Source organism: Spinacia oleracea, chromosome 4, assembly GCF_020520425.1.
Source record: "Spinacia oleracea cultivar Varoflay chromosome 4, BTI_SOV_V1, whole genome shotgun sequence".
NCBI classification, from domain to species: domain Eukaryota; kingdom Viridiplantae; phylum Streptophyta; class Magnoliopsida; order Caryophyllales; family Amaranthaceae; genus Spinacia; species Spinacia oleracea.
Window position 1 is genome coordinate 85,282,568 of NC_079490.1, and position 72,089 is coordinate 85,354,656.

The 72,089-nt window shown below is 38.1% G+C and overlaps 2 protein-coding genes and 1 long non-coding RNA gene across 5 annotated transcripts; 1 reads left to right on the forward strand and 2 right to left on the reverse strand.

The window, feature by feature from the left end:
* Nucleotides 1-24,239: 24,239 nt before the first annotated feature.
* LOC110796395 (vacuolar protein sorting-associated protein 60.2) lies at nucleotides 24,240-30,142 on the forward strand. The gene is made up of 7 exons (XM_022001452.2): nucleotides 24,240-24,594; nucleotides 25,722-25,873; nucleotides 28,077-28,170; nucleotides 28,977-29,048; nucleotides 29,138-29,249; nucleotides 29,350-29,495; nucleotides 29,785-30,142. The coding sequence occupies exons 1-7, from the start codon at nucleotides 24,526-24,528 to the stop codon at nucleotides 29,836-29,838; spliced, it is 699 nt and encodes a 232-aa protein (XP_021857144.1). The 5' UTR covers nucleotides 24,240-24,525; the 3' UTR covers nucleotides 29,839-30,142.
* A 3,441-nt stretch (nucleotides 30,143-33,583) lies between these two features.
* Nucleotides 33,584-35,952, reverse strand: LOC110796399 (uncharacterized). The gene is made up of 4 exons (XM_056841929.1): nucleotides 35,396-35,952; nucleotides 35,057-35,352; nucleotides 34,637-34,890; nucleotides 33,584-34,537 (listed from the first exon to the last, which is right to left on the reverse strand). The coding sequence occupies exons 1-4, from the start codon at nucleotides 35,950-35,952 to the stop codon at nucleotides 33,584-33,586; spliced, it is 2,061 nt and encodes a 686-aa protein (XP_056697907.1).
* Nucleotides 35,953-49,300: 13,348 nt separating this feature from the next.
* Nucleotides 49,301-54,836, reverse strand: LOC110796394 (uncharacterized). Of its 3 annotated transcripts, none has more exons than XR_002535577.2 (7): nucleotides 54,674-54,836; nucleotides 54,377-54,515; nucleotides 54,129-54,203; nucleotides 52,330-52,474; nucleotides 51,225-51,382; nucleotides 50,382-50,521; nucleotides 49,301-49,579 (listed from the first exon to the last, which is right to left on the reverse strand). It is a non-coding gene; the product is annotated as an uncharacterized lncRNA (long non-coding RNA). The 3 variants fall into 3 exon arrangements; XR_002535576.2 differs by having other exon boundaries at nucleotides 52,337-52,474; nucleotides 54,674-54,835; XR_002535578.2 differs by having other exon boundaries at nucleotides 49,301-49,685; nucleotides 52,337-52,474; nucleotides 54,674-54,835.
* Between the last annotated feature and the right edge of the window lie 17,253 nt (nucleotides 54,837-72,089).

The window sequence follows — 72,089 nt, forward strand, 5'->3', positions numbered from 1 at the left end:
CTGCAGAGGTTCAACCAACTATGTGGCACTATCAAGCATCAAGGGGTCACTCAAGACCAATTGAAAGTAATGTTGTTTGGTTTTAGCCTTCGTGACAAGGCACAAATATGGTTGAACGATGTCAAGGAGACAGAGTGGAGTGCTATTTCACAAGCCTTTCTCGAAGAATTCTTTCCACCCACCAAGACGGCTGAAATAAGGCACAAGTTGACTACATTTACGCAAGAACCGGGAGAGTCACTTAGAGAAGCCTGGGATAGATTCAAGGCTTTGCAGCGGTCGTGCCCGCATCATAATATTGAAAAATGGTTCTTGGTTCAGATTTTCTACCATGGTTTGCAAGATGAAACAAAGAACACGGTTGATTCTGCTTCTGGAGGTGTTTTTCTTGACAAAGAAGTGGATGCAGGTTATGATTTCCTTGCCAATCTTGCCGCTAATCATTACAGCACCACCAGAACTACATCTAAGAAGGGCAAGATTGATGTCGATGCTTATGCCCTATTGTCATCACAAGTGGCAGCCTTGAACCTAAAGATTGATGCTTTGAAGTCCCCTCAGTCTGGTACTCCCCCAATGAGTATCAATGCTATGTCCAGTGTAGCTCCGGTAACAACTTCTTACTGCGAAGTATGTGGAATCCAAGGTCACTTTGGTCATGAGTGCTCTTATAGTCTGCAGGATACCACGCGAATGGAGCAAGTGAATGCTTTTCAACAGAGGCAACCCGATGACCCATATTCCAACTCGTACAATCCAGGTTGGAGGAATCATCCAAATTTCTCATATCGAAGCAACAATGCTCAAAATCCTCAACCCCGGCAACAATGGTCACAACCACAGTTCCATCCACCTCAGGCACATGTTGCTAGGCCTCCATTTCCACAAGGAGCCTCACATAATGCTCCCCCGGGGTTTAATAGACCCCCGCACCAAGGCTATCAGCAACAACCTCCGCAGAGCAATGCCACTCCAGAGCCTAACATGAGTGATCTGTATAAACTCATAGCGAATATGCAGAAGACCTCAGAGATTTCTCAAAAGAACCACGATGAGAGCATAAAGGAGTTGAAGAATCAAAATAGAATGTTGGAAAACCAAGTTGCTCAACTCGCTGATACTTTGTCAAAAAGGCAACCGGGAAAACTTCCAGGGCAATCTACTTCATCTCAAGATCACACTAGAGAGAGTGCTTGTGCCATAGTTCTTCGCAGTGGTACTACATATGATGCCCCCTTGGTACCTACTGATTTTATAGATATTGAAAAGGGGAGAGATGAGGCTAGAAGGACTAAGGAAAGAGTCAAGGAGAAGGTTATTGATGATTCTCGCCCTTTTGTTCCTCGATTGCCATTTCCACATCGACAATATAAGTCAAAGGGTGATCATCAGTCTGGTGAAGAGGCATATGTCAAAATTAAGACTGTGGATGTAGGGATTGAAACCCCGGGTGCTGAGAATGAAATAGAAAAGAAGGAAAGCGGCAAGGAGAAGGTTACTGATTCTCCCCCTTTTGCACCTACACTACCATTTCCTCACCGAATGCAGAAAACAAAGGTTGATCAACAGTTCGGTAAGTTCTTGGCTATGGTCAAGAATCTCGAGGTAACGATTCCTTTCACTGATTTAATATCTCAGATTCCTATGTATGCAAAGTATTTAAAGGAATTAATCACTAAGAAAAGGGATTTTGGTGGTGTAGAGAGAGTGGCTTTAACTGAGGAGTGTAGTGCTATGTTACAAAACAAGTCTCCTCCTAAGCTAAAGGACCCCGGTAGTTTCTCCATCCCTTGTCATATAGGTGCTCTATTCATTGATAAGGCCATATGTGATTTAGGTGCCAGTGTGTCCGTCATTCCCCTCTCTATTTACAAAAAGTTAAATATGGGAGAATTAAAATGTACCACCATTACTCTTCAAATGGCCGACCATTCTATTAAATACCCCTTAGGTGTTTTAGAAGACGTCCCCGTGAGAGTAGGTAAATTCTATATTCCCGTAGACTTTGTTGTGCTTGACATAGCAGAGGACAATCAGATTCCAATAATCTTAGGTAGGCCATTCCTTCATACTGCAGGGGCAGTTATTGATGTTAAGAAAGGGAAGCTAACCTTGACTGTAGGGGATGACAAGGTGACCTTTAGCTTGTCTCATGTGATGAAAAGTCCAATGCAAGAAGTATCTTGTTCAGTGATTGTCTCTAATTCCAAGTTGCCTCATTCTTATTCTTGAAATTTTTCAAATAATGCACTTGGTTTGAAAAGGTTTGCAGGTGATGATGATCCTGGAGATGCAGTTGATGCTAGTCCAACAGTTGGAGCAAGATGTTCGGTGCCCGATGGCACCAAGTTCAAAGCGAACGACCAACATTTGAAGTTATACACTGAAGGAGCGTTTATCGGAAAATTGGAGACGATCTATCTCTCCGATCCACCCATCAACGCTTGATTTATGAGGTTTGGAGTCAAGCTAATGACTTAAAACGAGCGCTTATCGGGAGGCAACCCGATTTCTAACTCTTTTTCTTTTCAATTTTTTCATTCATTTCTATTTTTAATCTAATTTATTTTATTTATTTGGTTATTTTATTGGGAAAAAAAAAAATTAGAAACAACAAAAGAACAAAAATATTTTATTTTGATTTCACTTGAATTCGTATTTTTATTTTATTTTTAGATTAGTTTTTCGTTCATCGTATTTATTCATTGTTTTTGCGTGTTCTAACCTTTACTAACGATCCTTATGTTTTATTTTAGTGGTGCTTGATTTTTTTTAAAGATGTGTAGGTGCAAGATCGAGTTAATTCCGGAAATTTTAATGCATCGACAAGCCGCAAGTGGATCAACAATCTCGCGGCAACCAGCTACACTATGCGCTGCACCCATGCTAGCGGGCCCAGCGAGCGCTCCCTCGATACAACGAGGGATCTCTCGCCATTCATGACTGCCCAGCGCTCGCCCAGCGAGCCCGCTTGTCTGTTTTACCCAAATCGCCTCGTTCTCTGCCTTGCCCGCTGGCGAACCAGCGACGCCGCTGGATTTCCCGCCTCCCTCTTGATTCAAAAAAATACAAACGAAACCCATCTCCTCTCTTTCACAAACCCACGAGAAAACCCTGCCACCAGCCCGCGTCCCTCTCTCTCTCGCACCACCCTACGGCCAGCCATCACCCTACCGGCGTTACGCCTGCGCCGAGCCGCCGCCTGCAACCCGCCCAGCCTACATAACCCGTCGTACCTCCCTCCCTCGTGTGCGGTTCTCCTTGAAGCACGAAACAGCAACAAACTCCCTTCGCGAATCACCTTCTTTCCAGCCACACCAGACCACCACCGTCGGCCGCCTGCAATTCGGTGGTCGGCGCGCCGCACCACAAGCCCACATCCGCCACCTTTCCCTCCTCTCCAACTCTCCAACTTCCACCTTCACCATTATTTTATTTATTCATGAATTTAAAACCCTAACTTTTGAAATCAATTTGGGGGTTTTTAATTTATTTGGGCATTGGCAAATTGTAGTATTGGTGCTCGTTTCCGAAATTCATGAGAATTTGCAACCAAATTCTGGTCTTTGTGAAGCACAAAAGATATTAAAATTTTAATTTTTCTAACGTTTATCCACTTGAATCATATTTTGAAAAGAAAATTGGAATTTTTATGACAATATTGGTTTTTGAATTTAAATGGTTGTCGTTGTTGTGAATATTATATGAATTATTTGTTGAGCTTGGTTAACGCTTGTTGGTTTGAGTTTGAACTATTAGCATTGGCGAATATTATCTGAATTGCTTGTTGAGATTGTTTAATGTTTGTTGATTGTTGAGTTCAGATTGGTAGCATTGGGAAATTATTGATTATTGCATGAACTATTCGTTGGGATTGATCGTTGAATCTTGAAGCATGCACCATCTTGGTTGATTGAAGTATTTTAAATGGTGGTTGTTGCATCATGAAATCAACAAAACCAACTAGCTTCCGCCCAAATCCACCACATTCATGGAGATTGGCTCTTTGCGTCGTCAGTTTGAAGCTTCTGGCCCCACCGCTTCTACTGTCGACCGTTCTACCGAGTCTTACTCGGCCGACGAGGCTCATCACGAGTGAGCACTTTCCATCTCTCTCCCTTGTTCGAGTTATATTGTTGCTATTTTCACAGTGAGGGCACTGTGTTTTGTTTAGCTTGGGGGAGGGATATCTATCTTTGTTGCTTTCTAGTATAGTTTTATTGTTTTGTTTAGGTGTTGTACGCTTTGTACTGTCCATTAGGGGTGGGAGTTTACGTGCAACGAAAAAAATGTACTGCTTTCCTAGTGTTATTGTTCAATTTAGTTGCACTCTTACTTGTATTTTTTGCATTCATATGTCTTTATACCCTGCATTGTGCAATTGACTTTCAAACTATGTTCGGGCTTTATTTGACTCTCTTGAGCTTCTTTTGAACTTAGTTATGATTCTGAAATTCAGTCGGTCATGCTATACATTGATAACTGCTTGGCATTGTGTGAACCAATTGAATGGTATGCGGTAAGATGTTGGTCTCGTGTCAACCCTGCATTGTGCAATTGACTTTCAAACTATGTTCGGGCTTTATTTGACTCTCTTGAGCTTCTTTTGAACTTAGTTATGATTCTGAAATTCAGTCGGTCATGCTATACATTGATAACTGCTTGGCATTGTGTGAACCAATTGAATGGTATGCGGTAAGATGTTGGTCTCGTGTCAAGAATAGCTAGCCAATTATCTTGTAGGTCACCTTACTATGTGTTTGTGTGATTGATGTGACTTGTTATCGTATGATTTTGGCTTGAGATTCATTAGTAGTTTAGTTGCAACTCACGCATGCCGCGTATGACAGAGGCCATTCTCTTAGGAAGCCTTCAGACGAACTTAGAAACATCAGTTCCTGCCTTTCATACCCATGTTGTAGCCTTGTCCGTTTATTGTTTTAACTCCACAAAATTGAGCCCTATTAGCCCCGTTGGTTACTTGTCCCTAGTCTAGCTTGGGGGAGCTTCGGTGTTCGTAATGGTTTCATTGATGTTGATTGATTGGCACACTAAGCCAATAGTTCGTGGTTCGAGGCTATGTTTGGATTTGTGGTTCGGAAATGGTGTATATTATTGTTGGCACCCAAGCTTGTAACAGTTAGCATTAGATTTATTTATGTACTTTCGATTTCATTATCTAGTTTCACTTTTCATATAAAAAAAAAAAATAAAAAAAAATAAAAAAAAAAAATGTTTTTCGTTTTTGTATGTAATTTGAAAGCAAGGAAAGGGGAATGAAGAAAGATCATTGACATTATATTATGTTTTCCCTTGGTTGTAACTTGGTTGATTGTTCGGGTTTCATGGTTCGATGGAGTTGGATTTGCGGCATTATCACGCCGACGCATATAGTTCACATTTGCTCCCCAAGTTGGACCTTACTCTCACTTTTTCCCAAATTATACCCTACCCTTCCTTTTCACCTAGCCCCATTACAAGCTTATTATAAAGACCTCTTGATCGGCATGTTTGTTTTGTGATTGAATGAAAATCGTTTCTTGCTATTGTCATCTTACCCTATGTTGCATCATATATTTATATTCTACAAGGTATGCGGCGACGACTAGCTTGATTGAGAATAGTTTGTGGCTAAGCTTGGTTGTTTCGATTGTGGATCACGATGCTTTGTGGTTCTATTTGTATCTGAGCTAGATTTCCGTCTCAATAACTCTGTTTGATTGTTTGCTCGAGAGTTAGGTTGGTCTTACCATGGTTTTATGAAAGTCAAGTGCGTCTTGCTTCTCTATCTTTGGTTTAGTGATGCTTGGGGACAAGCAACAGTCTAGCTTGGGGGAATTTGATGAGTCATATTTGTATAGGGTATTTTAGGCGCATTTAGGTTGCATTATTAGGCATTTATATCATTTTAGTTGCATTTAGGATCACATTTGCATAAGTTATCGTTGTCGTACTCTATTACGCCCCGTTTGTGTTTTCTTAATGTTTCAGGTGATTTTACGGTCATTTGGATGCTTTCGGAGTGTTATGAGTTGATTTGGATGATGAACGGATGGAATGTTGACTCGAGGATCATTGCATATCTCTAGGGATAATTTTGAGTCAATAACGAAGCTAAACGCTATTTTTCTAAGCATCAAAACGGACAAGCGTTCACTCTTTTGATGATATCTCAAGTTCTACATGTCGGAATGAGGCGATTTTTATTGGCCTAGAAAGTAGACTTCAAGAGCTTTCCAACGACAGGTCACACGTCCTTATAGGCATTGTAGAACAAGAGAAGTGACCTAGCAATCAAACTTCCTTGGTATCATATACCGCTTGAGGTTCTTACTTCGGTAATAACTCAAACAATGGAAGCTAGGATACACTAATGACCTACAAGTGGGAAATGAAGCATGGCAATGCTACATTAGTTGTAGGGTCATCTAGTTTGTTTTAAGTCCTTTCAAAGGCTGGAACTTAATGGCTATTTTGTTCCATAATCAGCATACCTAAATTTCTGTTTTCAAACACAGGAAGACTCACATTCAAGAAAAACAAAAACAATGTTTGTTTGTTTATTTGAATGAAATGGTCAATTACGGGTTGAGTCAATATGCTTGATTAAAACAAACAACTCTTTAACAATAAGAACTTTACTATGTTCAAATCAACCCCTTGATTTGTGTTCCACTAATCTTTGGCATTGTTACTTAGACCATGTTAACAAATTAACATTCAAAAGCTCTGTTTTGATGGACTTTTGAAAGTTGATTGATTTCTAGATCATTCAAGACAAGCCAGTCTTACTTGTTGAAAGTAACAAAAGATATGAACTATTGTTAGAACGCCTAGACAATAGAGTTCAAAGCTAAAGAAAGGTTTTATGACTTTATTATTTCACACAGATTTGAGTGAATATAGGTTTATTTACTCAATGTGATATAAGTTTGAATCTGTTTGGCTAGTTCAAAAATTCAGAAGTATAAATCCCACTTGACAAGAAATCATAAAGATCTAGGTTAAGATCATGTTGATGATTACTTAAGTCAAGAATGATCATCAATGATTGTGTGTAGTTAAATTCACAATCTACTCCATAAGATATGGTATATCTAAGTTGGAATGATCGAAGTCGATTAGTAATTGATTCGATCAATGATGAATCATAAAGACTTTTCCTATAATTTCTAAAACAAAATGCTCAACTACCACCAACTAAACCAAATTCGTCAAAGCTATTGAAAAGTAATATCAGAATATCTTTTCAAATATATATATAGAGAGTTGCTAAACTCAGTGGGAGCTTAGTGTTTGTTATTCAACAAACTAAGGCCCAAGTATAGATATATGTTTCATTGTGATGAGACACAAGGGTATTGTTTCTACCACGAATTTTTGAGAACGTAATGTTTGTTTGCTCGAAATAATGTCCTTTTGGAGATTCGTTTCCAAAATGACAAGTGGGAGAAAATAGACCTCGAAAGTCTTCGAGGCAAACAACAAACATAAAACGGAGATTCCGGAGGCTTTTCGAAGTTCTTTAGAAAATCCGAACACTTATTCTTTGAGGACTTTAGAAGTGGCTTTAAAGAATAGACATCTCTTAGAAGACTTTACAAGTGCTTCAAGGAGAACAGAATATTCAAAGGACTTTCAAGTGGCTATTGATATTCTATTGTTTGATGTTCTATACCCAAGTAGGCATAGAGTTCAAGTCACTGGAACTATGAGATTCTTCTATTAGATAGTAAAGAAACATAGAGTTCTGGTCAATGAAACTATGAGATTCTTCTATTAGATAGTGAAGAAACCTACAACTTGCAGTCAAACTATTATCATGTAGATTAATGAGTTTGTGACTTGTAAGAAAGCTATGACGAAACCCAGATTCCCTAAAATGGTTATAGGCCATATATAGACTCAAATGTTTTAAATGGCTAGAGGCCATAAAACATACTCAATGTTTTGATGACAAAATTAAAATTTTGTTGATTTGCAAGAATAGTTTCACACCTATTGGTTGCAAGTTTGTTTTAAGTATAAAAACCATCAAACATGGAATTGTGTTCACACACAAAGCTAGATTAGTTGCGAAAGGTTACAAGCAAATTCATGGCATGGATTGTGTTGAAACCTCATGCATAATCGTAATGCTCAAGTCTATAAATCAAGCAATGATTGCATATTGGTACATATGGCAATTGGATGACAAAATTTATTCCTCAATCAAATGTTGGAATAACTATGTACATGGTATGTCATGGGATTTGTGGATTCAAATAAATGCTTGAAAAGGAAAGCTAGCTCATGAAATCTAAGTACAGATTTAAGCAAGCAATTGGGAATTGGAAGTGTATTTTAGTGAAGCTGATAAGTATTTTAGTTTCATAAAATGTACATAATTCTTATAGATATATAAGAAGTTTAGTGGGAGTACGTGAAACTTAATTGGTCCTATGTGTATCACACACATATCTCTCTATTGTGAAATAACATTCAAATGCTATTAACTTAGGTTTGAAATTATTCATCAATGATGGACCAAGGCGAAACTTAGTACATACTGAGTATTAAGATCTATTTACAAAGATCTTATATTAATGTTTTGGATTAAGTAATGGCATTTACTAAATCAAACACGAAAGACTCCATTGGAGATATTCGACCCATATGAATAAATCTAAGTAAGGGATATTTGAACTATGTATAAGCATTTACTAAGTTAAACATCAAAGAATCTGAGTAAGATTCTTAACCTATATTATATGTCAAAGAATTTAGCTGGATTTAGTATCTACCGAAACTAGATGAGCTAAAGTTACATGAATAGAATTCAATTGGGAATTATTCTGCAAAAGAATTTATCATGTATGATATAATATGAGGATCGCCAAAGATGTATCGTATGGCTTTAGGCATAACGAACAACATACCAGTCTCTATTGGTCTAAGTAAAGATCAACTAGATTGAGATCAAGAAAAACTTATGGTACTTGAAAAGGTACATAGGATTAGTTCTTGATTCAAGGAAATAAAGATATGCAAAAAATTGATGCTACACGCATAAACACTGGCAAAGGATCAAGCAAGATCCCTTTGGAGTTAACCATTGGCAAGGACGAGCTACAGAGCATCGTGTTTTGAAATGGCAACATGGATTGGAAACCATGAGTTGTTGCGTGGGAAATTAATTATTAATTTCTATGTTCTAAGATATAGCTGGAAAGACTTCCACATATATGTGAACTGCCTGGATAAGCAAATCCAAACAAAGCATCACAAGCAACCTAAACAGTTGAAGTAAAATCACTTATTGCCTAAGAAGCAATAAAACAGAGTTGTTTATATTAATGAGTTCTTCATTGAACTTGGGTGGATCACATGTCTGCTAACTTGATGGTTCTTCATTGCAAAATGCGTAGAACCACTGTCGAAGTAAGAAAGACTAGATCACATAATAAACAAACTCAAAAGATCTTATCATCATATCTTGAAAAACATTCGATGAAAAGGATATTAAGATTGGCAAAGCATGATAACTAAACCTATGCAACAAGTGAGAAACAACACTCACATTGTGGCACTGGAATCAAGCATAGCTTTGAATTCCATGAACTGTTTTAAAGATGGGTTTGAGGCCCATGGTTGTAAAACATTGGGGTTGAACATTTATCATATATGAAATGTATTTTCATATTCCATTTAATCTTGGTTTAGTATTAAATGATGAGTCCCTTCAAATTTGACGATATATTCAAGATAGACTGTCAGGACCAGTCCTGTGACTAAGAAATGTCTATCAAGTGAACTTGAATGTCAAAAGTTGAAAATGGTCCCTGGTCGGAGTTTTCTATAAAGATGGACGCATAGAAAACGTTAGACGACTAGAATGCAAGATGACTAGTAGTTCTGTTTCTTGAACTATGTGGACATGACAATGTCATAATCATTTGCATAGATACTTACTTTGGGAAGACTAGTATCGGACAAGACCTATGAAACTTTACTGTAAGAGATGAAAATCTGTCATAAGTAAATTTCATTAAAATTATTAGACACTAAATCGTCAATACCTGAGTGATTTGAGATTACTTGTTTGAGAACTGGTTGCTTTGACGTTGACCAACCGTCGCACCGTAAAAGGAGGCTATAAAGGCAACGCTCAGGTAATCACCTATCAAACGAAGTCCAATCTCAAGATCGCAAGATTGGGATTGTCCTCCCATAAATCGGGATGAGATGCTTAAAAGTTGTACAAAGGCCACTCGGAGAGCTAGAAACTGTGAAATGCATGGCCGTGCTCGGATGAATCATAGGCTATGATTATCTGTTTATTTGATCAGTTGAACTCTGAAACCGAGGAACACCTCTGGACATAATAAGGATGACAACTCTTACCTTATGTTCAAGAGCAAGCATCGAGCGACAAAGGAATTAGGAAATGCACACTTGTCCCTAAGGACAAGTGGGAGACTGAAGGAAATAATGCCCTTGGTCCAAGTATGCATTCTATGTTAAGTCTAATAAGTGCGGTTCAGTATTAATTAACAAGTTAATAATTCAGTGAGATCAAGTGAGCTGAATGCCTAGCTAGAGGCCGCTTCAGTTCAAGTGGAATTAATGATATTAATCCACAGCTTACTCTTGACTGAACCCGTAGGGTCACACAAATAGTGCGTAAACGGATCAAGTATTTAATGGCATTAAATACTCCATCTATGGATATTCGGAATCGACGGATCTTGGTTTCCGTGGGAGCTGAGATCGTCACAGGCAAGAAATGAATGCTCCGGAAACGATGATATTGCCGGAAACGGAAATATGGATCGTATCGGAAATATAAATATTATCCAAGTCGTAGATGTTGCCGGAAACGGAAACATGGTACGTATCGGAAAATATTATCGGAAATGGAAATATTGCCGGAATCGGAAATATTGCCGGAAACGGAAATATTGTCAGAATCGGAAATATTATCGGAATCGGAATTCCGGAAACGGAAATATTAAATATTTGTTCGAAACGGAAATTAATTCCGGAATCGGAAATATTAAATATTGTTCGTATCGGAAATGAATTCCGGAATCGGGAAATTAATCGGAAGCGTATCTTACGAATTAGCATCGGACGATGCCTGCCAGACGAAGGCCCAGCACGAAGCCGGGCCATCGCCCAGCAAGCCAGCGCGCCACAACGCACCAGCCAAGGCTGCGCCAAGCCCACCGCAAGGCAGGCCCAGCGCGCGCCAACGCTGCGGCAGCGTGTGGGCCTCGTGGCAATGGGCTGCGAGCTCGCGGGCTGCGCGCGCGCGCATGGCGCCCCTCGTGGGCTGCTGTGCGTGCGTGTGTGTGTTTGTGTGCTATACGAATCCTAAAGCTATAAGGTTTCGACATATGATTAAATTCCTAAATCTAAAAGGATGAATTAATTAAATAAGAATTCTATTAGGATTCTAGTTTAATTAATTCGTATCCTAATAGGATTACAATTCCCTTTCCATACCTCTATAAATAAAGGCCTAGGATCATTATTTTGGATAGAGTATTCAAGTATTCAAAGTGATTTTTGAGAGCAAAAATTCAGTCATACAATTGCCTACATTAGCCGAAAATTCTAAGTACCTTAAGGGCGATCCTAGTTGGTCAAGCTTAAGGCGGATCCGGACGTGCTGTGGACTATCTACGGAGGGACGACACTTGGAGTCCTAAAGACTTGTTCTTGTTCGGTTCGGGCGCAGCTAGGGAAGGCACGAAACAAAGTGTATGCATCTAAACTATGCTAAATGATTATGTGTAAATAATATGCTTTCCTGGCTTTATGGTTTTTCCGCATGATTTATGAATTGTCATATGTATCATAACCTAACACCTTATTTATTTCTAACTTTCTCCTTTTATGACGTTATTTATTGTGGCTATTGAATATTTTTCTTTTTTTCTTTTTATTGTATATAATATTTATTGTTAATATATTTAAGGTTAGTAGAAGCATGTTAGTCTTTCTATAGGCGGGAACCAAAAATGTGCTGACCAAAATAACCTCAGGTGTTCCCTTATAGAATAGAGATAAATCATAATATATTAGGCTATTACAATCTATACCCCTTAAAAGAAGTTTCGTCCCGAAACTTAACATTTGAAAAATATAGGGTATTTACTACTTCCTAGGACTGCATGTCGGTTCGTACTTCAAAGGGTTTAATTTTATGTCAGAAAAAATATGTTCTTGATCTTCTTATGAAATTCCATCTGCACACTGCTAAACCTGTGCATACTCCTCTTCCTAGTCGTAGTACAATTTCTATTATAGGTGGTGATTTATTACCCGATCCTACTGAGTAACGCAGTATGGTTGGGGCTTTACAGTAGTTGATTTTGACAAGACATGATATTACATATGTTGTGCATTTAGTTTCCCATTTATGCATGCACCCAACACATCTCACTTGTTGGTTGTTAAGCGTATATACAAGTACTTGCAGGTGAAGGAAATAATGCCCTTGGTCCAAGTATGCATTCTATGTTAAGTCTAATAAATGCGGTTCAGTATTAATTAACAAGTTAATAATTCAGTGAGATCAAGTGAGCTGAATGCCTAGCTAGAGGCCGCTTCAGTTCAAGTGGAATTAATGATATTAATCCACAGCTTACTCTTGACTGAACCCGTAGGGTCACACAAATAGTACGTAAACGGATCAAGTATTTAATGGCATTAAATACTCCATCTATGAATATTCGGAACCGACGGATCTTGGTTTCAGTGGGAGCTAAGATCGTCACGGGCAAGAAATGAATACTCCGGAAACGATGATATTGCCGGAAACGGAAATATGGATCGTATCGGAAATATGAATATTATCCAAGTCGTAGATGTTGCCGGAAACGGAAACATGGTACGTATCGGAAAATATTATTGGAAATGGAAATATTACCAGAATCGAAAATATTACCGGAAACGGAAATATTGTCAGAATCGGAAATATTGCCGGAATCGGAAAATAATTCCGGAAACGGAAATATTAAATATTTGTTCGAAAACGGAAATTAATTCCGGAATTGGAAATGTTAAATATTGTTCGTATCGGAAATAGATTCCGGAAATGGAAATTTAATCGGAAGCGTATCGTACGAATTAGCATCGGACGAGGCTTGCCGGACGAAGGCCCAGCACGAAGCCGGGGCCATCGCCCAGCAAGCATGCGCGCCACAAGCCCAGCCAAGGCAGCGGCCAGGCCTACCGCAAGGCAGGCCCAGCGCGCGCCAAGGGCCACGGCTGCGTGGGCCGTGCTGCGCGGGCTGCTGCTCGCACGCGCATGGGCAGCCCTTGTGGCTGCCGTGTGTGTGTGAGTTTGTGCTCATGCGTGATTCCTGAATCTACAAGAGTCAGTGTATGATTAAATTTCTATTCCTAATTGGATAAATTAATTAAATAGAATTCATGTAGGATTCTAATTCCAATTAATTCGCATCCTACTAGGATTACGATTCCTTTTCCATAACTCTATAAATAAAGGCCTAGGGGTCATAATTTATACATAAGTTTCAAAGTATTCAAAAGTGAGTTTTTTGAGAGAAAATTAAAACACACATCTTGCTCAAAAGTGCCGAAATTTTCTAGTACCTTAAGGGCGATTCTAGTTGGTCAATCTTAAGGCGGATCCGGACGTGCTGTGGACTATCTACGGAGGGACGACACTTGGAGTCCTAAAGACTTGTTCTTGTTCGGTTCGGGCGCAGCTAGGGAGGGCACGCAACAAAGAGTATGCATCTAAATTATGCTATATGATTATGTGTAAATAATATGTTGTCCTGGGTTAATGGTTGTTTCCGCATGATTTATGTAATGTCATATGAATCATAACCTAACAGTGGTATCACGAGCCCCTTATTATTTTCATAATCTAAATTGCATGAACATGGTTAAATATTACAAATTTGCAAGAATTAAAAGGGGTGATTAATTTTCGTAATTGTTAATTAATTGCAAATTGCGTTTATTTAATTATATGTACGCAGTTTTTCGGCAGTTTCTTCATTACTCATCCGAATTGAGTGATTTTTGTGTCAATTCCGCATGTAAAAGGCATTCTAAAATTTTGACAAAAATAGTATTTTTTTGCCGAACCCAGAATTCTCAAATTCGAAGCCTAACTATGACTTTTCGAAGGTTTTAGTTTTTCGAATGCAAAATTTCGTAAATTTAAGATGTTAAATTAAATATTTGCGATTCCTGTTGATAAATCTTGAATTTTTGATTGACCTACTGCATATGTTTAACAAGTTTGAATGCCTAGTCTTGTTAATTATGCAATCTAATTTGTAATTATGATTAATTTGTTGAAAATTAGAATAATTTAGAATTAATTTGATTTTCATAATTAATTGTAATTTAATTAGAAACCTATGATTAAAAACCACCATAAAAATTGTAAATTTACGATAAATTTTAAATTTTTATGACCTAGACTTGAATCCATATCAATCGGAAATCAATTGGATAATAAATTTTCGATTTTTTCGCCCTAAAATTATGAAATTAATAATATTTATTAATTTGTCATTAATTTTAAATATAAATTTTAAATTTTTATGCGATTCGTTCAAATAACTTGCACGCACGAAGCAATGGACGCTTCGTGTTACCCTTAAGGGGTGTTGTATAATGCGGGCATGCGACGACGAGCAAGGGAGCTCGTCGCCCGTGCGGCACGAATGCAATGAGCAAGGGCGTAGTGCACGAGCACAAGGCAGCAGCCCTGCCTTGTGTCGTGTGCCACGAGCAATGAACGAATGGGCATGGGCGAAGGGCGAGCCAAGGCAGTCGCGTGTGGGCAGCAAGCGAGCTGCGCCACAACGCGCGCTGCCTCGCACAAGTGCGCGCAGCCTCGCGCGCAGCGAGCGCAAGCTCGCGTGCCACGAGCGCTGCGCCCAGCACTGCTCGCGCGCGCAGCGCGCGATGTCGCTCGCCCAGCGAGCGATGTCGCGCCCCAGCGAGCGATGGCTCGCGCGCGCAGCGAGCGATGTCGCGCCCCAGCGAGCGATGGCTCGCGCGCACAGCGAGCGAGCCAGCGCGCCCAGCGAGCGATCTCGCGCGCGCACTGCGAGCGATAGCTCGCGTGCGATGGGGCGCTGTGCGGAGGCTTGCGATAGGACAGCAGCAGCTATGCGACGAGCGCATGGGCTGCGCGCACATGGCCAGCAATGGCTGTGTGCGTGCGGCCCATGGGCGTGCAACGCATAGGGTGTTTGCGTTACGATTAGATCGTTTTGAATGTTTAATTTGAAAATTTCAGTTCACGTAATTTTAATTAATTTTAAAATTAATAATTTGAATTAATTTCTTGGATTTTAATTTTGAATATTATAATTATAATAAATGGAATTTATTCTAATTATTTTACTAAAATTAAAATCATGAATTAATTTAAATACGACTGAAATTAAATTAAATTTTTGGATTCAATTATAAATTTATATGAGCTTTAAATTTTAATTAAATTTGTATGTTTCCGGTTAGACTAGAAATACAATTTTATGTTTAAAATTAGTAAAGCATATGAATTTATTGGTTTGAGTGGGAGCGCTTTTTAGTCATAAACTCTTGATTAGGTCTACAAATCCTTAAGGTTAAAACAACTTGATTAGAATTAATAAGGACTGAATAATTGGTAGATTATTGGTGCCCTTGATTAATTGCTGCAAATGTTTACGTGATGCATAATGTGTTTTACTAACCAGCTATGTGGGCCATTCATGATAATGAATGGGTGAATGGTATATATTGTATATGTACTGTTTTGCAGGTTATGAAGTGACTAGTATGGCCCAAATAGGATAGAAAATATGGTCTGCGTACCATTAATTTGAATGTAATTGGTCTAAAGCACCAAAGTTATTTTTCAATTCAAATATGGTCTGCGTACCATCAAATAGTTGTAATTAGTTATAGCTTATCCTATTTGAAGAAAATGGTGCCTCCCACGGAGATTTTCAAGACGGACTTTGAAGTCAAAGCTTCAAGATGAAGTCGGGCCATACTAGATCACAAATATCTTATGCATGTTTTTAAGTTATTTATTGTTTTAAATATGTCTTAAAATGCATGAGATCAAAAGCTTGATTATGTTGCATGATTAAGGATTTTAGTTCACTTAAAATCTAACCAACATAGTAAGAGCCTTAAGTTCCAAACTTAAAAATTGAGTTAAAAGGTGCCATGCCAAAATATACACTTGCTTGGATATCCTTTACATCAATCTAGTAATAGTTTTCGCTCAGCGAGGTGTTACTTATTGGTCCTAAAGGGGCAAGGTACACAAATAATTGTGAGTACATGTTAGTTTTGGTGAAACTCAACGATATAAGTAAGGAGTCCTTTTATGTCGTGGCAAATTCGATAGGTTTACCTAATAAGTTCTTAGACGTACCTATCAACCAAGAATAGTTTCTAGACTATTAGCAAAAGGCTTTTGCTTACCTAAGATGTTCTAGGATTAAGTCGACAAACTGTGCTTAATTCTTCAATGATTTTAGGATCTTGGAATCATTTTATTCACACCTGCCGGAACACATAACTTGAATAAAATGCTTAATAAACATTGAATTATGCATGTATGCTAGAATTTAAGTTTATTAAGAGAAACTGTGAATGGTTATTTATTTGTTTATTCTTTTCAATTGTAGTTTTTAATATGGCAAACAACAATTCATTCAACATTCGATCAATTCTCGAAAAGGAGAAGTTGAACGGGAAAAACTTCCTTGACTGGCAAAGGAACTTGCAAATAGTTCTTATGCAGGAAGAAAAGGAGTATGTCCTAGATGAGGCGATGCCCGAAGCTCCTGGCGACGGGGTCACTCAGGCTGCCCTCAATCGTTGGATTGATGCCAACAAGGATGTGAAATGTCTAATGCTCGCCACCATGAGTGCGGATCTGCAGAAAACGTTCATCAACTCAGATGCTTTCACAATCATCAGTGAGTTGAAGAACATGTTCCAAGATCTGGCTCGAGTCGAAAGATTCGAGACTCATAGGCAAATTCTTGAGACCAAGCTTAAGAAAGGCGAGCCCGTAAGTCCACATGTTCTCAAAATGATTGGACTCATTGAGAATATGAGTCAGCTGGATCAGCAATTTTCTCAGGAAATGGCTATAGACACCATCCTCCATTCTCTTCATAGCGGGTATGATCAGTTCAAACTGAACTACAGTATGAATAGTCTGGACAAAACGCTCACTGAGCTTCACGGTATGCTGAAGACCGCTGAAAAGACGCTCAAAAGTGATAAGCAAGATGTGCTTATGGTGCGTGGGGGCAAGTTCAAGAAATCTGGAAAGAAGAGGAATGCTAAGAAAGGTGGCAACAAGGCCAGCCCAACTAAGCAAACTGGCGCCAAATCTGCAAAGAGGAAGGTCAGTCAACCCACTTCTGAATCCGAATGCTTCTACTGCAAGAAGAAGGGGCATTGGAAGAGAGATTGCTTGAAGCTAAAGGAAGATCAGAAGAACGGAACAGTCGTTCCATCTTCAGGTATTTTCGTTATAGACTGTATACTTGCTAATTCAACTTCTTGGGTATTAGATACAGGTTGTGGCTCACACTTATGTTCCAATCCACAGGGACTAAGAAGAAGTAGAAAGTTAAGCAAGGGTGAAGTCGACCTACGAGTGGGAAATGGAGCACGGATTGCTGCATTAGCTGTAGGAACTTACTATTTGTCGTTGCCCTCCGGGCTAGTTTTGGAACTGGAAGAATGTTTCCATGTTCCAAGTCTTACTAAAAACATCATTTCAGTTTCTTGCTTAGATGCTAAGGGATTTTCCTTTATAATAAAAGACAATAGTTGTTCGTTTTATTTTAAAGAGATGTTTTATGGATCTGCTAGATTAGTCAATGGACTTTATTTATTAGATCACGACAAACAAGTATATAACATAAATACCAAAAAGGCCAAAAAGGATGATTCAGATCTCACCTATCTGTGGCATTGTCGATTAGGCCATATAAACTTGAAACGCTTAGAAAGACTTCAAAGAGAAGGAATTCTAGAACCATTTGACTTAGAGGATTATGGTAAATGCGAATCATGTTTACTTGGCAAAATGACAAAGCAACCTTTCTCTAAAGTCGGAGAAAGAGCAAATGAACTATTGGGTTTAATCCATACAGATGTATGTGGACCAATGAGTACAAATGCTAGAGGTGGTTTCAGCTACTTTATCACTTTCACTGATGACTTCAGTAGGTATGGTTATGTCTACCTAATGAAGCATAAGTCTGAATCCTTTGACAAATTCAAGGAATTTCAGAGTGAAGTAGAGAATCAATTAGGCAAGAAGATTAAGGCACTGCGGTCTGATAGAGGCGGTGAATATCTGAGCTATGAATTTGATGACCATCTGAAAGAATGTGGAATTCTATCAGAATTGACTCCTCCTGGAACACCACAATGGAACGGTGTGTCAGAACGGAGGAACAGAACCTTGCTAGACATGGTCAGGTCAATGATGGGTCAGGCCGAACTTCCATTAGAATTTTGGGGACATGCACTAAATACAGCTGCACTCACTATAAATAGAGCTCCGTCTAAAGCTGTCGAAAAGACTCCATACGAATTATGGTTTGGAAAGCCTCCAAATGTGTCTTTTCTTAAGATTTGGGGATGTGAAGTATACGTCAAACGATTAATTTCAGACAAACTTCATCCAAAATCTGACAAATGTATCCTTGTGGGCTATCCAAAGGAAACAAAGGGGTATTACTTCTACAATACATCTGAGAACAAAGTGTTTGTTGCTCGAGATGGTGTCTTTTTGGAGAAGGATCACATTTCCAAAATGACAAGTGGGAGAAAAGTAGACCTCGAAGAAATTCGAGTCGAACAACAAACTCTAGAGAATGCTCAAGATGACATTCAGGATGAAACTCAGAGATCTTTAGAAGAATCTGGTGAGAATCATGGTCAATCTAGAAATGTTACCCCGCGTAGATCGCAAAGATATAGATCTCAACCGGAAAGGTACTTAGGTATTTTGACGAACGAGAGCTATGACGTTCTATTACTTGAAAGTGATGAACCTGCGACTTACAAGCAAGCTATGACGAGCCCTAGCTCCAAACAATGGCAAGAAGCCATGCAATCTGAATTAGACTCCATGTCTGAAAACCAAGTATGGGATTTGGTCGATTTGCCAGATGGCTACCAAGCCATTGGAAGCAAATGGGTTTTCAAACTGAAAAAGGACAAGGATGGGAAACTTGAAGTTTTCAAAGCTAGATTGGTTGCAAAAGGTTACAGGCAAGTCCACGGTGTGGATTACGATGAAACCTTTTCACCAGTTGCAATGCTAAAGTCTATTCGGATAATGTTAGCAATCGCTGCATATTACGATTACGAAATATGGCAGATGGATGTCAAAACTGCTTTCTTAAACGGCGTTTTAACAGAAACTGTGTTTATGACACTGCCTGAAGGTTTTGAGGATCCAAAGAATGCTAAAAAGGTATGCAAGCTAAAGAAGTCAATCTACGGATTGAAGCAGGCATCCAGGAGCTGGAATATACGTTTTGATGAAGCAGTCAGTGACTTTGGTTTCATCAAGAACGCAGACGAATCTTGTGTATACAAGAAGGTCAGTGGGAGCAAAATTGCTTTCCTAGTATTATATGTCGACGACATATTGCTTATCGGAAATGACATTCCTATGTTGAACTCTGTCAAGATTTGGCTTGGGAAATGTTTTTCGATGAAGGATCTAGGAGAAGCACAGTACATATTGGGCATCAAGATTTACAGAGATAGATCTAAAAAGATGATTGGACTTAGTCAAAGCACTTATATCAATAAGGTGCTTGATAGGTTCAAGATGGCGGACTCCAAGCGAGGCTACCTACCCATGTCTCATGGAATGACTCTAAGCAAGACTCAGTGCCCAAAAACACTTGATGAGCGTAGACGAATGAATGGGATTCCATATGCATCATTGATTGGTTCAATAATGTATGCTATGATATGTACACGCCCGGATGTTGCGTACGCACTCAGTGCTACGAGCAGATACCAGTCAGACCCAGGAGAGGCGCATTGGACTGCTGCCAAGAACATTCTGAAGTACCTGAAAAGGCACAAAGATGACTTCCTGGTCTATGGTGGAGATGATGAATTAATTGTTAAAGGCTATACGGACGCAAGTTTCCAAACCGACAAAGATGATTTCAGATCACAGTCTGGGTTTGTCTTCTGCCTCAACGGAGGAGCAGTAAGCTGGAAAAGTGCTAAGCAAAGCACCATTGCGGATTCTACAACTGAAGCGGAGTACATTGCTGCACATGAAGCAGCAAAGGAAGCTATATGGCTAAGGAAGTTCATAGGAGAACTTGGTGTAGTCCCCTCCATTAAAGGACCAATAGCCCTGTATTGTGATAATAACGGAGCTATTGCACAGGCAAAAGAGCCTAGACACCACCAGAGAGTCAAGCATGTACTTCGTAGATTTCACCTTCTACGAGAGTTCGTTGAAAGAAAAGAAGTCGAGATAAGCAAAATTGGAACTGATGACAACATATCAGATCCATTAACTAAACCTCTGCCGCAAGCGAAGCACAACTCGCACACTGCAGCTATGGGAATCAAGCATATTGGAGAATGGCTTTGATGTCTCTGTTTAATGTTTTAAAGTTTTAGAGTTTAAATCTTTGTAAAACATTATTGGTTAATCATTCACAATAAATGAAAGAAATTCATTTTTCCATTTAATTTGTGGTTTATTAAATGATGAGTCCCTTCAACTTGACGATATATTCAAGATAGACTGTCAGGACCAGTCCTGTGACTAAGAAATGTCTATCAAGTGAACTTGAATGTCAAAGGTTGAAAATGGTCCCTAATCGGAGTTTTCTATAAAATTGGACGCATAGAAAACGTTAGACGATTAGAATGCAAGATGACTAGTAGTTCTGTTTCTTGAACTATGTGGACATGGCAATGTCATAATCATTTGCATAGATACTTACTTTGGGAAGACTAGTATCGGACAAGACCTATGAAACTTTACTGTAAGAGATGAAAGTCTGTCATAAGTAAATTTCATTAAATTATTAGACACTAAATCCTCAATACCTGAGTGATTTGAGATTACTTGTTTGAGAACTGGTTGCTTTGACGTTGACCAACCGTCGCACCGTAAAAGGAGGCTATAAAGGCAACGCTCAGGTAATCACCTATCAAACGAAGTCTAATCTCAAGATCGCAAGATTGGGATTGTCCTCCCATAAATCGGGATGAGATGCTTAAAAGTTGTACAAGGCCACTCGGAGAGCTAGAAACTGTGAAATGCATGGCCGTGCTCGGATGAATCATAGGCTATGATTATCTGTTTATTTGATCAGTTGAACTCTGAAACCGAGGAACACCTCTGGACATAATAAGGATGACAACTCTTACCTTATGTTCAAGAGCAAGCATCGAGCGACAAAGGAATTAGGAAATGCACACTTGTCCCTAAGGACAAGTGGGAGACTGAAGGAAATAATGCCCTTGGTCCAAGTATGCATTCTATGTTAAGTCTAATAAATGCGGTTCAGTATTAATTAACAAGTTAATAATTCAGTGAGATCAAGTGAGCTGAATGCCTAGCTAGAGGCCGCTTCAGTTCAAGTGGAATTAATGATATTAATCCACAGCTTACTCTTGACTGAACCCGTAGGGTCACACAAATAGTACGTAAACGGATCAAGTATTTAATGGCATTAAATACTCCATCTATGAATATTCGGAACCGACGGATCTTGGTTTCAGTGGGAGCTAAGATCGTCACGGGCAAGAAATGAATACTCCGGAAACGATGATATTGCCGGAAACGGAAATATGGATCGTATCGGAAATATGAATATTATCCAAGTCGTAGATGTTGCCGGAAACGGAAACATGGTACGTATCGGAAAATATTATTGGAAATGGAAATATTACCAGAATCGGAAATATTACCGGAAACGGAAATATTGTCAGAATCGGAAATATTGCCGGAATCGGAAAATAATTCCGGAAACGGAAATATTAAATATTTGTTCGAAAACGGAAATTAATTCCGGAATTGGAAATGTTAAATATTGTTCGTATCGGAAATAGATTCCGGAAATGGAAATTTAATCGGAAGCGTATCGTACGAATTAGCATCGGACGAGGCTTGCCGGACGAAGGCCCAGCACGAAGCCGGGGCCATCGCCCAGCAAGCATGCGCGCCACAAGCCCAGCCAAGGCAGCGGCCAGGCCTACCGCAAGGCAGGCCCAGCGCGCGCCAAGGGCCACGGCTGCGTGGGCCGTGCTGCGCGGGCTGCTGCTCGCACGCGCATGGGCAGCCCTTGTGGCTGCCGTGTGTGTGTGAGTTTGTGCTCATGCGTGATTCCTGAATCTACAAGAGTCAGTGTATGATTAAATTTCTATTCCTAATTGGATAAATTAATTAAATAGAATTCATGTAGGATTCTAATTCCAATTAATTCGCATCCTACTAGGATTACGATTCCTTTTCCATAACTCTATAAATAAAGGCCTAGGGGTCATAATTTATACATAAGTTTCAAAGTATTCAAAAGTGAGTTTTTTGAGAGAAAATTAAAACACACATCTTGCTCAAAAGTGCCGAAATTTTCTAGTACCTTAAGGGCGATTCTAGTTGGTCAATCTTAAGGCGGATCCGGACGTGCTGTGGACTATCTACGGAGGGACGACACTTGGAGTCCTAAAGACTTGTTCTTGTTCGGTTCGGGCGCAGCTAGGGAGGGCACGCAACAAAGAGTATGCATCTAAATTATGCTATATGATTATGTGTAAATAATATGTTGTCCTGGGTTAATGGTTGTTTCCGCATGATTTATGTAATGTCATATGAATCATAACCTAACAGCAGGGTGGTTAAGACTATTATCTTTTGCTTCACCCCGCCCAAGACATGTGAATCATGATTGCCTACTCAGATGCGAATTGGGCAGGTTGTCCAGATAATTGTCTTTCCAACACTGATTATGCCATTTTTCTTGAAGGCAACCTTATTTACTGGCGCTCGAAGAAGTAACTCACTATCTCCAAAAATTCCACAGAAGCATAGTACTGCGTTGTCGCATACACGGTACAAGATACTCTTTGGATTCGTTCCTTGTTAGCTGAATTTTTCGTCATCCGCGCACCCGTGAAGCTCTTTTGTGATAATGTTTCTGCATCATATCTTGCCGTGAATCCGGTTCAGCATGATCGTAGCACATATATCAAATATATTATCATTTCGTTCGGGAGCGTTGCTCATGGTGATTTAGTTGTACGTCATGTCCTATTAAGTTACAAATAGTTGACATTTTTACGAAAGGTTTGTTAGGTCAGCGTTTTGAGTTTTTAAGGTCCAATCTGCACGCGATTCCCCCTGCACAGATTGATGGGGTGTAATAGAAAAATATTAAGGGCATATATATATATGAGTCCCAAACATTCATATTAGGATAAGGCATTATATTCATATACATTACCTAATCTAGTCTCATCTAGTCTCCCACTAAACCTTCATCTATCTCCACCTAATTGGAGCAAATAAAGTGCAGGTCTTCCACTTAACTCCACTAAAATCCCTAATTCGATAACCCAACATAATCATGTGGAGTTTTCCCCGTCAAAAAAATAAAAATAAAATTGGAGTATTTATAATCGCTTCAAGTCTCCAATTGCTATAAAAAGATGCAGTATCCACCAAATTGTACCCGTTTGCCATCCAAGTGGGTTTACAAACTCTCGAGCCGTTTCGAGTTAATCTCAGTGATTGGAAAATTTTCTCAAACAAATGACATTTTCGTAAATAATTGATGATTTTATTACGAAAATGTCATTAATTGGGTTAAAGTACAGTGACATGTCATCAAATGTGGGCCCATGTACGATCATTATTGTATTTTCATAATACATCAACAACTATGTAATATACAGTCAATAGCTAAAAATATACAATAAGCTTCTACTAATAAACAATCTACAACTATAAATATACAGTCAATCACTTGCCAATAAATAACATTGCAATTTAGTAATTTATCAGCAACCATAGAGTATACAGTCAACAACAAGTGGTATACAATCAACACCAAATAATATACAATCAATAACTTCAAATATACAGTTCACAACTAACATTATACTACCTAATATTTTCAAGCGAAATATTTACAAAAATGCTATTTAATTGGATATTTTTTTCCAATCACCGAAATTAACTCGGAATTTCTCCAAACTCTCATCATATTTTGAAACTTCTTAGAAATTTCTATCACTTTCGTCCTCCTCCACCCAAGGCCCCCGCCATCCAGCCAACGTTACATCTTTCATTCTTTGTAATTTACACACGACTTCTCATCCTTTTTTCAATTTGTAATTCAACAATTGAGTTGAATTGGCAAATTTCTGACCGTTTCCATTCAAATTTTAAAGAATACGGCGTTAATTCCTTGACAAAAGAATAAACATCAGCATCACCAGCAGAAACAGTAGAGAGAATCAACGATGCAGCGAATCTTCGGCGCAAAGAAACCAAAAGATCCTCCTCCTTCAGTATCAGATGCTTCTGATCGGGTATGTATTCTTTGAATTTTATTTTGTATAGTAACTTTTCAGAATTTTGAATCACTGCTTAATGTTTTGAATTTTATCTATGCTCATTGAATTTGAATTAGGGGTTTTCGATTTTTTGGGTTTTAGATTCAATTACATATTGGATTTTTTGTTCTCTAATTGTTGTTCAAATGTTTCTCTGAATCGACTGTATATAATTTTAGCTTCACTTTGATTATCTCTAAAATTTTCGGCCTTTATGTAAAAATTGAATGACCTAGTTTGAGAAATTGTCTCAAAATTGCTTATTCCATTGTTACTTAAACTGAATTCTAACGGGAACATTGTGTATTTATGAGATTGAGATTGAAATTTAGCTCCAAGCTGTAACCCGCAGCTTCTGTATTGAGAGCTGTATATAACCGTCTTGTTTGCTTCTTTCCCGGACCTAAAGAGGATTTCGAAGAATGCCTCAACATAAAAAAGAAAAAAGAACTCTATGAGATCATAAACCCTTCTTTTGAGACCCTATATGAGAACGCCTCAACATAAAAAAGAAAAAAAAAGGTACTCTATGAGATCATAAACCCTTCTTTTGAGACCCTATATGATATATTTATGTCCAGGAGTTTAAGATATCATTATGCATCGATTTGCATGATTGTGGATCCCCATTCGATTTATCGTCAATGATATTAAGGAAGCCAGTTTCCAAATTGAAACCGTGTTGTCGCCAACAAAATTAAGTCATAACCCAGTACGTTAAAAGGGTAATCCTGTAACTCAACTAAGAAGCAGTTGTAAGTTTACACTTGGTTTATCTCCTACAGTAAAATCCAGCAAAATAATCTGCAACTTGTGGAAGCCTTACAAAGGATTGCAAAAATCAATCTTCTGTAAATTAGACTTATATATGCTTAAATGTTACTGAAGCCCATTTTTCTGCGTCTAGTTTTGTTGGCTCACATGTTGGTTAACTTTTGTCAACTTGCACCTCACCAGGTTGTAATGACTTATGAATTATGTATGAGCATGACATAGGTTCTTGTGCTTATTTTGTTGTTAACTAGTTCGAATAGAGGCATAACTATTACTCCTTATGATTCATTGTATTGGCACCTTGATGTATCTATTTTACATGGTGCTAGATCAACAAAAGAGGGGAAACTGTTGATGACAAGATTAAAAGGCTTGATGCTGAATTAGCTAGATACAAAGAACAAATTAAAAAGACACGGCCTGGTCCTGCCCAAGAAGCTGTAAAGGCTCGAGCGATGAGGGTCCTTAAACAAAAACGGATGTATGTACTTTCTCCCTCTTACCATGTTTGCATTTTGATGGAACTGTTTTTTACTCTTTTTTGAGCAGTCACTAATATCAAGTTATCCGTGGGTGATAAAGTCGATTCGGGACACAACATTTTATTTTCCGTCAATTATAAGCTTTCTTTTGTTTGTCATGATTACAGTGCAATGACAAAAAATTTCAGTGATTTGAACTTTGAAATACGCGATATTTTGTGATCAATGATGTTTCCAACTTCTGTGAATATGAAATCTGGATTGAACTCTTTGTCTTCATTGAATTCAACAACATTAACAACGACCACCTAGCATGCATTTCAATTGTTGATGATATCTTACTTCTAGGTAGTATCTATACGTTTGAGCTCTTGATTATAATAAAACTAGTTTACCATTGTTCCATTTGTCTTTTTATGCTTGAAAAAAGTAGAATTTTAATACTCTATATTACGCGTGTATTATGTTGACAAATAACATGTTCGGGAAGTAGTGGCCCATCCGCCCTAGTGGGAGATACCAGGGTCACATAATACGGTGGAGTCCCCACCGTACTCCGTTTTAGAACGATTCGTACTGATTCGAGTACGAATTCGGTCTAATTCGACCAAATAATCGAGTTGATCGATTTCTAGTCTTCTTCGCCGAATCGCCATTGTTCTGTGATTTTAAAGCTTCATCGTGAAAATGGAGGGAGGAGAAATAAAGAGGAAAGTGGCGGAAGGTGAAAAGAATGAAGGAGGAGAAAGAAAGAGGAAAAGAAAATGACAGGAGATTAGGTTTAACCTAAAAGAAGACAGCTGTATGCCTGTATATATTTATTAATTTGTTTTTGAAAAGAAGACAACTGTATTCCTGTATAGCTGTATTTTTCTAAAGGCTGGTTTTTTTTTAACTTTTTCTTTCAATGGTAAAGAGGAAATATTCTATTTTTAGAGGGAATCTTTACTATCCCCTTCATTACTAATTACGAGAAGGCATTATTTTAGGACTCGTATATTTTATTTTTATATTTTATCTTTTTTTAAGTCAATCTTGGTTGGGATGACATATGACTTGAATTTTGATTTGACTTAATTATATACATTTTTCTTTCAATTTATATGAAATCGTATTATTATGTCGAAAATCGTATTTAAAATTACTCAAAACGTATTTGTAATACAATCACCTCTCGTATTCCGTATTCGTATTGCGTTTTCGTACTAAATCGTACTACGTATTAGGTGACCCTGCTGAAGGCTGAAGGCGCACAAGGCGCTGCGCCTTGCGCCTTACCTAAGGCGCACAAAGGCGCACGAAGGCGCGCACCGGTTGACATCAGTGATCCTGGAGATCTCTAGGCGCCGAAGGCTGAGCCTAGGTGAGCCTTGCGCCTAGGCGCGCCTTGGGCGCGCTTTTTAAAACTAAGGACCTGATTGCAACTTATCTGAATTTACTGGTTCTAAAACTTATTTTTTAAGGTGAAGAGAACGTACCCTTAGTCTGGATACTTCTCTGAACTTATCTTGAATTTCTTTTTTCGTTAGATACTATAGAGGAAAAAACAGGGTTTTTATATGGTTAACTGTACCCCTGAATCCCTTCTAATGGTGGCACCTTTAGGCTTTAGCCTATAAACAACAGCCTTTATTTTTTATATACTTGATCTTTTAAGTATGGCATTTACATGATTTTTGGCAGTCTTCCTGTGGGTTGATTTGGGATAATCTTAGTTGCTTTGAATTGGGATTCCGGTTGCTGGATTTTGTGATATTAGTTGCTTAGTGTAGAAAATCATTCTCTGACGATAAACTTGTTTTGAATTACTGATTGAAAACCTTTTATTGTTACCTTTTCCCTAATAAGAACCCCTGATAGTTATAAATTTATAATATGCTGTATCATCTATGCGTCTTAACATCAATGATTAAGCTAGACTGCTTTCTGTTAGTTCATCTATTTTGCTGCCAAATTTGTTATCACTGATAATTTTTCCAGGGATTGCTGAAATTCTCCTAAACAATTCTACTTATTATATGACTCTTCCAGCAGTTAAGGACTGCTGGTACTAAGTTAGAAATTTGAGGGCTCGATATTGCATGTACATGTGCATGCGTGTGTTTCGACATTTACTTGAATGTTTTTTTGCGTTGCACTTTTTTTTATCATATTTCATCAAGTAATTTTGATTCACAGATCTTGATTCTGAATTTTGAACAGGTATGAAGGGCAGCGTGATATGCTTTATAACCAAACATTCAATCTTGACCAAGTTTCCTTTGCTGCAGAGGGTATCAAGGATGCCCAGCAAACTGTGAGTATTAAGAATTAGACATTGCTTATTGAAGTGGGTTTTCTTTTTGCATTTTATCTGTGTTGGTTTGATACAAAGGTCCTATTACTTCATTAAGTCCATGTTTCTTTAGTGAAATGGTACAACTGGTACTGCTTTTACTCTAGTTAGGTAATTGTAAAAAGCTTGTGGAATTTATACTTTGTGTAGAAATTACACTTTGTATGGAAGCTACCGTTGCATGTTATTATATACATCAGTTGATCTTAAGAATTTTGTTGATAAATTGGACTTGGCTTTTTATAATTCAAGGTTACAAATATCATTGAACATGGAGCTTGAGCCTCATTGTTAATCTATGACGATGGTGATTTGAATAGTTAGTGTATTCTTTGTGGACTTGAAAATAATTTTCTTTTGTTTTTGGGGAGCTTTGAGCTATGAAGCCTGGTTTATTTCAGGCTTGCCATGCACTTTGTTTTTATGATATATTAGACCAATTAGTGGACTGCTGTTCTATGTTTTGGCAAGCTGGGTATGCACAATTTATTCGTGGGAATTTCTGCTTGTCTTGGTAGCATTTTACAGGGCATGGTTCAAGTGAGTTGAAGGGCGGCTTTATGTGTAACGTGTTTGGAATATTCTGCCTACCTCATCGGAGGTAGATCACTATGCTAATGAAACCAAATTTGCTTATATCCGTGTCAGAATGTGGTTGTATGCTGTATGCCTCTGATGGTTTGTTTTATGGTACATGACAGTTTAAGGTTTTGTTGATTTGCCCTGCTTAATGGCAGCTGATGCCTTTTTCCTTTGTTTCTTTTCAGATGTCAGCATTGAAAGCTGCAAATGAAGACTTAAAAGGAATGATGAAGACAGTGAAAATTCAAGAAATTGATGTGAGCGGATTGTATCTCTGCATTCATATTTGAGTTCTATTAGAAGCTTAAGTGGCTTCCTGGAAGCTAATTGGTTTAATTTTATGTAGAACCTGCAAGATGATATGATGGACTTGATGGATATGAGTAATGAGATTCAAGAAACACTTGGAAGAAGCTACAGTGTACCTGATGACATCGACGAAGATGATCTGATGGGTGGTAGGATTTTGGATTTTACAATGATGTGTTTCTGCAAAATGTTAATAGTAAGAACTTGCTATGCTGACTATTTTATTTATTGTAATTCATTTGTATGCAGAACTCGATGCTCTGGAATTAGACATGGAATCTGAGAGTCAGGGAGTTCCTTCCTACCTTCAGTCTGAACCTGATGTAGAGGAAGAGCTCAACTTGCCACAGGCACCTACTGGGTCTGCAGCAATGCCGGGAAGAGCCAATGTTCAGGTAACCTACTTAACAGTCTGCTTCTAGTAATGTTATTATTATTAATTTTATATCCCTTCTTCTATTCTAAAGTCCTTGGGCTGAAATCTCTGCTTGCATTGCTGCATTTCAATTTTGCTGCTGTCTGGTCTCATAGGAATTTAAGTTTTTTTTAATTTTAAATTGAATAGAGATTCTCGTTTGTTATCTCAGTAGAGACTCTGAGAAATTTAGTCAATGCTGCTTGTTTTCTGGAAATTATTTGGAATCAAATTTTCACCAACCTAATTCTGATCTCTTTCTTTTACAGTCAGAGGATGAACTGGGCTTGCCTTCTGTACCCCGAGCATCCCTTCGTAGTTAGAAGGATGATGGTGGTAGTTTAAGGAGTTGGCTTGATACTTCTACAACTCATTGTGCAGGATTTTAATGTAATGAACTCAATTGCGCCGAAATTTGCGGTGGTGGGGGTTTATGGGGGACTTGGTGTTAAAATGCGTGGAATACATATACAAACTATTTTTTTTACTGTTATATTGATTATAAATGGTATCAGTTTTCAATTTGCCACTTAAAATAAATTATGTAGAGGAGAAAGATTTAAGGTTTTTTTTTGTTATTGTTATCCGACATTTTCCTGCCTGAATAGACATTGTTTTTACCAGCAACTGTTTTCATCTTCAACCAGATGTTACGATTTGTTTTTTTTTTTTTTCTTTTTGCTAGGTGATAAATTAGGGTTCTCCTAACCCAGTTAATAAGTTAGGTTTAGGCACCTTGAGAGTAGGGAGGATAAAGAAACGATGCCCCTAGCCAGACTTGATCCAATGACCAGGTTGTTGTGACCAAGCTCTTAAGTTCAGCAATTTGAGATTATAGGACTGAATGTTTTTTAATGGAGGAATTAATTTGATGGAGGTTTTTAGGATTGGATGTGTTAATATACGTTTAGAGTGCATATTGGATTCTCTTAGTGGTTCTGGCTAGGGGTGATCACAACAGGGTATCCTGTTAAAATTTCAGGAACCGAAGTCAGCATCTGTTTCAACGGGTTCCTTTTAAGGGAACCGAAATCAGAACCTGTTGCAACGGATTTCTGAAAATGAGAATTGGGACCAGAACCTGTTACAACAGGTTTCGATTTAGGGTACCGTGTCATTTTAAAAATTTAAATAAGTTATTGTTAATTTATTGAGAAAAAAGAAATCTACTTTATGGTTTGGGCTTTGATTGTTTTATAGCTTGGGCTTAAATTGTAACTTTATATTTGTATTTTTCAAAAACTAGCTTGGATTGTTTTACTTCGTATATTTTAGACATAGGAAACATTTTTATAAGGTCCGAACCCTTATTTTAGGTAATTAATATTAGAAATGGTGTGTACAGGGTACTCAACAGGGTACCCGTTCCGGAAAAATTGAGAACCGGAATCGGATCCTGTTGCAACTGGTTCGTAATTTTGTTACCCGGAACCAAAACCTACACAACTGGTCCCGGTTCCGGAATCGCAGGTTCCTAACAGTTTCGGTTCTGATTCAGGGTACCCTTACTTATTGTTCACCCCTGGTTTTGGATGTCATAGGCGAGCACTAACTGATTTGATTTTTTTTGTAACTTTTTAAATTTTTTTTAAGAAAGGTACATGAATCATGATGCTCTGTCTATCTCACAAAAAAAGTTTAGGTAAATTTGGAAACCATACCTTTTATGTGCCAATTTTTACGAGAAACAACCTTATATAATTTTTCTGGCAAATTAAGACCACAATTTTTTTTTTTGCCAGAAACAACCTTACTACATTTTCAGGTGTCGATCGGGCTTTTTCCGGTGTTGACGGTGGCGTGCCGATCACGTGCGTATTTTTTTTCTTGGAAAGTTATCAAAATATACCTTTTATATGTTTGACTTTGTGCTAAACAACCTTTTATAAAAACAATTGGCAATTTCAAACCTTAAAAAAAATATCGCGACAAACAATTTTTGTAAATTTTTTTGTGAAAAGGATTTTATTTTTATTGTATTAGCATCATTCCTAGATTCACATGGAAGTAAAAAAGAACTGAACTATTGTTTTGTTCTTATTGACTCTCTTAATATGTTGTTTTATCCGGACCTTATTCTTGTTCCTTTGGCTTTTTTCTTTTTGCTAGTCTTACCCACCATATCCCGTAATACGTGGAAGTAGTTTCGGGTACGGTGCAACTTTCAACTAGTTGTGGCCTGACATGACTTAAAGGCATGAGCGTAAGCTTTGACATGTGTTTGTGCATGATAATGTATGGTGAATGAAGTTCTCATCCTATGTTCTACTTTCTCTTTTTGATGCATGACATGACATGCCAATAAGTAATACTCATGAGAATACACATGTAGACGTTTAGCAACCACACACATACCTTTGTTTCCAAATTTACAATAAAACATCTTCATGATCAACTTTACATTCATGTAGGTCAACTTATTTAGTCATTATATTACTCACTTTTTCTAGACCCTACGAATTAGTTTATCTTAATTACATATTACATTATAACCCCGGAAAAGCTTTTATGCTCTTCACCTTTTCCTTAAAAGCATTTGCATTACTGATGAATCACATTTGTATAGGATATTTAAGGCGCATTTAGGTTGCATTTCTAGGCACTCGTCACGTTTTATTTGCATTTAAGGTCGTTTTTGCATAAGTTGTCGCTATTGTACTCTATTACGCGTCGTTTGTGTTTTCCTTAATATTTCAGGTGATTCTATGGTCATTTGGTTGCATTCGAGTGTTTAGGGTTGGTTTGAACGATAAAAGAACGATATGTTGACTCGAGGATCATTACATGCCTCTTGGGATAAATTTCGAGTCAACAACGAAGCTAAACGCTACTTTTCTAAGCATCAAAACTGACAAGCGTTCACTCTTTTGATAATATCTCAAGTTCTAAAGATCGGAACGAGACGATTTTGATTGGATTAGAAAGTACACTAAAAGATCTTTCCAACGATGGGTCACACGGCCTTACAGGACCTCTGGATCAAGAGTTATGGCGAAAACAAGTGTGACGATGCTGCTGCGGCAACGCTACGCCCACCATCTTCATGAGCACAACAGTTCCCAGCGAGGGATGGCTCGACGTCAGCAAGGGATGGTGCGCGAGATCCCTCGCTGCCTCGCTGCCTCATTGCTTCGTTGCTTTGCTTTGCTATACACTTCACCAGGCCAACGAGGGATGGTGCGCGAGATCCCTCGCTGCCTCTGCCTTGCTTATGCTTTTACATGCTTCATCGGGCCAGCGAGGGATGGATCGCCAAGATCCCTCGCTGCCATATTTCGCCCCAAATTATCCTCTTGTCCGTCCAACTTGGTCGTGCTCGGGTTTTGTCGCCACGTCATCGTTCCATCGGCCAATTATTGACGACTTTTTTTTTTTTTCTTATTTATTTATTTATTTTATTTTAGAAAAGAGAAACTATAAATACTTAAGGGAATTAATTTATTTCTCTCATGCTTTTATTTTCCTAGAATTCTTTTTACGTTCTTTTTCTCTCCTTTCATGAACCCTAATTTTTCTTCATACTCCATTGATGTAAATCTTTGAGGTATTATTTTTTTTATCTCTTTATTTTGTTTATTGCTTTTAATTATGTTTTCATTGTTAGATTTAATTTTCATAATTTATTTCATGATTGAGTAGTTTCCTTTCTAGGGTTTGGGAATCCATGTTTATATGATGAATCTTTATTATTGTTGATGGTTTGATTATTCATTGATATTTCTGGTTGATTAGGTTTTATATTGCTAATCTTTGCAATCTGATCAATTTTTTGATTAAATTATGCTAATGAGATTTAGAATCGAAAGATCGAATTTTAGAGGCTTACCTACAACTAGCAATTCTGATTATGTTAGCGACCGTACTGCATATGTTGAATTGAGAGCGTAAAGACCCGACCGTAGGATTAACTCGTGCTCTAGATACTCTGAATACTTGAATTGTTGATGATGTTTTGATTTTTTTGATAAGCAAGTATTGTATATATTATGCACAACATTTACAAATCAAGAGTTAAGTGGAACAAGCTCCACTGAAACAACAAAAAAAAAGGCACTAAGCCTAACAAAACTACTCTTCTAAGAGGGTGATGAACCAACTGTGATCCCTTGAGCTAATTGCTCGAGGTAAAACAGAATGAACCCTGCTGCTAGCAGTGTGCTTGACTAGGCTACAGATATTATCAATACATCTAATCTGATTATTCCACAGTGCATTGTTTCTTTCTTTCCAAATATGGTACACTAAGCACCAGACAAAGGTGAATAACACCCCTTTCCTGAACTTAGTGAACTTTCTCCTATGAATCCATTTAATCAGTTGAGGCAAGCTTCTGATACTTGTATTGATTTGCAGGAAACCAGCAATCTGCTTCCAACATCTTGAGCTATACTGACAACCAAAAAACAGGTGACTGTGATTTTCCACTTCAACACCACACAGAAGACATATATCATCCACTGAGACCCCAAACAGCTTCAATCTATCCTTGGTACTCAGTCTCTCTAAAACTGCTAGCCATGAAATGAACCTGTGTTTAGGCTGAGCTAGTCTACACCAAATAGCATTAGCCCAATACATCTTGTTACCACTAGGAGAAACAAGCTGACTGTAAGCCAACTTAATTGAATATTTAGACAATGAGCACAACTGAACTTCAGACAAATGCAGCTTCATCATTTCTTTCACTTGACAGATGGACTTCCAGTACCAGCTATCAGTAGTCTTAGGAGAGTAATTCCACCAATTCCCTCCTTTGAGATACACTGACTCTACCCATCTGACCCACACATTCTCCTTTCTTGAGGCTACCATCCATACATGCTTGCCCATAGCAGCTGTATTCCACACATGTAAATTAATAAGCCCCAAACCCCCTTCTTTTTTTGAACTACACAACTTCTTCCAAGCAACTTTCCCAGGCCCCACATGTTCTGCAACACCATTCCAGATAAAAGATCTACATATACTATTGACAGTTTTCAAGATGCTCTTTGGGAGAATCATGATTTGAGCCCAATAAGTCTGAATAGTCATCAGCACAGACTGGACCAGGGTTAATCTTCCAGCAAAGGAGAGGTTTTTATGGCTCTAGCTTTGGATTCTAGAACACATTCTCTCAACAATTTTCTCACAATCAGCCACACTTATCTTCTTAGAACATATTGGTATGCCAAGATATCTAAATGGAAAAACACCTCTAGCAAAACCAATCATCTCCAGTATTCTCTGCATTGTGTGATCATCCATACCAGAACCATACACTGAGGTTTTGGAGGGGCTTGCTTTCAAACCAGTGGACATGGAGAAAAGCTGAAAACCTTGCATCAACAAGTGAACAGATTCAAATTCTCCCTTGCAACACAATATTATGTCATCTGCAAAACATAAATGATTAAGTTTGACATCTGCACACTTTGGGTGAAATCTGAACTCTTTTTTCTCACCAACCATCACCAGAGTTCTAGAAAGGTATTCAATGCACAGCACAAAAAGTAGAGGAGACAATGGATCGTCTGAGCCCCCTTTTCCCCTCAAAAAAACCATGTAAGGAACCATTAATAGATAAAGAAAATTTAGGAGATCTCACACATTGCATGACCAACTTGGTGAAGTGAACAGGGAACTTAAGAGCCACCATCATTTCTTCTATAAAATCCCAATCTACAGAATCATAAGATTTCTGTAAATCAAGTTTAATAAGACACCCTGCAGAGTTGTTTTTCCTTTCATAACCTTTCACCAGATCTTGACATACCATGATGTTATGAGCTATAAACCTACTATGAACAAAAGCACCTTGGTTCTGGGAAATCACCTCAGGTAGAAAAATTCTCAATCTGTTACAGAGAACCTTGGAGATGCATTTGTACACCACATTACAGCAAGAGATTGGTCTGTATTCTTGCACACTCTGGACATTTCCCCTTAGGAATGAGAGTGATACTTGTAGCATTAATTTCTTTCAACAGCTTTCCAGTGTTCAAGAAATCCAGCACAGCTTTACACACATCCTCACCCACATCCTCCCAAGCACCCTTGAAGAAAGAACTTCCAAACCCATCAGGGCCAGGAGCTTTGCTACCATCAATGTCCCACATAGCCACCTTAATCTCTTCTTTAGAAAAGCTATTAGACAGCATACAAGCCATATCATCAGATACCAAAGGCCCTTTATTCACTACTGACTGCTTGACTGGAGTTCTGTCACCACCTTTAGTTCCCAGAAGCCATTTATAGTAATCCAAAAACACATATGGAATTTGCCCTGGATCAGTAGTCCATTTGCCATTCATGTCTTTGATTGACAGGATAGTGTTCTGCATCTGTCTTCTTCTAATTGATTTATGGAACATTGCAGTGTTCTCATCCCCTTCTTTAACCCACCTATCTTTAGCTTTGTGAGAAAGAAAGTTAATCATGGCTTTATGAGCCACCATATTGTTAGGTTATGATACATATGACAAAACATAAATCATGCGGAAAAACCATAAAGCCAGGAAACATATTATTTACACATAATCATTTAGCATAATTCAGATGCATACACTTTGTAGCGTGCCCTCCCTAGCTGTGCCCGAACCGAACAAGAACAAGTCTTTAGGACTCCAAGTGTCGTCCCTCCGTAGATAGTCCACAGCACGTCCGGATCCGCCTTAAGCTTGACCAACTAGAATCGCCCTTAAGGTTACTAGGATTTTCGGCTAATAGGTTGCAAGTGTTTGGCTGATTTTTGCTTCAAAATCTTACCTTTTGAATACTTCAAATCTCGATGTAAATATGTGACCCTAGGCACCTATTTATAGAGTTTATGGAAAGGAATTATAATCCTACTAGGATATGGATTTATTAATTAGAATCCTATTAGAACTCTAAATAATAAATTTAATCTTTTAGGATTAGGATTTAATCAATGCACGAATTCCGATAGGATTTGGATTCGTTACGAACACGAGCGTCGCACGATTACGAGGGAAGCACGCACCGCACAGGCCTTGCGGCCCACACGCATGAGCGCTGCCTCGCAGCCCGCGAGCACGCTCAGCGCGCGCGCCAGCAGCCTTGCTGGGCCTGTCCTTGCGCTGGGCTTGGCGAGGCTTGTGGCCTTCGTGTTGGGCGCTCGGCTTGCTGGGCGTGGGCCTGGCTTCGTGCTGGGCCTTCGTCTAGCAAGCCTCGTCCGATGCTAATTCGTACGATGCGCTTCCGATTAAATTCCCGGTTCCGGAATTCATTTCCGATACAAACAATATTTAATATTTCCGATTCCGGAATTAATTTCCGTTTCGAACAAATATTTAATATTTCCGTTTCCGGAATTATTTTCCGATTCCGATAATATTTCCGATTCTGACAATATTTCCGTTTCCGGCAATATTTCCGATTCCGGTAATATTTTCATTTCCAATAATATTTTCCGATACGTACCATGTTTCCGTTTCCGGCAACATCTACGGCTTGGATAATATTTATATTTCCGATACGATCCATATTTCCGCTTCCGGCAATATCATCGTTTCCGGAGTATTCATTTCTTGCTTGTGACGATCTCAGCTCCCACTGAAACCAAGATCCGTCGATTCCGAATATCCATAGATGGAGTATTTAATGCCATTAAATACTTGATCCGTTTACGTACTATTTGTGTGACCCTACGGGTTCAGTCAAGAGTTAGCTGTGGATTAATATTATTAATTCCACTTGAACTGAAGCGGCCTCTAGCTAGGCATTCAGCTCACTTGATCTCACTGAATTATTAACTTGTTAATTAATACTGAACCGCATTTATTAGACTTAACATTAAATGCATACTTGGACCAAGGGCATTATTTCCTTCAGTCTCCCACTTGTCCTTAGGGGCAAGTGTGCATTTCCTAATTCCTTTGTCGCTCGATGCTTGCTCTTGAACATAAGGTAAGAGTTGTCATCCTTATTATGTCTAGAGGTGTTTCTCGGTTTCAGAGTTCAACTGATCAAATAAACAGATAATCATAGCCTATGATTCATCTGAGCACGGCCATGCATTTTACAGTTTCTAGCTCTCCGAGTGGCCTTGTACAACTTTTAAGCATCTCATCCCGATTTATGGGAGGACAATCCCAATCTTGTGATCTTGAGATTAGACTTCGTTTGATAGGTGATTACCTGAGCGTTGCCTTTATAGCCTCCTTTTACGGTGTGACGGTTGGTCAACGTCAAAGTAACCAGTTCTCAAACAAGTAATCTCAAATCACTCAGGTATTGAGGATTTAGTGTCTAATAATTTTAATGAAATTTGCTTATGACAGATTTTCATGTCTTACAGTAAAGTTTCATAGGTCTGTCCGATACTAGTCTTCCCAAAGTAAGTATCTATGCAAATGATTACGACATTGCCATGTCCACATAGTTCAAGAAACAGAACTACTAGTCATCTTACATTCTAGTCGTCTAACGTTTTCTATGCGTCCATCTTTATAGAAAACTCCGACCAGGGACCATTTTCAACTTTTGACATTCAAGTTCACTTGATAGACATTTCTTAGTCACAGGACTGGTCCTGACAGTCTATCTTGAATATATCGTCAATTTGAAGGGACTCATCATTTAATGCTAAACTAAGATTAAATGGAATATGAAAATACATTTCATATATGATAAATGTTCAACCCCAATGTTTTACAACCATGGGCCTCAAACCCATCTTTGAAACAGTTCATGGATTTCAAAGCTATGCTTGATTTCCAGTGCTACAACGTGAGTGTTGATTCTCACTTGTTGCATAGGTTTAGTTATCATGCTTTGCCAATCTTAATATCCTTTTTATCGAATGTTCTTCGAGATATGATGATAAGATCGTTTGAGTATGTTTATTTTGTGATCTAGTCTTTCTTGATACATTAGTGGTTTCTACGCATTTTGCAATGAAGAACCATTAAGTCAACAGACATGTGATCTTCCCAAGTTCAATGAAGAACTCATTAATATAAACAACTCTGTTTTATTGCTTCTTAGGCAATAAGTACTTTTAACTGTTTAGGTTGCTAGTGATGCTTTGTTTGGATTTTACTTATCCAAGCAGTTCAAAGATATGTGGAAGACTTTCCAGTTGTATCTTAGAACATATAAATTAATATTTTAATTTCCCACGCAACAACTAATGGTCTCCAATCCATGTTGCCATTTTAAAACACGATGCTCTATAGGTCGCCCTTGCCAATGGTTAACTCCAAAGAGATCTTGCTTGATCCTTTGCCAGTGTTTATGCGTGTAGCATCAATATTTAGCATATCTTCATTTCCTTGAATCAAGAACTATTCTTATGCACCTTTTCAAGTACCATAAGTTTTTCTTGATCTCAATCTAGTTGATCTTCACTTAGATCAATAGAGATTGGTATATATTCGTCATGCCTAAAGTCATACGATATGTTTTTGGCGATCCTCATATTATATCATACATGATAAATTCTTTTGCAGAATTATTCTCAATTGAATTCTATTCATGTAACTTTAGCTCATCTAGTTTCAGTAGATACCAAAAGCAGCTAAATTCTTTGACATATAATATAGGTGAAGAATCTCACTTGGATCCTTTGATGTTTAACTTAGTAAATGCTTATACATAGTTCAAACATTCTTTACTTAGATTTATTCACATGGGTCGAATGTCTCCTAATGGAGTCTTTCGTGTTTGATTTAGTAAATGCCATTACTTAATCTAAAACTATATCATAAGATCTTTGTAAGTAGATCTTAATACCCAGTATGTACTAAGTTTCGCCATGGTCCATCATTGAAGAATAATTTCAAATCTAAGTCATTAGCATTTGAATGTTATTTTACAATGGAGAGATATGTGTGTGATACACATAGGACCAATTAAGTTTTACGTACTCCCACTAAACTTCTTATATATCTATAAGAATCATGTACATTTTATGAAACTAAAATACTTATTAGCTAAAATACTAAGTTTCGCCATGGTGCAAGGCCCACACGCATGAGCGCTGCCTCGCAGCCCACGAGCACGCTCAGAGCGCGCGCCAGCAGCCTTGCTGGGCCTGGCCTTGCGCTGGGCCTGGCGAGGCTTGTGGCCTTCGTGTTGGGCGCTCGGCTTGCTGGGCGTGGGCCTGGCTTCGTGCTGGGCCTTCGTCTAGCAAGCCTCGTCCGATGCTAATTCGTACGATGCGCTTCCGATTAAATTCCCGGTTCCGGAATTCATTTCCGATACAAACAATATTTAATATTTCCGATTCCGGAATTAATTTCCGTCTCGAACAAATATTTAATATTTTCGTTTCCGGAATTATTTTCCGATTCCGATAATATTTCCGATTCTGACAATATTTTCGTGTCCGGCAATATTTCCGATTCCGGTAATATTTTCATTTCCAATAATATTTTCCGATACGTACCATGTTTCCGTTTCCGGCAACATCTACGACTTGGATAATATTTATATTTCCGATACGATCCATATTTCCGCTTCCGGCAATATCATTGTTTACGGAGTATTCATTTCTTGCTTGTGACGATCTCAGCTCCCACTGAAACCAAGATCCGTCGATTCCGAATATCCATAGATGGAGTATTTAATGCCATTAAATACTTGATCCGTTTACGTACTATTTGTGTGACCCTACGGGTTCAGTCAAGAGTAAGCTGTGGATTAATATTATTAATTCCACTTGAACTGAAGCGGCCTCTAGCTAGGCATTCAGCTCACTTGATCTCACTGAATTATTAACTTGTTAATTAATACTGAACCGCATTTATTAGACTTAACATTAAATGCATACTTGGACCAAGGGCATTATTTCCTTCACATATAATCATGTTGAGCCTGTTTTTCTTTGTCAGCTATCACATTATCAGCAGGGTTAAGATGCAACTCATCTTGGAGCAAGTGCAAGGTATGAGCATTTTTAGCCTCCAAAGCTTCAATATCTCCAAACCCCTCCATATTCAGTTTTTTCAAAGCAATTTTCACAATTTTCAATTTCTGTACCACTTGGTACATAGGGGTACCAAGAATATTCTTGCTCCATGCTAGCTTTACAATTTCATTATACTGTGGTGCTGCTTGCCACATAGGAAAGAACTTGAAAGGTTTTTTCCCCACAGCAAGGTGAGGATACACAGAAATGATGCCAGGACAATGATCAAAGTATCCCTCATTTTTAAAACATACCTCAGTGTTTGGAAACTGAGTGCACCAGTCCTGATTAATCATGACCCTATACAGTTTTGAGAAAACCCTCCTACTGCCTTGCTGTTTATTGTTCCAAGTAAAGAAATTACCATTCAACTTTGCATCCTCCATTCCACAACAGTTGACACAATTCTGGAAATCTTGGATCTCATTCAATCTAACTGCACTACCTACCCTTTCATCTGTATTAAGCACACAGTTAAAGTCCCCCATCATAATCCAAGCACCATTGATGTTTCCAGCAAGAGTACAAAGATCTTTCCATAGAGAAACTCTCTCATGCTGAGAGTTGTGAGCATATATAAAAGAACAGGCAAAGGTAGTACCATTTTTGGTACTGATGTCACAGTGAATTAACTGACTAGAACAAAAGTAAGGATTCACCTGAAATTCAGATGGATTCTAGGCAAGAATGATCCTACCCCCAGGGTGACACATGCTATTGGAAGTGAATGCCCAACCAGCAAACAAATTAAGGTACAAAGCCCCCAAATTCTTGGCTTTGACCTTGGTTTCAAGGAGGCAAACCAGGCTGCACTTGTTAGAGTTCAAAAAGGCTTTCACATCTTTTTGTTTAGTGCCCCTATTCACCCCCCTGACATTCCAAAATAGCAATATATCCATTAGAATCAGGAGGAATTCCACCCCCATCATCTAATGCAGTTACACCACTATCAATGTTATCTTCTATGTTACCCCCATTATCCTGCAGCATCTGGAAAGAATTTTCCACCACAACTGGTGAAATGCTTTCCTGTCTAATCTGGACAGTGTTGATGGCTTGTACAAAACCCTCCTCCCCATCACCAGTATCCTGAACAACACTGCCCCTAGTAACTGGTTGTAGGGTCTGGTTTGTTTTAGCCACCCACACCTTCTTCCCTTTTTTCTGCAGTCAACAGCAAGGTGCCCCAGTAATTTGCAATGTTCACAAACAATTGGCTTCCATTCATATCCCACCTTAATTATTTTCAAAATACCATGTTCATCCTGGAATTTCACACAATCAGGTAAATCCTGAGATAAAGCAACTTCCACCTGGACCCTAGAAAATTGCAATTTGTCCCTATTGATGGTTGCTTGATCAGCTTGGACGAATTCCCCAATAGAACTCACTATCTTACCCAAACTACGATTTCCCCAAAATTTAAGATCTAGGTGTTTCAAATGAATCCAAATAGGAACCACCTTGACTTCATCTTTGAAATCAACAATGTCCTTGTGCCAAGGCTTGCAAATTACAGGTTTCTTATCAAAAGTGGGTCTATTATCAGCAAGAACTTTATCTCGATTTTCCATAGTGAAAAATCTGACCAGAAAAACACCATGTTCAATAGCAACAATTTTATCAATCCCTAGATCTTTCCAGATTCTTCTACAAAAACCCTCAAAAACAGATAAGGGGGTATTAGCACCTAAAACAACACAAATTAATGCTGAGTTCCAGTAATCTACCTCATCTTGTATATCATCCAATTCAATGCAAACAATATCTTCAGTTTTATGCAAGTTTGCATCACAATCAGGTTGAAAAATAGGAATGGGGGTTACCTGACTCTGTTTTCCGGACTTCATCACCGACAACCACGACGAAAATGTACGATGCGATTTCGATCGAGATTTCAGTTCCGAGAGTGAGGTTCTAGGAGATAACACCACATTCTCATCTCCCAAAGCATTCGTATCCTCCACCGAGTGATTACCATCATCATCCGATTCAACCTCCATAGCCAAAACACCAAGAACTTCGTCCATTGACTTCGTCTTCTTCGCTTAAGAGTCAGAAACAGGTCCCTTAGGTTTCGTGGAGTTCTTCCGAGCTTTGGATTTGCCAGCCATGGCGACGGCGCATGATAAGGAAGAGGGTCTTATCTTGCGCCGAGAGCAAACTTGGGCAGGAAGAAACTCGCTTTTTGATGATGTTTTGATTGATTTTGAACTATAAACATGGTGAACCATTGCCCTAGATCTTTTAATTTGTTTTCCTTTTTATTTTAGTTTAAACCTTCAATCCTAAATTTCGTGACATTGTTAGTTTCACCGTACTTTGAAAGCTAGATTTAAATAGCCATCTCTCTGTGGATTCGACCCTACTTACCCTACTACATTGTTAGGAGGATTCGTTAGGATTTTATTTTTGACAGGTGTACGACAACCTATCAATTACATAACAACCGCCTAATCCATTCCATCAACTAGAGGATTGGACTTCCTTTGCATCCCTCAACATGTTATTGAAATTCTCATAGCAGTCATTGAAAAAAATAACAGACTCATGCATTCCTTGATCTCGAGCATGTTGGAATTCTTTCCAAACGTTAAGTTCACTTATTGTGTCCATGTAAGATTTGCAATAATGCTAGCTAGCACGATAAAATAAAATTTTCTTCAAAAGGTTATAAAGGTTATTTCGCGCAAATAAATAATTTTTAGGTCTAAAATTACCACAAAAATAATTAAAGGTTATTTCTTGCAAAGTCTAACATATAAAGGTTTCTTTTGACAAATTTTTAGAGCTGATCAATGTTGGCCCGGCCCCACGCGGCCCGAAAGTTACCGGTTTTCGAGCCCGACCTGAACTTAAAAAATAAATTGCGGGCTTTGAACAACGTAAAACAACAATTTTAGTTATAAATTTGGCACGGCCCGAAAATGGCCCCAAAACCCGCTATTTTTGGCCCGAAATAGCGGGTTTTTGGCACAAAAAATCGGCCCGAAAATCGGCCTGACCCAACCCGGCCCGACGTAATGGGCATATTTTTATGCCCTCGGCCTGGCCCGACCCGCCTTTTGATCAGATCTACAAATTATCCAAGAAAAAAAAGACGCATGTGACCAACACGATGCCCCCAACTCCGTAAAAGGCCCGCTCAAAAAACAAAGAACAAGAAGGGGGAGGGGAGGGTGAGAGAAAGTTAGAGAGACCCTCGCCCGGTGTACGGTATCGTGAGCTGCTACCCTGTACGGCCACCATTAATGGCTAAATGAGGTCGACCCAAGAAAAACCCTCAACCTCAATCTCAATAGAAGAATGTTGCCAAGTCGTCGATATCAGAAGCTACGGGTTTCTGTGAAGAAATTGCCAAGTGTGAAAATACGGGAAGCCTCGTCAACCAGGGTTGTGGTTTACTCCAATCGACTGTCGTTTTTCCTACAAAAGGGAAAACGTAAACTGGCTCGGGGGGGGGGTTCCCGAGAAAACCCTCTCCGACGCTCAAGTCAGGTCTAGTTAGAGAGAGAAAGTAGTGGGAGAGTGTAATACCTCGTATTTTTCTGTATTTTATAAATATATTTTATTATATTTATAAAGTATTTTTATGATTTTTAGAATTTAAAACGCATTTAAATGTTATTTAAATGTATTTTATTTAATTAGAATATTAAACGAATTTATTAATTAATATTGGGAATTTAATTGGGTTTCAAAAGTAAAACGATTTTAAATGAATCTAGTCCAATTCAATTCCAAGTTCAAGTCCAAACAAATTAAACAAGCCCATCCTATGTTTAATGAAGCCCGAAAGGGAATCCTAAAGCCTAGCCCATCTTTGAGTTTCCTAAGCCTATAAATATAGGTGCTCAACCTCAAAATCGCTCCCTATTATTCATTAAACCTAAAAATAAAACCCTAACCCTAAATTCTTCTTTCTTTCATCGAACTTATGTTTGGCCGTTTTTCTCATACTTCCGTTCGTTTTCAGAAAAAGGTTTCTTCTTCAAAGTTGTAGATCTCGAACATTTCTTGAACTTTGCTTCAAGAATCGATTAATTTCTAGTTGTAGATTAAAAGTTATGAGCGTTCTAAAATCCTGCTGCAGTAATTTCTCTTCTCCTCTCTTTGGTCCGTCTCCTTGCCGAGCACGCACAACAATTGTGCGCGCTCATGCCTTGTGCCTTGAGCACCCACGCCCCTCACCTTTGATGCTCACTGCCTTGTGCCACTCTCTTTCTCTCGCCCTCGTCGCTCTCTCTCCCTCGCTCGCAGCCAGCGCTGCCCCCTTCCCCTTTGTCGCGCGCTGCTGCTGTTGTTGCTGTGGTGCGTTGTTGCTGTCCCTCTCTCCCAGCTGCACGCACACTCCCTCTCTCTTGCTCGCCCAGCCCGCGCACTCGCCCTCGTGCCGTGCTGCTGTGCGCGCCCCTGCTGCTGCCTTTGTTCCTTCACCTATTATAGTAAGCATGCATAATTATACCAGCTGGTAGTATAGTAAGTACCAAGAATCATAAGAATGTGGCTTGACCATAAACAAAACCATTTTCCTGTCTAACCTGATTGAGATTAAATTAGGATAATCGGAGGTGATTTTAGTGATGGATTGGTTGGCCATGTTCAAAGACAAAAGTGACTGCAAAAAGAAGAAGGTTGATTTGAGATCTAGCTTAAGTACAGTAGTACCTAACGTCGTTTTGGGTAAGCCTAGAAACATATAAATTATCACGGAAATTGAAATCGTGAAGCTAGTCAGTAAAGGGAACCCTATATTCTTATGCAATGTGAGAGACCTTAATAATAAAGTTAAGGATACCTGAGGACATTGAAGTTGTGAATGAGTTTCTGGATGTGTTTCCGGAAGAGACCCTGGAAATTCCTCCTAATCGACCTATTGACTTTACTATAAACTTAGAACCTGAAAATGCACCTATTTCGAAAGCTCCATATAGAATAACTCCAGAAGAAGTGAGTGAGTTGAAGGGTAAATTGAAAGATTTGTTAGAGAAAATTTATATTAGACCAAGTGCATCACAATGGGGAGCACCAATTGTTTTTATGAAAGAGAAGGATAAGAGTATGAGACATTGTATAGACTACAAGGAACCCAATGAGGTCATAATTAAGAGGAAAGTACCCTTTTGCCTAGGATAGACACCTATTTTGACCAACTTAAAGAAGCAGGAATTTTCTTGAAGATCGAATTGTGATCAGGTTATCATCAATTGGGAATTGCGGATAATGATATACCAAAGACTGCATTTAGGACAAGATATAGTCATTTCGAGTTCACTGCTATGCCATTTGGGTTGGCCAGTGCACCTACAATATTCATGGACTTGAAGAATCGTGTGTTTCATGAATTTATGGATAAGTTTTTAGTGTTTTTATAGATGATATCTTGGTGTATTCGAAGAGCAATAAAGAGCATGTTAAACATTTTGGGTCTATGTTAAGTTCACTTAGGGATAACCAATTCTATGCCAAATTATCAATGTGTGAATTCTGGATGGAGAATGTCACATTTTGGGGTATCTAGTGTCTAAAGAAGAAGTTGTAGTGAACCTTGCAAGATTAAAGCTGTTAGGGAATGGCCTACACCAAAGAGTGTCACTAAAATTTGAAGTTTTCTTAGTTAGCTGGATATTGTAGACTCTTTGTGCAAGACTTGTCTAGGATACCCAAACCAATGACTACCTTGATGAAGAAAGAAGCTAAATTTGAGTGGAATGAGAATTGTGAGGAAGCATTCCAAGCTCTAAAGATGCGTTTGACAACCGCGTCAGTGTTAACTCTACCAAATGGAAATGATACCTATAATGTGTATAGTGATGCATCAAAGAATGGTTTAGGGTGTGTATTGATGCAGAACGAGAAGGTTATTGTGTATGCATCAAGGAAACTAAAACCGTATAAACCTAAGTACCCTACCCATGACATAGAGCTAGCAGCCATGTTTTTTGCATGGATGAGATTAAGGAGAATCAAATTGGAGATGTTAACTTGGAGCGAATCAAGGAAACGATTTCGCAAGGGAAGGAAATAGATTTTAAGATCCATGTTGATGTAACGTTTTAGGCACAAAGGAAGGTGGTGTGTGCCCCAAATGTGCGGAGAGTTAAAGAAAAGATCATGAGAGAAGGTCATAATACACCATATTCTGTTCACCCAGGTGGTGACAAGTTGTATAAGGATCTGAAAAATGTCTATTAATGGCCAAGAATGAGGAATGAAGTAGCTGAGTTGTGGCAAGATGTTTGACTTGACAGAAAGTTAAGATTGAGCATAGGAGACCTCAGGGAAAGGTCCAACCTTTAGAGATTCCAAGTTGGAAGTGGGACTGTATCTCAATGGACTTTGTCACTTGTTTACCCAAGTCAAAGTTAGGAAATGACACCAATTGGGTTGTGATAGATAGACTGACCAAGCCATCAGTGTTTATACCAATGAAGGAGACCTAGAAAGATGGAGCAACTTGCTAAAGCTTACATTAAGTATGTTGTGAGACTACATGGAGTTCCTAAGGATATCGTGCCAGATAGGGATTCAAGGGTTCTTTTTCAATCTTCTGGGAAAGTGTACAGAAGAACTTTGGCACGACATTGAAAATGAGTATAGTGTTCTATCCATCCACATATGGACAAAATAAGAGAACCATTTAGACACTTGAGGATATGCTTCGTGCACGTGAAATTGATTTCCAAGGAAGTTGGCAAGATAGTTTAGATTTGATTGATTTTCCTATAACAATAGCTATCATGCCAATATAGGAATGACACCATTTGAGGCCTTGTATGGAAGGAAATGTAGAAGTCCACTATGTTGGAGCGACGTCAGTAAAACAATGGTGTTAGGACCTCAAATGATAGAGGACACAATGAACCAAATTAGAACTATTCAATCAAAGATTCAAGTAGCGCAAGCTCGCCAAAAGAGCTATGCATACTTGACAAAAGTTTCTAGTGGGTGACAAATTGTTACTCAAAGTTTCACCAATGAAAGATGTGATAAGATTTGGCAAGAAAGAAAAGCTTAGCTCAAGTATATAAGCCCATATGAAATCCTAGAACGGATAGGAAAGGTAGCTTATAGACTAGCCTTACCAATGGACCTGCATAGAGTGCATAATGTGTTTCATATATCTCAATTGAGAAAGTATGTTCCAGATAAGTCGCATGTGTTGCAACCGGAAACCATAGAATTAGACCAAATTTTATCCTTCAAGGAAAGACCAGTCAAAGTCCTGGATTGTAAAGTCGAAGTACACGAATTAAGGGTGTTAAGATTGTGAAAGTTTTGTGGTCTAATGAAGTTTTGTGGTCCCGGGAAGCTGAGGACGATATGAGAAAGAAATATCCCTAGCTATTTCCCAAGGGTAGTTGAGTTACGGGGCTGTAACTCGTTTCTTTTAAGGGGGTAGAGTGCGGTAGAATTTCGCGCTTTTACCTTACTAGGATTTGGACGTGCGCTATTGCGCGCGGATGCTCACCCAAAAAAATTATTGAATGCCAATCTCTAAAATCAAGCATGATAAAAACAAAGAGAAGAAGAAGAAAGCTAAGTATACAAATGTAGCATAATTCTAATTACATTCGGTATCTTAACTTTATGTATCATATATGTATTAATACGTTTTAGGTTAATAATTTATTTATTTTTTGCTACTGTATTACTGGTGATGAAAATTCTCATATACTGCTCGGCGGTTGAAGAGTTGGATAATTAATCAAATTAAATGTTTGCATTTGTTATTATATCATTTAACAAAATAAGGATAGTAAAGAAGCAATATAAGAAATGTAAACAACAGCGGGCCATGACGACTGTAATCGAAAGGCGAGCTGATCTAGGCTACAGGAGAAACTAAACAGGGAAGATTGGTGGTTCGGAAATATACTCAGCCTTGGAACAAGATCGAACCACCAACAATAACAATGTCAAAGACTTAATTATTATTTTCTCATGAATTACATACTCTTAATTGGTTCAAAAGTTCAGTTAATATCTATTTTAAGTACTAAAGTACTTTAAAAATATCCTTCCAGCACAACTATATTCTGCCATCAAATCTTTGTACACTGTTGTTATGCAATCTTCTTGTCACCCTCTTCTAGAGATGTTAGTCTAGAATAACCGGTGTCTCTAACCCGACATGAAAATCATAGATTACCTAGTAACACAATAATAGATAGGAAACAACCCAAAAATGAACCAAAAAGAAAATCATAAAAGGGACAAAGGCCAAAGAGGTGAACTAACTAAAGGCAATGACATGTAGAATAGGAGTATCCTCACGTAATCATGTTATGTATGTTGAATATTTCACCAGTTCCTTAAATATTAATTCATGTTGACGTTACGCTTCCCAATACATGACTTTGACTCTTATTGTCTAAAATTATACACAAGTATAAAAATTACAAAAAAAATATATATTCTCACTAAAAAAAAAAAAAAGCGAGAAGAGTGGACTTGTTGAAATACTTGAAAAAGAAGATACCTTTGATAGAATGTTATGGCTCGAATTGCAGTATTTAACAAGCCTAAACAAATGGTAACTTTGGTCATGTATTTGGTTACAAATGGTAACTTATGTTCTTCCCTTACATTGTTCTTCCCCTTATATTGTGCTTCACCAAAGCTAACAGTAAAGATAAGTTGAGACTACCAAAAGCAAACTCTAAAGTCTAAACAAATTAACATAATGGAAGAGCAAGACCTTTGCCATCAAACAATGGTCTAAAAGGTACTTGAGATCCTGCTAATGGTTTTTGGAGGAGTATCTTTGACAAATATGCAGAAAATTATTATGCTTCATCAAAGTTGCCATTTTTTTTAGCATGCCCTAGCATTGAACTTAAACCAAAGGCAAACCACCAAACCAATCCATGTAACCGAATTGTCAACTCTACTTTTTTTTTTTTTGGTAAATCATAATTGTATTAAAATTGGTAACTAAAGACGAACTGTGTATTTACAAGGTTGAAAAAAACAACCACTCACAAACAAAACAAACCAAAACCTATACAACTACTAAAAAACAAAACAAAGGAGCAAACACATGCTCAACAATGAAAAATACAAACTTCCAAAAGTTAAATAGAGGCAACTCTTGCTAAAAACAAGACTCTTCAAACAAGCTCCATCTACCGCATTGCAATATGTCCAGCCTTCAAATAACAAGACAGATCTCAGCAGACCAGCAATAGTGGAGCAGAATAGCAGCCAAAGCAAGAATAAAACAGTAGCAGTCGAGATTCTCTAGAATAAAAACAGCTTGGAACATTGACCGGGAACACATCAAAAACATTGAGCATACCGTAAGAAACAAAGCAGAAGCAGCAGAACAGAAGCATCAGCAGCATATCAAAGGAAGAAGGGGAAGAACAGAAGGAGAACATAAATCAATCATAGTGAACAACATCATTCTTGCTGTAATAAACACACGTATAGAACCTGAATTATGCAAACTTAATGAACTTTCACAATTCCCTTCCATACAGATCCTATAAACATTATCTTAAAAATCATTTCATGATTTTTTTGTCCTGGTTAAGGTTATCATCTAAAGTTGGCAGCAGCACTTTCCTCACACTATATCATATTATGATGGTATAGACAACCTTTTTATATAACCGACGAGCAAACAGTAAACAAACAACAGCCCTCAACCTTCTCTCGCGTAAAGAATCTATAAAACTCACTTGCATACAAAGGGAATATTTTCACAGAGTTATTGTAGTCCTGCATAAAAGGTTCTAGCTAGGTAATACAGGGTACAACATTACAACAGATCAAAAGTTCATATAGACGTGACCCTGGGAACCCAAGCCTTTCTTAAGATTCGAATTCGAACAAACCAACAGGTCTATGAACATCTAAGTAAAAAAATGAAAAATAAAAAAAGATAATTATTCCCCCAACATAGTTTCTAAAACCCCAACAAAATTGCAATTTAAATTATAAACTCACAGGAGATTTGGGGAAAATGTCAGCAATCAACTTTTTATAGCGCTTAAAAGGTTGCCTGGACGGCGGCTGGACCTGGACCTTAGTGCAGGACAACATACACACATTCTTGGAAATAATTTCTGGGATATAATCCCCATTTCCTGCATTTTCCACAAATTTAAACCACATTATCATTAACTTACTCATTAACACAGAAAAATCCTCGAAAATTTAGTACTATAACAAAAAAAAAATTACAAGCAGAAAAATCAGATGAACACAGCATAGAACTCCCAACAAAATTAAAGCAACAAATTTGTCTAAGTACTGTTTTCGAGCTGAAATTCATAGACATTCCCCCAAGAACAACTGAGCTAAAAACCCAGAAGAAGAAAAAACCCAAAAAAGCCGCGAAAAATTGCAAAAAATAGCAGCGAGAACAGAGAGTAAGACAGAGAAACATGAGATAAAATCAGAACCCCAGATTTGTTTGGTTTTTTTTTTCCAAATTAAACCACGCGAATAAAGAAAACCCAAAACTGAAACAATGAAACCAAAGCATAAAACTAAGCTCAAAAAGATCATTACAACACTTTAAAGGAACCAAGGAAGAAAAATCGATCTGGGCATCACCAAATTTATAACATAATCAAAACCAAGGAAGCAATTATAAAACCAAAGCATAAAACCAAACTCAAAATCATCCTTGCCAAGTAGTTACTGGAACTTTGAGTTTTGTGGCCTTATACAAATGTAATTCTCTAACTCGGATTCCTCAACAGATGCAAAGTTCGACAGAAAGTTAGCAAGGTAAATGTTTAGCAATCAAAATAAAAATACAAAGGTAAAGGAAAATATACTGACCCGTGGATAATCAAATTGATCAAGCGTCCATATGCAAGAAATACTGTAGAAGCAACAATGAGTGAAGGGAGGAATCCGAGAAAGCATAACTCTACAAGAGCCAGTTCTGCTTGATAATTTGCCAAGTAATCTAAGTCTCTAAAGTCAACCAAACGATCCTGTAATTTTTAAAAAGAAATTTACAAGTTTAATTTCAGAACAGGGTTGTATTTAGTACTAATGATAAAGGGTGATGATCTTTCCCGTTTCCAAAGCAATATTCATTGTTGCCTTGTCAACTTTAGTCAAGCCAATAGTATCCAATTAACTAAATTTGACTGGCAGTCGCAAATACTACGTTAGATAGCAGTCCTAAATACTTTGTTAAATAAGTTACTGCTTAAGACCAGAATTTAAAATACACCTTGTAAGTAGCTTGAGCTGCATGGATATATCTCTTGTGGGTAGAAGAAACTATAATCAAATAACTTTTTTTAAGGAGGTCAAAATAACATGATTAAAAGGCCAGGATGTTAAGATGACATTATATAAACCTCAAAATATAGTTAAAAGCAACGAGAGTTCAGAACTTTCCTCTCCTTGGTCCATATTCAATACCTATAGAGTATAGATCAAACTTTAATTAAAAACTTTGATAATCTGGAAGAAACATAAACAAATATTCACATGTAAAAGAGTGTACAGTGTGAAAGAATGTTTGAAATAGTTGATTGAGATGATTAAATCACAATACCAAAGTAATCAAATGGTGCTAGTAAAGATTCAATGCGTAAACGAAAATATTATCAGCTATCATTAGAGTTCAGACGTTAAACATCGGAAATGAGCTCAACAGCAAGATGCCAAATTGTTGTGAATCTCAAAAGGTTGACGCGTGAAGAAGAGAAAGACTACCTCTTCTATAGTATAAGTATTAGTTGTGATCTAGCCGACTTATGGGGCACTCATTTCTTAGTACTTTCAGGGAATAAATTACTAAGAATGACCTCTTTAGTTAATGAACTCAAAATTGAACATATAGTTGTCGCTATGACACTGTAAGGTGAAGAAATAATAAGATAGCTAAATCTGGATAAAATGGTACTAATTGTTATCATAACCTCACCACTTACAAGCTAGGCAATCAACATGCAGGTTACTCCCAGAAGCTGCAGTTTTTGCTCTCAATCGGGAATTCCAAAAAGGTAACAATCAATGAGACTCACAATCAGGTAAAGCGTGTCCGGAACCAACTTGTAGTCTCTAAAGACCTGAGATAAATCACAAACAAATACTACATAATTAAGGTGTGCATGTAAAATCCACACTTGCAAAATTCAATGGTATCCTCCATATTAACATAGCAAGTTAATGACAATCCTTTTTCAAGGTCTTGTATTAAGAAAATATAAACACCTTAATCCATCCTTATTAATTCAAGCTCAAAATAACTTCCTTATTTCGTATTGGAAAAAAATTAAGCTTCAATATCAAGCTCAATATCAAAAAAATAGCCTATGACTTCTATCTAATAGATGACAAGTGGCACCAACAGAAAGACCTTTCAAATATAATTAAGCTTCTAGCACTAAAAATTTGTAATTTTGTAAGATTATTGCTCCACTTATTCAATAACAAAATTAATTAACTTCCTAGAACTTAAAGATTTCCGAAAATAATGCCACTTTGGGATCCGTGGCAGAAAATAATGCCATTTATGGGGGAGATTAGTGAAAAATAACCCTTAACCTACTATCAATACGACCTTAGAACTATTAATGTTAAAATTAGGAAATTGGAAATGTATTCAGATTTGATGCAAGCTTAATATTCACAACCATACATAATTTCCTGTGTCATGCATTGATGTACCAAATGCATTACGCTTTGCCGCCTCCTTACGAACTAATCACAATTTCACCTCATCTCTAAACATGAATGCAGAAACATCATAATTCTTACAATTTCCACTCCATTCCATTTAACAATAAGGTACAGGCGCACAAAATTATACAAATACTAACGATCAATTATAAAATTCTATGAAATCCTAACACAAGAATCGTAAATTTTTCAGCTCAGAATTTTCGATCCTTGATCAGTGCCAAGCTGTAACAGTTGGTGTTTTACCATATGATGTACTATATTTAGGCTTTACATACTCTCATACACAAATGAACTGAACAAAATAGTTTCTTCTTCCAGGAAGAAACAAAAGAAAGTAAATTCTGTAGTAAAACATAGTCCAGTCTAGCTTCACGATTGTCCCTTACTAAAATCTAGGATATCAATATCTTAATAAATTAACTAAATGGTACAATAAGAATAGCGGGTGTGACGATAATGTATGAACAAAGCATACTCATAGCAACAGAAATACGGGCAAGTTTGGGTTTTCGGCTCAGTGATCGATATCTAATCATCAATGTAGACGCAAGACATGTATTTGCCCAACTGAAAAAATGTTAATCCATCAAGAAATCAAGCCAATTCCAAAACAAACTATACATTTCATTCATCATAACATGAAGCAACAACTAATTACTCAAAACCTCAAAGTAGCTAAATCTTGCTTTCTCAAATCACACAATTAAGTACTCTGTACTTGTAGTATCTAATTTCACACCTTTAACCATTTCTTAACTTCTGTTTATATCTAATTTCCCAAAAAAGAAAAACATTACACTATTTACATTAGAAATTTAACCACGTTAGCAATCTCAACAGATGAACTTTACAAATTCTAATGACCAGAACTACCACAACTCACCCTAAAGAAGGAAAACAAACAAAAGGATAATTCCGACAGTCAAAAAAATGTGGAAATTGGCATAAAAGGAAAGATACCCATGTAATAAAACTTAAAACCCATATTTAAAATCAAAAGAACCGACCCATTTAAAAATTGAAGAATTAGAAACTTACAGATTCTGTAGAAACTCAAGTTCCAGAAAGGGGTTTTTGTTGCGGCATTGGCATCCTGGGTAGTGGGAATACAATCTGGCAGAAATAGAAACAAAAATTAAAAAGAAATCATGAATAAGAATCAGAGAGTTTCTATGAACTGGGTATTTAATTAATAAATTCTAAATTTGTGGAATTGTTAGCAAGAGAGGGAGAGGAGAGTGATATTCACTACTAATATTTCTCTCTCCTCACTCAGTACACTTTACCATAGGGAGAGACAAAGAAAATGCTTCCTGCAACTATTGAATATCAATTTTGATTTTTTAACATCCAAATCATCCTTCTCTGGCGGATCTTCTTTTTCTCTTCTCTACTTCTTTGCTCAATTTGCTAATAATTTTTTCTCTGCGCATTGGAAGTGTCGATGAAGAAAAAATCAAAAAACAAAATCAAAATTTAAGCAGAAACTAACAGCAACAAGCTCGAATCGGAGCAATAAATTCACAGAGAACAACATCATCAAATAGAATCATAAAATAAGAAGAATGAGAAATTGAAGATACCTGCAATGTTCTACGACTTCAGCCTTGAACTCGTGTCTCTATCTAAAAGCAAATCAAAACGAGGAGAGAGAAAGAAAAGCGGTGAAGGCAGGCGGCAAGAAGGAGGTGAAAGAAAACAAAGGACGAAATCAGGTTGAGAAAATGAGGAGGGCCAAAGGGAACTGCGTTAGGTACAAGTGTAACACCCTAATAATTCCTTGCTTTTATAAAACCATTTTCCAACTTAAAATAAAAAATTACTAAATCATTACCGCCACCGTGATAATGGTTAAGGCTATTACCAGAATTACGCAGCGGACTAAATGTCAACTAACTTTTAAAAACCATAATTAATAAAATATTGAGGCCTCCTACAATTTGGAACCATAATGGCCCAAAAACCAAAGTATAAAAAGTTCAACAATTTCAAACGTAATTAAAGTATTAAATAAAATAGTTTCAAAGTATGAAAGCATGCAACTCTCTCAATCATCCCAAGCTACATGATTTCGATCGTACTTGATCTACAAACCTGCTATATTAGTCTACTCCCCAACAATGCAAGTGCAAATGATGGATCATCATAGGGTCATTAAGGCAAAGGCCATGACAAAAACACACAAAGCACGTAGTCAACAAAAGCTGAGTACTTACAAGCATAGAGTAAATGAAACTAAACCATGCATCACTCACTAAGTACTAACCAACATGCAAAAGCCATATAATAACAAATCAAACAATCATGAGATACAAGACTCGACTCTTGACTCGACTCTTGACTCACAATTTAATTAGAATAAGCTTCGAACGGGCCAAAAGAATAATCCACAAGGGAAAAGGTGATAGGAGCCAACCATACACCAAATATATTAATAATAAAATCGGGCCATACAGAGTGTCGGGCATACCGACGGAATTCCTGCGCATAATATAAATGAAACAACGTCTTGTATCATTAGTAGGAGTACGAGCTTTCCGGCAAGACTCACCCCATTGTTCATACTCAAGGTATATACGTTGCAAGAGTTTTGAAGCTTGTTCCGGTTGCACTTTATGTTTATTAATATTTTATTAAAGGCGAACTCAAGACTCGACAACATGCATACATACCATTAATAAACAACAACCAGAACAATCTTATTTTAATGCTTTAAGACTTGTGATCAACCAAGCAAGACACTTGTGATATTACTACCATGTTCCCCCTCACCAAAGTGAGACTCCACATCATGCATATTAACATGAGGGTTGTGCCCTTGCACGACAAATCCTAATTCATTTCATACATAATATTCCCAACTGAACCCTACAAGTGCGGTGGCTTACGTGAGCTAACCCTTCACATGTGGTAAAATAAATAGTACGACGAGGTACAAATAAATGGCTCAAAGTATGCTAGACATCCCGTACAATAGCATACAAATAATTAATCCATCCCTTGCATGTGAAATAAACCATACATGCATAAATATTGAACATCATGATTGACAATGAAATCCATACTCATAATAATTTCAACATGCTTGTTCAACAATTAATCCAATAAATCCAACATCACAAAACACATGCTCGTTCACCAAAATAAACATGATTCCACATAATGTAATTCACATCATCAACCATCATGTAATGTCATTGACAAAATGGTGTGGTCGCCCTAGACTTGTACGTACCTTGAATACCTAAGCGTAGGGGCCACTTTGCAATAACAAGCACTCAACTAGAAATCACCTCCTATCGACAAAATAATGAAACTTAAATTATTTCCATGTTCATTAAATTTCCAGAAACTTTATCAAAATTAAAACTTCCTTAGACTTTAGAATTCAATCGTTTTTCAATAATAAATCCGTCTCAATTTGCAAAATCGATTCCTAGTACGAAAACCTACTTTTTCCACCTTTAAAATCAATAAAAATTGACATTTTAAACCTTTATTCAAATCTGAAAATATAATTGATTATCATAATTAAAATCATCACCTAATTATGCTAATCAATTGACTCATTAGGTCTAGGTTAAAACCCTAACTTGAAAATCCCAATAACACTAGTTTAATATCATAAAAATCAATGCTTTATTAAATAAACAAATCTGAAAATTCATCCTTTAATAATTAAAACAACCCTAATGAATCACAACACACATATCCTCAAACCACGGTATTAATAACCGGTTCCCAGCATTTTAATTACTCAAAACAATATTAATATAATAATATAAAATACAGAATTTAAATAGAATAGGTAAGGAAGAAGAGAATTATACCAATCCGGCCTATAGCACGGAACAACCACGAATATAATGTGATTGGGCGAAAAGAATTGAACAACGAACGAACAACACACACACACACACACACGTCAGTGTGTGTGCGCGCGGGAGAGAGGGGCGACGTGCAAGGCTGGCGCGCGGGCAAGGCAGCAGGGCGCTAGGCGCGCGGACGAAGAGGGTGAGGGAGTGTGGGTGTGAGGTTGGGCGAGTTAGGGAGAGCAGCAGCGACAGCCACACAACACAACAACAACAACAACGACGCAGCAAAGAGAGGAAGGGGGTGTGGGCGCTGGGCGCGCGCGAAGAGGGAGCGAGCGAGGGCGAGAGGGAGTGCAGCGCGGGGCGCGACACACTCGAAGGCACAGGGCAGCGCGCGGGCGTGAGGCCGAGCACGCGAGGGCACGAGCACTGCTGTGAGGGCGTGCGGTGTGCCGAGCAAAGAGAGGAGAGGAGTGGGGTGCATGAAATCAAAAAGGGGCTTTATGAAATTTTAGGGGTTTATTTAATGATGGGGGAGTCTATTTATAGGCTCCCTAATCCCTTGATGGGCTAGGCTTAGGATATTTGAGTTGGGCTTAGGAATTAAATGAATTGGGCTAGCTTAGGATTTAAATTAAACTGTTTGGATTGGGCTTGATTAATAAAACGAACTGGACTTTTTATTTAAAACCCGAAGCTTTAAAAATCATTTGCAACTCATTTAATTTCCCGATTCAAGAATTAAATTCGTTTCGTAATTAATTAAAATAATAAATATTCTAATTAATTAAAATACATTAAATGAAATACATTTAAATATTCTTTAAATGATAATAAATCGTAAGATGCTTTATAAATATAAATAAAATATATTTATAAATATTATAAAAATACGAGGTATTACAGTCTACCCTCCTTAAAAGAAGTTTCGTCCCGAAACTTGGGTTCGGAAATCAAAATTCAACTCAAAACTTGAGACTTTCTGAGACTATACGTTCATTTACAAAAGTTTTAAGTTGCTGTACTCTTTACATGATTAAACAGGACAATAATAAGTGCAAATTCAATAGAAAGCACTAAATTAAGCATAAAATAGGGGAAAACAAGGTAAAAAGCGCGAAATTCTACCGCACTCTATCCCCCTTAAAAGACACGAGTTACGACCCCGTAACTCAACTAACCTCGGGAAAAAAGCTCGGGATATTTCTTTCTCATTTTGTCCTCCGCTTCCCAAGTGGCTTCCTCAGATTCTTGATTAGACCACAACACTTTGACAATTTTCACATCTTTAGTACGCGTACTACACACTTTGCTATCAAGGATTTTGACAGGTCTTTCCTCAAAGGTTAGACTTTGGTCTAATTCTATGGTCTCCGGTTGCAACACATGCGATTTATTCGGGCAATATTTCCTTAACTGAGATATGTGGAACACATTATGCACTCTATGCAAGTCTATAGGCAAGGCTAGTCTATAAGCTACCTTTCCGATTCTTTCTAAGATCTCATATGGGCCTATGTACTTAGGGCTTAACTTCCCTTTCTTCCCAAATCTCATGACACCTTTCATTGGTGACACTTTGAGCAACACTTTATCACCTATGTTGAACTCTTCATCCCTACGTTTCAAGTCTGCATAACTCTTTTGGCGATCCTGCGCCGCTTGAATCTTTGATTGGATGGTTCGGATTTGGTTCATGGTGTCCTCTATCTTTTGAGGTCCCAACACTACGGTTTCACGAATATCGTTCCAACAATGTGGACTTCTACACTTTCGTCCATACAAAGCTTCAAATGGTGCCATTCCAATGCTAGCATGATAGCTATTATTATAGGAAAACTCAATCAGATCTAGACTATCTTCCCAACTTCCTTGGAAATCAATAACGCATGCCCGAAGCATGTCCTCCAGGGTTTGGATAGTCCTTTCAGTTTGTCCATCTGTGGCTGGGTGGAAGGCTGTACTCATTTTCAATGTCGTACCAAAACTCTTCTGCACACGTTTCCAGAAATTCGAAAGAAACCTTGAATCCCTATCTGATACGATATCCTTAGGAACTCCATGTAACCTCACAACATTCTTAATGTAGGCTTTAGCAAGTTGTTCCATTTTCCAGGTTTCCTTCATTGGTATAAACACTGCTGACTTGGTCAACCTATCTACTACAACCCAAATTGTATCATTCCCAGTCTTTGACTTCGGTAAACAAGTGACAAAGTCAATAGAAATATAGTCCCATTTCCAGCTAGGAATCTCTAAAGGTTGGACCTTTCCTTGAGGTCTCCTATGCTCAATTTTCACCTTCTGACAAGTCAAACATCTAGCCACAAATTCAGCCACTTCGTTCGTCATCATTGGCCACCAATAGACCTTTTTCAAGTCCTTATACAACTTGTCACCCCCTGGGTGCACAGAATATGGCGTATTATGCCCTTCTTTCATCAATCTCTCTTTCAGTTCTCCACAATTTTGAGGCACGCACCACCTGCCTTTGTACCTCAAACTTCCATCATCATGGATTCGGAAATCTATCTCCTTACCTTGCGAAATCTTTTCCTTGATTCGCTCCAACTTCACATCACCAGCTTGATCTCTCTAATCTCATCAAATATTGACGGTTGGATGGTTAAGGCATTCATTATTCCCACAAGGCTTTCACCACTTACTATTTTAAGGTTCAAATGCTGCATGTCCTTACACAGCTCGTTAGGAACTACTAACGCATTAACACTATGACTTGATTTCCTACTCAAGGCATCCACAACTACATTGGCTTTTCCCTCGTGGTACTGGATATCCAAATCATAGTCCTTAATTAACTCCAACCACCTTCGTTGGCACATATTCAAATCCTTCTGTGTGAAGATGTACTTCAAACTCTTGTGGTCCGTAAATATCCTACACTTCACACCATACAGATAGTGTCTCCATATCTTCAATGCAAATACTATAGCCACTAGCTCTAAGTCATGGGTAGGGTAATTGGATTCATATGGCTTCAATTGCCTTGACGCATACGCAATAACTTTCCCGTTTTGCATCAATACACACCCCAAACCATTCTTAGAGGCATCACTATACACATCGTTTGCACCACTCTCATCTGGTAAGGTTAACACTGGCGCAGTTGTCAATCGCGTCTTTAAGGCTTGGAATGCTTCCTCACACTGGTCACTCCAGTCAAACTTGGTTTCCTTCTTCATCAAGGTAGTCATGGGCTTGGCTATCCTAGAGAAGTCTTGAACGAATTGTCTATAGTAGCCAGCTAATCCCAGAAAACTACGAATGTCAGTCACACTCTTGGGTGTAGGCTATTCACTAACAGCTTTGATCTTAGCAGGGTCAACTGCCACTCCTTCTTTTGACACAAAATGTCCCAAAAATGCAACACTTTCCAACCAAAACTCACACTTTGAGAACTTGGCATACAACTGGTTATCTCTCAAGGTACTCAACACCGATCTCAAGTGTTCCGCGTGATCTTCTTCACTCTTTGAATACACTAGGATGTCATCTATGAAAACCACTACAAACTTGTCCAAATAGGCATGGAATACACGGCTCATTAAGTCCATAAATATTGCGGGGGCATTGGTTAACCCAAAAGGCATAACAGTGAACTCATAATGTCCGTATCTAGTTCTGAATGCAGTCTTTGGTATGTCATGGTCAGCGAATCTCAATTGATGATAACCCGAACGCAAATCGATCTTTGAAAAGATTCCTGCTCCTCTTAGTTGGTCAAATAGGTCTTCTATCCTAGGTAATGGATATTTGTTCTTGATTGTGACCTTATTGAGCTCCCTGTAGTCTATTCAGAGCCTCATACTTCCATCCTTTTTCTTCACAAACAACACTGGTGCTCCCCAAGGCGATGCACTTGGCCTAATATAACCTTTCTCCAATAGATCCTCTAGTTGGCTTTTTAATTCATTCATTTCTGCTGGAGCCATTCGATAAGGTGTTTTTGAAATAGGGGCGGTTCCAGGCACTAAATCTATGGTGAAGTCAATAGGTCGATTGGGAGGCATCCCCGGGATCTCTTCTGGAAATACATCAAGGAATTCATTGACTACTGCAATATCCTCAGGCTGATCCTTGATCACATGCTCTAAGTTTCTTACATTAAATAAGAAAGCTGGGTTCCCTTTACTGACTAGCTTCACGAGTTCCATTGTCGTGATGATTCCTATGTTCTTAGGTTTACCAAAACGACGATATGACACTACTTTGCCTAGGCTAGACCTCAAGTGAACCTTCTGCTTCTCACAATCTATTTTGGCTTTGAACTTGGCCAACCAATCCAGCCCTAGAATTACATCTAGCTCTCCTAACTCGAATTCGATTAGGTTAGATAAGAATATGGTCTTGGCTATTGTCATAGGCACATCTCTATGGATTTCGGTACACTTCACTATACTACCAGTAGGTATGACTATAGGTACTTCAATCGATTCAGGCTCTTTCAACCCTGATTTCCCCAAAGCATCTACTGATATAAAAGAACAAGTCGCACCAGAATCAAATAGAACTTTAACTGAAACGGAATTAATAGAAAAAGTACCCGCTATGACGTCAGAGGAAGTCTCCGCTTCTTGCCTAGATATCACATTCAACTTTCCTTGGGCAACTCCTTTGTTATAGCCACCTCCATTGGTGTTCCCATTGTTGTTCCAATTCCCATTCTGCTGTTGGTTCCCTCCAGGCTTTCCATGGTTCTGGTGATTGCCATTGCTATTGCCATTGTTACCACTTTGGTAGTTCCTTTGATTTCCACCTCCATTTCCCCCATTCCGGTTCTAATTATTCCGGTTATTGCCTTGGTGGTTACCTTGGTTAGGCTTTCCATTCTTAGAATAGCATTCATACTCCCTATGGCCTAACTTCTGACAGAATCTACAAGTCACCAAATTCCCATCGTAATCTTTTCCAGGGTGATTCATGTTACAGCGCCTACATTCGTAGGTCCGCACTCCATTTCTTCCAGACTGATTTCCACCACCTTGGTTGTTGCGATTACCACCATTGTTAGCCCTAAATTGGAAATTCCCATTTCCTTTGTGCTTCTTAAAATTCCCCTGATTCTGATGGCTATTTCCTTGATTCGAGCTTCCACCATCCTTTCTCTTTTCAGCACTACCATTCTTCCTTTGCTGTAACCCATACAGGTGAGCAGCTTTTCCGTACAGGGTGTCTAATGAGGTAAAGGTCTCTCCAAACAACAACAGATGTAAGTCCATGGTTAAACCATTCTCGAATCTTTGAGCCCTGAGCTCTTCCGTTGCCACCACTTCAGGTGCAAACCTAGACAGCTCTATAAACTTAGAATAGTATTCTGTCACAGACAGACCTCCCATTTTGAGTTCAATGAACTCCTGCGCCTTTTGCTTCTTCAGGTAGGGTGGGTAAAACTTGTTCCTTAGTGCAGTTTTGAATGCTTTCCATCCAAAGTTAGGTGTGGCTCTAAGGGTATTTTCACATCGTTGCCACCACAAATCAGCTTCACCTCTCAGGTAGTACACATCACTATTCACCCTAAGGTTTCCGAGGCAATTCACAGCTACAATGAGTTTATCAAACTCTCTCAACCAGTTCTCCAACACACTTGGTTCAATCTCTCCGCTATAGAGTGGAGGCTTGCTTTGAGCTATTTTCTTAAACATTTCCCCAGCCGGGTCATGCATTGGGTTTGCTCTGGTTTGAGCTAGGTCACGAACTACCTCAGCTAGTTGTCTAACCACTTCAGAAATCTCTTGGCTAGCCATATCCCTTCTCCTGAATAAATAAAAAGACTAACTTTAATATTGGTTGGACATGACATCACTAAGGTACTGGTTCTACAACGAACCTACTCACAACAAAAACACACTTAAGCACCACCTAGGGGGAAGAGTTGGCGCCACTTTCGGGCCTTCTCACCCCACTATTCGATGCAAGTAAATTTAGATGGTTGCTACTAAACCACCTTGCACATAAAATTTCATTGAAGAAATAACAAATAATCCCTTTGCGCTACCCACAAGACTTAGAATTGAGAATTAAACTTAAAGGATAACGAAAAAGGAAATTCTATTCTTTTATTAAAACTCCAATGAATAAGTCTTACATCCACTAATGCCATAACATTTATTCTCCAACTATAATAAACTAAAACCATAAATAGTAGCTTTGCCACTTTATTAATCAACGAAAGAAAAAAAAATAAAACTAAGGATTACATTTCTCTAGAGACTAACGTCATCACGACGATCCTTTCTTTCCTTGTATTTCTCTGGAGTAAAGTCTTGATCATTAGGATCATCCAAGTCTTCTTCCGGATCCGAGTCTTCATCCATAGCCTGATCATTTTGCTGTGGCTCACTATCAACCACATTATTCTCTTCAAGCTCATCTTCAGATCCACTGAATATCTCAATGGTTGGTTCAGGAACTATAGGGTTAGGATTCTCAATCTCTACCACATCATCATCACTACCCTCCTCAACATCACTAGCTTGCTCATCATGGATCATGTCATCCTCACCACCACTTTCTATTCCTCCATAGCCCATACCTAGACCCGCAGAATATTTTCCATCCTCATAGCTAATTTCCGCAACCTCTAGGATAGTAGCAAGAACCTCAGAATCATACTTCCACCTACCATCACTAGTCCCATATTTGTACCAATTAGGGGTACCATCACCATAATGCATGTCACTGAACCTATTCTTGAGGTCTATGTAAGGGTTCTTATGGGGTAAACAATGTATAATCATACTAGCCATCATATCTTTGTGCCTAAGGTGGGGCATATTCTTGGTCGAAGCCAAATAGTCACAAGCAAACACGATCTTCTGAACATACGTGCGAGGAGTCTCATTATCCATCTTCTCTAAGTATCCTAGACTGGTGAACTTAGAAGGTAGCATCCTTAATTCCTGAAAATTCACAACTCAAAAGTCTTACTGACGCGTTTCCATAGAATTTCCAACCCCAAAAGGATACAATAAATAGTTCGTGGAGCCATACAATTTCAATGCACAAATATATGCTCAACATGAAATATGATGCAATTAAGAAACAAGATAAAACATAGTTAAAACATATACATGGCACTTAATAATCACATTGTCACATAATATGCATTCTTAGACTAATATGCCCTTCTTAGTCTACCCAATTCTCACTTGAAAATAATATAAATTTTCGAAATTAATTAAGAAATAACTCCTAACTTTGTTGAAATTATTTAAATTAAAATCGAAAATTAATAAGAATTATTGATTAATTAAATAAATAAATAAATAAATTTCGGATAAATAAAAAAAAAAGATCCGAAAATTTTAAACATAAATTTGAAATACTATTCGAATAAAATAAATAAATAAATAAATAAATGATTAAAATAATTCGGATAATTAAATAAAATAAGTTCCGAAATAAATAAAATAAATTTGAAATTAATTCGAAAAATTGGAAAAAAAGTCGGAAAAATAAAAAATTTCGAAAAATTTAATTAATATTAAATAGTAATCCGACTTTTCCACTAATTTCAAACGACCCAAAATAATTGGTATTTGACCTTTAAAATATTGAGTACTCAAAATAATACGTTTTGACTTTAGGAAAATAATATTTAAAAATCCTAAAGTTCCGCAATCGTAGTTTAAGGATTTACCACTTTGCACTATTAGTTAATGCAAAGCAGCTCTCAAACTAGAGTTCTGCAAATACCACTTTGTAACACCCTAATAATTCCTTGGTTTTATAAAACCATTTTCCAACTTAAAATAAAGGAATTACTAAAGCATTACCGCCACCGTGATAACGGTTAAGGCTATTACCAGAATTACGCAGCGGAATTAAATGTCAACTAACTTTTAAAAACCATAATTAATGAAATATTGAGGCCTCCTACAATTTGGAACCATAATGGCCCAAAAACCAAAGTATAAAAAGTTCAACAATTTCAAACGTAATTAAAGTATTAAATAAAATAGTTTCAAAGTATGAAAGCATGCAACTCTCTCAATCATCCCAAACTACATGATTTCGATCGTACTTGATCTACAAACCTGCTATATTAGTCTATTCCCCAACAATGCAAGTGCAAATGATGGATCATCATAGGGTCATTAAGGCAAAGACCATGACCAAAAACACACAAAGCACGTAGTCAGCAAAAGCTAAGTACTTACAAGCATAGAGTAAATGAAACTAAACCATGCATCACTCACTAAGTACTAACCAACATGCAAAAGCCATATAATGACAAATCAAACAATCATGAGATACAAGACTCGACTCTTGACTCGACTCTTGACTCACAATTTAATTAGAATAAGTTTCGAACGGGCCAAAAGAATAATCCACAAGAGAAAAGGTGATGGGAGCCAACCATACACCAAATATATTAAAAATAAAATCGGGCCATACCGAGTGTCGGGCCATACCGACGGAATTCCTGCGCATAATATAAATGAAACAACGTCTTGTATCATTAGTAGGAGTACGAGCTTTCCGGCAAGACTCCCCCCATTGTTCATACTCAAGGTATATACGTTCCAGGAGTTTTGAAGCTTGTTCCGGTTGCACTTTACGTTTATTAATATTTTATTAAAGGCGAACTCAAGACTCGACAACATGCATACATACCATTAATAAACAACAACCAAAACAATCTTATTTTAATGCTTTAAGACTTGTGATCAACCAAGCAAGACACTTGTGATATTACTACTATGTTCCCCCTCACCAAAGTGAGACTCCACATCATGCATATTAACATGAGGGTTGTGCCCTTGCACGAAAAATCCTAATTCATTTCATACATAACATTCCCAACTAAACCCTACATGTGCGGTGGCTTACGTGAGCTAACCCTTCACATGTGGTAAAATAAATAGTACGACGAGGTACAAATAAATGGCTCAAAGTATGCTAGACATCCCGTACAATAGCATACAAATAATTAATCCATCCCTTGCATGTGAAATAAACCATACATGCATAAATATTGAACAACATGATTGACAATGAAATCCATACTCATAATAATTTCAACATGCTTGTTCAACAATTAATCCAATAAATCCAACATCACAAAACACATGCTCGTTCACCAAAATAAACATGATTCCACATAATGTAATTCACATCATCAACCATCATGTAATGTCATTGACAAAAAGGTGTGGTCTCCCTAGACTTGTACGTACTTTGAATACCTAAGCGTAGGAGCCACTTTGCAATAACGAGCACTCAACTAGAAATCACCTCCTATCGACAAAATAATGAAACTTAAATTATTTCCATGTTCATTAAATTTCCAGCAACTTTATAAAAATTAAAACATCCTTTAGACTTTAGAATACAATCGTTTTTCAATAATAAAGTCGTCTCAATTTGCAAAATCGATTCCTAGTACGAAAACCTACTTTTTCCGCCTTTAAAATCAATAAAAATCGACATTTTAAACCTTTATTCAAATCTGAAAATATAATTGATTATCATAATTAAAATCATCACCTACTTATGCTAATCAATTGACTCATTAGGTCTAGGTTAAAACCCTAACTTGAAAATCCCAATAACACTAGTTTAATATCATAAAAATCAATGCTTTATTAAATAAACAAATCTGAAAATTCATCCTTTAATAATTAAAACAACCCTAATGAATCACAACACACAAATCCTCAAACCACGATATTCATAACCAGTTCCCAGCATTTTAATTACTCAAAACAATATTAATATAATAATTTTAAATACGGAATTTAAATAGAATAGGTAAGGAAGAAGAGAATTATACCAATCCGGCCTATAGCACGGAACAACCACGAATATAATGTGATTGGGCGAAAAGAATTGAACAACGAACGAACAACACACACACACACACGTCCGTGTGTGTGCGCGCGGGAGAGAGGGGCGACGAGCAAGGCTGGCGCGCGGGACAAGGCAGCAGGGCGCTAGGCGCGCGGACAAAGAGGGTGAGGGAGTGTGGGTGTGAGGCTGGGCGAGTGAGGGAGAGCAGCAGCGACAGCCACACAACACAACAACAACAACAACAACAACAACGACGCAGCAAAGAGAGGAAGGGGGTGTGGGCGCTGGGCACGCGTGAAGAGGGAGCGAGCGAGGGCGAGAGGGAGTGCAGCGCGGGGCGCGACACACTCGAAGGCACAGGGCAGCGCGCGGGCGTGAGGCCGAGCACGCGAGGGCACGAGCACTGCTGTGAGGGCGTGCGGTGTGCCGAGCAAAGAGAGGAGAGGAGTGGGGTGCAAGATATCAAAAAGTGGCTTTATGAAATTTTAAGGGTTTATTTAATGATGGGGGAGTCTATTTATAGGCTCCCTAATCCCTTGATGGGCTAGGCTTAGGATATTTGAGTTGGGCTTAGTAATTAAATGAATTGGGCTAGCTTAGGATTTAAATTAAACTGTTTGGATTGGGCTTGATTAATAAAACGAACTGTACTTTTTATTTAAAACCCGAAGCTTTAAAAATCATTTGCAACTCATTTAATTTCCCGACTCAATAATTAAATTCGTTTCGTAATTAATTAAAATAATAAATATTCTAATTAATTAAAATACATTAAATGAAATACATTTAAATATTATTTAAATGATAATAAATCGTAAAATACTTTATAAATATAATAAAATATATTTATAAATATTATAAAAATACGAGGTATTACAATAAGGGTTAAAATGGACAAAACACTGTTCTTAAGAGAAATTTTACTGTTTGAAAGAGCAACTTCTTGCTTTTAAAAGGGTTATAAATTTTCCCTTATTTTGTGCTTAATTTAGTGCCTTCTATGGAAATTGCACTTCATATTTCCATGTTGAATTACTTAAAGAGTACAACAACTAAATTTTTTTGCAAACACAACGCAATAAAGTCTCATAAAGTCTCAACTTTTGATTCCAAATTATGATTTCCGTGCCCAAGTTTCGGGACGAAACTTTTTTTAAGGAGGGTAGACTGTAATACCTCGTATTTTTCTGTATTTTATAAATATATTTTATTATATTTATAAAGTATTTTTATGATTTTTAGAATTTAAAACGCATTTAATTGTTATTTAAATATATTTTATTTAATTAGAATATTAAACGAATTTATTATTTAATGTTGGGAATTTAATTGGGTTTCAAAAGTAAAACGATTTTAAATGAATCTAGTCCAATTCAATTCCAAGTTCAAGTCCAAACAAATTAAACAAGCCCATCCTATGTTTAATGAAGCCCGAAAGGGAATCTTAAAGTCTAGCCCGTCTTTGAGTTTCCTAAGCCTATAAATATAGGTGCTCACCCTCAAAATCGCTCCCTATTATTCATTAAACCTAAAAATAAAACCCTAACCCTAAATTCTTCTTTCTTTCGTCGAACTTATGTTTGGCAGTTTTTATCATACTTCCGTTCGTTTTCAGAAAAAGGTTTTTTCTTCAAAGTTGTAGATCTCGAAAAGTTCTTGAACTTTGCCTTAAGAATCGTTCAATTTGAAGTTGTAGATTAAAAGTTATGAGCGTTCTAAAATCCTGCTGCAGTAATTTCTCTTCTCCTCTCTTTGGTCCGTCTCCTTGCCGAGCACGCACAGCAATTGTGCGCGCTCATGCCTTGTGCCTCGAGCACCCACGCCCCTCACCTTTGATGCTCACTGCCTTGTGCCACTCTCTTGATCTCACCCTCGTCGCCCTCTCTCCCTCGCTCGCAGCCAGCGCTGCCCCCTTCCTCTTTGTCGCGCGCTGCTGCTGTTGTTGATGTGGTGCGTTGTTGCTGTCCCTCTTCCCCAGCCACACGCACACTCCCTCTCTCTTGCTCGCCCAGCCCGCGCACTCGCCCTCGTGCCCGCGGCTGTGCGCCCCCCTGCTGTTGCCTTTGTACCTTCGCCCGCGCGCGCGCACACACGAAGTGTGTGTGTGTGTGTTTGTCCTTGTTCGTTCACTCGATTCTTTCGCCCAATCATAATTAATTCGTGGTTGTTCCGTGCTATAGGCCGGATTGGTATAATTCTCTTCTTCCTTGCCTATTCTATTTCAATTCCGTATTTAAATTATACTATTATTATTGGTTTTGATTAATTAAAATGCTGAGATCGGTTATGAACACCGAATTTTGAGGATTTGTATGTTTGAATTATTGAAAAATGTTTTGAATTGAAATATTATAATTTTCAGATTTGAAGTATATATTAAAACTTCAATTTTTATTAGTTTTAATGGTTTTAATTACAAACTATGATTGGAGTTTTAATCTAAGCCTTATGGGCGATTGATTAGCATAATTAGATGATGAATTTAATTATGATAATCAATTATATTTTCAGAATATTGTAAAGACTTAAAACGTCGACTTTTAATGGTTTTATACATGAAAATAAATTAATTTCATGCTAGGGTTTTAAACGATTGACTGAGACTATTATTTTATTAATGAACGATTAAGTTCTAATTAATTCAAGTGTTTTAAAACTAAACAAAGTTGCTGGAAATTTAGTAAACATGGATAATAATTAAGTTTCTCCATTGTGTTTATAGGAGTTGATTTCTAGTAAGTTGTGATTCGCACAGTGGCCCCCGTACTTAGGTATTCCAGGTACGTACAAGTCTAGGGCGACCACATTAATTGTCAAGGGACATTACATGATTGTTTATGGATGTGAATTGTATTACGTGAACTTGGTGAATTCATAGTTGATTTGGTGAACGATCATGTGAATTATTATTGTTGGAATTATTGATTTGTTTATTGAGCAAGCATGTTGGGACTATTGTGAGTATGGATTTCATTGTCAATCATGTTGTTCAATATTTATGCATGTATGATTTGTTTCACATGCAAGGGATGGATTATTTATTGTTATGCTATTGTACGGGATGTCTAGCATACTTTTGAGCCAATTATTCGTACCTCGTTGTACTATTTATTCTACCACATGTGAAGGGTTCGCTCACGTAAGCCACCGCACATGTAGGGTTCAGTTGGGTATATTATATGAAATGAATTAGGATTTGTCGTGCAAGGGCACAACCCTCATGTTAATAGGCATGATGTGGAATCTCACCTTTTGTGAGAAGGAACTTGGTAGTAATTTCACTACGTCTTGATTTATTGATCACAAGTCCTAAAGGGTTAAATGAGATTATTTTGGTTGTCGTTTATTAATTGTATGTGTGTATATTGTTGAGTCTTGAGTTCGCCTTTAATAAAATATTAATAAACGTAAAGTGCAACCAGAACAAGCTTCAAAACTCTTGGAACGTATATACCTTGAGTATGAACAATGGGGGGAGACTTGACGAAAAGCGTGATCTCCTACTAATGATACAAGACGTTGTTTCATTCATATTATGCGCAGGAATTCCATCGGTATGGCCCGATATTATTATTTATTATTTGGTGTATGGTTGGCTCTCATCACCCTTCCTTTATGGAATATTCTTTTGGCCCGTTCGAAGCTTATTCTAATTAAATTGTGAGTCAAGAGTCGGTCAAGCGTCGAATCTTGTATTCGTGATTTACTTGTTATTATTAAATGACTTTTGCATGTTGATTAGTACTTAGTGAATGATGCATGTTTATAGTTTTGTTTCACTCTATTCTTGTAAGTACTCAGCTTTTGCTAACTACGTGCTTTGTGTCTTTTGGTCATGGCCTTTGCCTTAATGACCCTATGATGATCCATCATTTGCACTTGCATTGATGGGGAGTAAAATAATATAGCAGGTTGGTAGATCGAAGTACGATCGAAATCATGAGGCTTGGGATGATTGAGAGAGTTGCATGTTTTTCGTACTTTAAAACTATTTTATTTATACTTTAATTATGTTTAGAATTCGTTGAATTTTTAATACTTTGGTTTTTGGGCCGTTATGGTTCCAATTTGTAGGAGGCCTCGATAACTTATTATTTATGTTTTTTTGAAAAGTTAGTTGACATTAAATTCCGCTGCGTAATTCTGGTAATAGCCTTAACCGTTATCACGGTGGCGGTAATACTTTAGTAATTCCTTTATTTTAAGTCGAAAAATGGTTTTATAAAAGCAAGGAATTCTTAGGGTGTTACAGAGAGTCAGTGTGGAAATAATTACATACCTGAGTAATGATTAGGTGGGTCATATTTATAAATACCAGAGGGAATTATTAGTAAATATGAGCAATTATAGGGGTATGAAACCTTGGGCCTTCAGGAGGCTGAGATATGGGCCCCGAAAATCAGGTTTGAGCCCATTAGAGGGTTTGTTTGAGGGTATTTGAGTAATTTCCTTGAGTTGGGTATTTTGTTAATTTGTGTAGAAGATGGCCCCCGAACATTAGCTCCACGCCAAATTTGCGAGTCTGGTCAAAGACTCGGGAGTTTGGCGGAAATAATCCTTGACTTCAACATTTTTGCGTGGTGTGCGAGCGGACCAAGCCTATGTGTGCATTTCGATGCCTTGATGTGCATTTGATGCGGTCTGGGCTGCTAGTCACGGGGCGCATTATGTGTGCGAGGTGCAAGGACGTGGCTGCCCTTGTTTGCAACAGGGCACAGGGCTAGGCGGGTGGGGCATAAAGATGTTTGCAGGCGCACTAGACTTTGTCGCGCACGTGAGCCATGGCTGCTCTTTGTCATTTCGAGGGGCGACTAACACATGGTTGGCCTGGTGTATGCAGGCATGGCTGTTGTTTCCTACTTATTGTAGGTGCCTATTTGTGCTCGATCTTTGCCGTGACTGATGTTTTATCGCGCCCGGGGCGTGCGCACATGTCGCATGTCCAAGTGCATTGGGTGGTTATTCGATGCCCTCCTGCTCGAGTCACGTGCTAGGCGTGGCTGTTCGTTTGTCGCACCTGATCTGTGAGGCTTTCGACAAGAGGTGGGAGAGTGAAGCTCGTGTGAGGGGCGTGGCATGGCTGTCGAGTAACGCGCATGGCGTGCGCGCTTGGTTGCTCTTGCTCGAACACACCACTGCGCGATGTGCGCGCTTGGCTGTTGGTTTGTGTACACGGGCACGGGATGTGCCGTGGCTGATGATGCTCGCACGCCCATGGGCGTCTCTTGGGTGAGCGTCGCCAGCGCACGATGGGACGATGGGTGTGGCGTGACTGTTAAGGTCAGCGAGGCGTGGGCGTGTGGGAGCTCACGAGGTGAGCTGGGCGAGTATTTCTCGCATATGGGGGTGCCTTGGCGCCTACTTGTCGCAC

What these genes read in the sequence shown, in the direction of transcription:
- LOC110796395 (XM_022001452.2), top strand. Translation starts at nt 24,526, where the DNA reads ATGCAGCGAATCTTCGGCGCAAAGAAACCAAAAGATCCTCCTCCTTCA. An exon ending in TATCAGATGCTTCTGATCGG is followed by an intron (nt 24,595 to 25,721) that starts GTATGTATTCTT and finishes ACATGGTGCTAG; the next exon opens with ATCAACAAAAGAGGGGAAAC. An exon ending in GTCCTTAAACAAAAACGGAT is followed by an intron (nt 25,874 to 28,076) that starts GTATGTACTTTC and finishes AATTTTGAACAG; the next exon opens with GTATGAAGGGCAGCGTGATA.
- LOC110796399 (XM_056841929.1), bottom strand. Translation starts at nt 35,952, where the DNA reads ATGGTGGCTCATAAAGCCATGATTAACTTTCTTTCTCACAAAGCTAAA. An exon ending in TATTAATGGTTCCTTACATG is followed by an intron (nt 34,891 to 35,056) that starts GTTTTTTTGAGG and finishes TATGTTTTGCAG; the next exon opens with ATGACATAATATTGTGTTGC. An exon ending in TGGCTGATTGTGAGAAAATT is followed by an intron (nt 34,538 to 34,636) that starts GTTGAGAGAATG and finishes ATGACTATTCAG; the next exon opens with ACTTATTGGGCTCAAATCAT.